This window comes from Amia ocellicauda, chromosome 4 (assembly GCF_036373705.1).
Source record: "Amia ocellicauda isolate fAmiCal2 chromosome 4, fAmiCal2.hap1, whole genome shotgun sequence".
Classification (NCBI taxonomy): Eukaryota; Metazoa; Chordata; class Actinopteri; order Amiiformes; family Amiidae; genus Amia; species Amia ocellicauda.
The window spans coordinates 41,951,334-42,023,422 of record NC_089853.1 but is presented as its reverse complement, the minus strand read 5'-3'; the positions used below and the strand labels follow the sequence as shown (position 1 = coordinate 42,023,422).

The following is a 72,089-nucleotide window of genomic DNA, read 5'->3' as shown; positions in this document are numbered from 1 at the left end:
GATTTAAATGCAATCGCTATCTATGTTAAAAGCTATAATTCTGGCCAATCACCATTTGGGTTTATAGTTCAAAAGGGACGTGAATACTGACTGGCTAGACTAGAAATGATTGGTTGTAGATAATTGCATGGCCATCTGCATGTATTGCTGTGTCTAGATGCACAGACTACAGGACCTATCAGTTGTCTGAATAGGCAGCTTCATCTGAAACTAAAAAATACAACACACAACAAAAAATCTTGAGATAATGATCTTAAACAAAACTAAAACTAATTTACGTAGGACTACCTGAAATACTTCACGTGCTGGCAAAGCTGATCAAATTACCTTTTTCCTGTGCTGCCTAGGACTAACTTTTGTATAACAATCCATTCCTGCCAGACATTCCTGTTCACAGCTTCAAAGCTTGTTCACAAAGGAGCTCCAGTGTCAGGCAGCAGTTCCACATGGAAACTTCTCATCTGCCTGGGGAGGAGAGACCAGGCAGCAGTAGCCAAGGCTGGCCTGGACCTCTGGGCCATGTGTGCATTCATTCAGCAGCTTCGTCACCTGGGTCTCTAGGAGGACTTGTATCTGTGGTAGAGATATATTGGACTTTTGAATCCCTCTTCAATTTTTCTTGTTGAAGAGACTGCTTAGGAGAAGAAGCTTAACAACAACAACAGAAATATAATTGATCATTCAGGACCCAGAAAGCAACACAATGTTGGCATTCAGGGGCCACAGCCGGAGGACAGTGAAGCGACGCAGTGGTGTGGGATTTATAAAGCTAGAACAGAAACTCAAAGACCCGCTAGTTATGTATGAATATGAAATAGCTGGATGTGATTCGGGTCCTATCATCCAGACAACACTGGTACGAATCTTGGCTAGGTCATATAGTCTATTATGACCAGGATTGCCATACAGATGTCAAGCTATTGGCCGACCACTGCTGGATCAGAGTTTTCACTTGTGGAGGAACTGGAGGGTCCGACGTCTCTGCCCATCAAATGGAGCGGGGACCAGTCACCCAGGGAGTGTGAAACTCCCATAGACAAAATACCCTCGGAGAATGCATGTATGCAGTGTACATCTGTCCTCTGTCAATAGGAGGGGCAGAGCAACAAGCTGATTTACATTTGACATTTCCAAATTTGAAAGGCAGAGAGGAAATCAATTCTGGGCATTGCCTTTTAAAAATAATCATAAGTAAACACATATATGTTTACTTATTTATATAGATAGATAAAGGTACAGGTTTTACTCTAAACTCGTGTTTACAAATGGCACAGAAAACACAATCCACAGTACAGAGCAATGATGGAAAATTAGGTTAGGCACTGCAGCAGAGGGGTGAGATGAGGATACATCTGTACTCGACTGAAAGCAAAGAAAAGTGCAGGTTTTGCAGATTCCATTTTCCTTTATCCAAATTCCTCCTGCTAAAACAAAGTGTCCTCTGCTCTTCTTTTATAGTACAATATAATCCAGGGTCTGCTCACTCCACTGAAGAATGTATACAGTGCAATTCTTCAGAAATGTGCTTTTTCAAACAGTGCAGTGAATCTAGGCCCCCTCAAAAGGGGTCATTTTAGCGCGAGGGATATCAGCTACATCTTTTCTCAGTTCGATCCATGTCATTCTGAGCTAACCAGCCTTTCTCCTGCCACTGCTAGTACAAAAGGAAACTGCTGAATGAATAGCTTTTCAGGCCCATATAAATCAATACAATCACAAATGTCAACAAAGGAGATGGCTGTTATTTTGCCCTGTTATTTCACGGCAATAAGCTGATGCTTTAAAAAAAAAGTATAACGCAAGACAGTTATTTCAAATAAGTCGTGGTAAGTGTGCTCTGTCTTTATTGGCAGAAAGTAATTATCCAGACACATTTCTTGTGCACCATATACAAAACATTGGGCTGTGTTGATATTTTCACTTGATAATGATCCACCTGCCCTTGAAAGGTTTTTATGAACACAACTGGAGGCCCATCATTACAGAAACTTCTTTTTCCCGTCACATGGTCTAAGCACATCTGTCTGCATGGTATGACCCATACCCCCGTGGGGACATCAGTGTATATCTGTGTGCCTCAATTGTCAGCCGCCAGTCAGGATTCCAAATTCACTGTTGTGTTGTGAGATACGCACTGCTCTCCAAGGGTAATGAAAAATGAAGTCCTGTTGTTTAGTTTTTTTGTTTTCTTGGCAGTTTGTTCTTTTGTCCCCTCCATTCCCTGTTATCTACCTCCACTGCAAACCTGTTCTAAGTTTGGCGCTGTTACAGGGCAATTTTACAAATTAAAATCGATTTAAAGGCTGTCCACAGATGACCTCTGGGTATTTCTGAGCTCCGTAGCCTTTAACTACAATGACAGGTAAAATTAGAAATTCACTGACAAGCACTTTCCAAGCGGGAACAGGATGGCGAGCCACTCCGACTGGAGCCTCGGACCTCAGACATCACTATCTCTGCTGGGATGGTTATCACTGGCCTTCAGATGTGCTAATTTATCCTGATTAAGTGTAATGAGTGTAAAAGGTTATTTTGGATTTAAAAAAAGACATCCTCGGCCTGTCTGACAATAAAATCTGATCCTGGGTTGACATTGGGTATTGATCGTTTGTTCTTTTTCACACCCTGTGCTCAAATAGAATTTCCCCATGCCTGTTCTTGAAAACGTTGGCAGGAACAGGTAAATTAAGGTCAATAGACAAATAAACTAGTGTTTTACACCGTTAAGTCCCGGGGCACGGTGGAATTATGCCTCTCCTGGAAAGTTATCGCTTAATATCCTTATGCTTTTTATGCACAACAACCCAGCACGTTAGTGTTTGACATACAAAGCATGCAGAGTGTCTCATCTTTTCCAAGAAACTTGACCTAATACATGAGTATTTGACTTATGGGCCCTGACGGTGTGTAGCCTGGCATTGCTTGGAAATGTTATACAGTATATAGAATCCTAAAAAGGCCTGAAATCTACCAATCAAAGATCCTCAAGACCTTGGGCTTTGAGCTTTGTGCAAATGTGTGTGTGGTGCTCTGGTGTGAGGCCCAAAAAATGAAATAAAGATAAGTTCTCTAATGAGCACCTCTGGCTGTCTGGTTTGACAAGTGCGGCCTTTTCTGAATTCTGAAGATAGGTCAGATCTTTGCATCGCTGTGACATGAGCCGTATCATGGCAGGGGAATGCACATACCCTTTCATTCCTTATAATCAATACTCCCAGGTCATCTAAGACAGATTTAAAAGGAACGGCATAAATGTTAGACTACACCTCTGGCCTCTTTACCCATTTTCTGGGAATTTCCACATCCTAAAGGTTTGTTTCTAAAGTATTTTGAGTTTAACTGCAAAGTAAATAAAACTAATATCTTAGGGATTTGCAGCCGAATGAAGGGGCACTGAGCTGGTGGTTCTGTAGGAAGACAAGTAATAATCCCATAAGGAGCCATCAAGTGTAACGAGCATGATGTTTTTTTTTTTTTTTACTTTTGCCTTCCTCGAGCTGCCTCTTCAGTTTCTTCGCTGCTTTTTCCAGTCTGCTTACTGTGCCTTACTTTGTAATTAAAGGAGCCTATAGTTGAACAATGTATCAGTATTTCAGCACTACAAGTCCCCTGAGAAACCCCCCCAGACAGAGGCATAAAGCCTGAACTCTCCAGGCCCACAGTTTAGAAAAAGTCCTAATGTTTTCTCTATCTATCTGTATTGTAATGCTAAAGTTGAGTGTTGGGTGACAGTTTGACAGCTCATCGTTGTTTGTCCCTGTTGTTTAACACACTGAGGGGGAAGCTGATTTAAAAACATTCAATTTAAAGCTATCAAATCGTAGTCATCTGTAATTTAAATTGCAAGTGTGTCTCGGGTTTCATGGATCTTTTACGAGACAATGGCCACAAATTGCTCATTCAGACTAATTCTGTCAATTAGAAATATACAGTGTTGATGTTGTTCCTGTAGTCTATTACAAACTATGTCTGACACAAATGCAATTAACAGACTTGAAACGGAAGGGAGCGCATTAACCGAAGGTGAAGGTCTGAGCAGCACAATCTCGGCGGAGAGAGATGCGGCGAGTTCGATTACAAAGCGCCGATGTACACGACGTAGCGTAGTATTCGTGACGCTAAATTAGGAATCCAAAACGAGTTAATCCGAGACCATTAAGTGATTATGTGTTAATAGATTATGACACAAAACACCTGTATCCAGGATGGTGCTCGAAGAGATTTCTTAGAAAGAGAGATGGATGTCATTGAAACCCCACATGAGAAAAAATACTTTGTGCTTGCCAGAGGTCTCCATGGAAACTACCAGATGCACAATTATGTCTAATTCATGTAGCTAACTTTGTCTGGCTTCACATAGAGCCACCTTACTGTGATGATTATCCATAGCTACTGAGCTGAGACATGTTCCTCTTCTTTGCCACTCTTTGCTAAGGTGATTTTATTTGTCTTTTTCCTTTTTTTTCCCTGTGTCTAATCCATGCACTCCTACATCGGCACAGTGCCTTAAACTGCATTAGAGCTGCATTATCTTTCAATTCAGCAATGGGCAAAGTTAGAGAGAGAGCAGATTACAAGGGGACAATAAGCACCTGCTCATAATGAATTGCTGCGGGAACTCAGATGTGCTGGCTGACAAAGCCTAAAATAAACTCTCAAATTCTCGAAGTGCAAGGATAATACCGCCGAAGATTATGTAAATGTCAGACCGGGAGGTTTTTGCCTGTCAACTTTGTAAACAAGACATTTTTTTTTTTTTACAGTACATGTCAGTTTGCTCTTGAATCACCTGCCGAGGTCGGGCTCTTGCCCTCGTTCTCCAGACCGTGCTCTTGTGTCATCTGTTATAGGAGTCTCAACAATGGAAGTCAGTTAAGCCTATGTATTTATAAACACGGAGCAGTTGTTTTTCTCAGTGCCAATGGGACAGAAAAACAATATAAGCGTCTCACAGATGGGCCATTTTTCATCACAATGCAGTTGTATAAATAATAGAATTTTAGCCCTTAGTGGCGTTCATGAGTTAATATCTCTGGTAGCTCTTGATAGACTCTCCTATAGCTTTATTTAACCAGGCACATGCTTGACAGCTGACCTGAATATATATTTTCATTATGATTTTATATTGACTGTTTGGGGAATTCTGTAATGTTCTTATAATAAAAAAATATGTATATGTTTTGATATATATGAAATATTTCTTATATATATATACAGTGAGGGAAAAAAGTATTTGATCGCCTGCTGATTTTGTACGTTTGCCCACTGACAAAGAAATGATCAGTCTATAATTTTAATGGTAGGTGTATTTTAACAGTGAGAGATAGAATAACAACAAAAAAGTCCAGAAAATACATTGATTTGCATGTTAATGAGGGAAATAAGTATTTGACCCCTTCGACTTAGTAATTCGTGGCAAAACCCTTGTTGGCAATCACAGAGGTCAGACGTTTCTTGTAGTTGGCCACCAGGTTTGCACACATCTCAGGAGGGATTTTGTCCCACTCCTCTTTGCAGATCCTCTCCAAGTCATTCAGGTTTCGAGGCTGACGTTTGGCAACTCGAACCTTCAGCTCCCTCCACAGTGGCTAGGCCACTCCAGGACCTTAATGTGCTTCTTCTTGAGCCACTCCTTTGTTGCCTTGGCTGTGTGTTTTGGCTCATTGTCATGCTGGAATACCCATCCACGACCCATTTTCAATGCCCTGGCTGAGGGAAGGAGGTTCTCACCCAAGATTTGACGGTACATGGCCCTGTCCATCGTCCCTTTGATGCGGTGCAGTTGTCCTGTCCCCTTAGCAGAAAAACACCCCCAAAGCATAATGTTTCCACCTCCATGTTTGACGGTGGGGATGGTGTTCTTGGGGTCATTCCTCCTCCTCCAAACACGGCGAGTTGAGTTGATGCCAAAGAGCTCGAATTTTGGTCTCATCTGACCACAACACTTTCACCCAGTTCTCCTCTGAATCATTCAGATGTTCATTGGCAAACTTCAGACGGGCCTGTACATGTGCTTTCTTGAGCAGGGGGACCTTGCAGGCGCTGCAGGATTTCAGTCCTTCACGGCGTAGTGTGTTACCAATTGTTTTCTTGGTGACTATGGTCCCAGCTGCCTTGAGATCATTAACAAGATCCTCCCGTGTAGTTCTGGGCTGATTCCTCACCGTTCTCATGATCATTGAAACTCCACGAGGTGAGATCTTGCATGGAGCCCCAGACCGAGGAAGACTGACAGTTATTTTGTGTTTCTTCCATTTGTGAATAATCGCACCAGCTGTTGTCACCTTCTCACCAAGCTGCTTGGCGATGGTCTTGTAGCCCATTCCAGCCTTGTGTAGGTCTACAATCTTGTCCCTGACATCCTTGGACAGCTCTTTGGTCTTGGCCATGGTGGAGAGTTTGGAATCTGATTGATTGATTGCTTCTGTGGACAGGTGTCTTTTATACAGGTAACGAGCTGAGATTAGGAGCACTCCCTTTAAGAGAGTGCTCCTAATCTCAGCTCGTTACCTGTATAAAAGACACCTGGGAGCCAGAAATCTTGCTGATTGATAGGGGATCAAATACTTATTTCCCTCATTAACATGCAAATCAATTTATAACTTTTTTGAAATGCGTTTTTTCTGGATTTTTTTGTTGTTATTCTGTCTCTCACTGTTAAAATACACCTACCATTAAAATTATAGACTGATCATTTCTTTGTCAGTGGACAAACGTACAAAATCAGCAGGGGATCAAATACTTTTTTCTCTCACTGTATAGTACAACAGGAATGACAGGACATATTTGGCATAGACTATAGCACTTTGTCATTAATCATCCATTGTGCTCTGCTTGAGATAGTGTGGTTGGGATTTTTATAACCTACAATATATTGATCTCTCACAAATGTGTATTTATTGCAACTGAGTCTTTTCCTTTTCCTCACAGCCACGGGCCCAATCTTTATTTGCCCTGTGAAAAGTCTGGGATTTGAGCTTCTGCTGGTCTCTGCCTGTGCCTATTTCTGGGGGAAAACTTGACACACACTCTCTTCTTAAAAAAATGTCTGTGTTATGGAGGGAAACCCGTAGAATTGTGTTTGGTTTGTTTTTGTAATGAGCAGTGTACAATGGAGTCAGAATTCTAGTCATGTCCATTAAATATAATAGGAAAACTGACTAATAAAACAAGTTAAACTATATTACTATGTATGCACAGCAGAAATGAATGAGCTTTTCTTCCATTTCCTTTTATTATTCCCTCATTTTCTATTGTTTCTGCTTCTCGGCTGAAAGTGTGTTGGTCAACATGCTTCTTCTTTATTAAACTTTCCTGCAGGTGTTAAATATATCAATTATGCCACAAATTACCTTACTTACTGATTATGCTTTGCTTAGAAATGGGCCATCGTACTGCTGTGTCATTGCAGAATGCAGCTCCAGAGTTTTCCTCAACATGTTCATAGATCTTGGGAATATCGATAGAGCTTAAGACAGATATCCACTAGCGCACAGGGTTTGGCTGCCTGCCCCTGGCTAGACCATTAAGTGGCATGTGTTTCAGCATCTGTCAAATATTGACTTCGCTGGCAGGAAGACACGAGTCCCCCAGAATCGCCTGGGTGGTTTGTACAGAGCTACCTGATCAGACGTGATCGGAGTTCCAGGTTCCGGCTCTTTGTGAGGCGAAGAGGCCTGGGGACAAGGGTCTGGTCCCTGTGTTTCCCACGTGGGAGAGTTTCCATAAGTAACAAAAATGAAACAGCTTTCTCTGTAGCTGTTAAAAAATCTACAGACGTCTCATTTACCTTCAAAGCTGCACAAGGAGGTCCGTCTTTGAGGTTTTTACACGTTTAAATGGTAGAACAAAATAACATGCATTACAAAATGATGTGCATTACACAACCGTAAAGACAGGAAGAGAGACAAACACAGACACCAAGGAGAAAAACTGATAGTGATGGAAAAGCTATGCTGGTCCCTGTATCCTTACTGATGCTACTTGCCTCAGTTGTGAGCATGTCTTTAATGTGGTTCAGTTTTCTGTACATGTACCATTTATAATTCATGCCTTTGTATAATTTACTTCAATTGATTTTCCTTATTATTGTGGCAAGCAGCTCTATTGAGGTCTGGTGCACATTATTTCTCGAGTATGATATATACTGTGTGTTGAACTGTTACTTCATGGGCTACAATGTAAAAATATATATTAAAAAAGTGGGAAAAAAAATAAAAATAGGACTGTAACGTCTGCTTATTATGTTGCATTCAGTGTAGACATAAATGATGTATGTGGGGATAGTCATATTGATTTTCAATATCAATATTTATTTCTGCTGTTGTCTTGCAAAGTCAAGAGCGTCTTTGTGTGCTTTCAGGATGTGAAATGGATCTTTAAAATGGAACTCTATTTTTTGTTTACCTCACTCAATGCCTTTTAATCAGTTCATTCCTCCTTCGTTCTTTTAAATGCATGAATGATACATTAATCGTCATGTCAGGGCCGGGAGAAAACCCGAGGTGAATCAGAATTATCTGACTGACCCAATTTTAAGTCTTAAAATCTCAATGTTTCAATCGAGCTCCTCCAATGAAGGGAAAAATGAAGTAACCAAAACACCATCATCTGCGAATATTAGAAAATATACCCTAACGATGAATGATAATTATGGCTTTACTACAACCATGTTTCAAGGTAAAGCTAAAACTACAGCTGACTTACCTTTCATAGTACATATCTTAGAACAAATTAAGTCATTGCTGTTTAAGATGTCCTGTTATAGTGATTTATTAGGAAGCTGCCTATTTCCCCTGATGATCAGACACCTTTTAAGTGAAATTGCAAACAACCCACTTCCCAAAACCAGGGCATGCCTGGTCTTTCATTTTGGGACTCAAAATACTGATACTGCAGCTGTGAATGGATCGCACACACATACACCCTTACTCCTCTTTAAAATGATGTGTGTTTATCCCTTATGTACAGGATTGAGGCAAATGTCAAACAGCCATTGTTTTGCTCACTAGATCGTAGCTGTGTGCCATGGTGGCAGAGAGATGCAGGACTAGTAACAGAGGAGTTGGTGTGTCTGTGCCAACTGTCATGTTAACACTGAGGCCTTTTAATACAAAACTTTTCTCTTGGCTACCGTGTGGACCTGCGACAGATTGGGATGCTTACAATGCTGCTCTGATGGGAACACAGGCTCGTCCAAGTGGCTGTCCTTTTAGTGCCTCTCAATCCACACTTATAGACATTTGCTTCCTGGCATTATTTAAAACTGACATAAGGAAATTAACCTGTAATAATAGTAATTTACTTTTGTCTCCGTGGGCTGTGCATTGAGCCCAGAGCTGCCGTGTTCACATGCTCGTACAAGCACTTGTACGTGACAAGCATGTTGACTGGAAAACTCCTGCTAAAGGCTGTTTGTACATTTTAGGCACATCTTCCTGTTCCGTATAGGTGACCTTTCTAATTGGAAGCATTTTTACGTGGCTGAGAAATTAAAAATGTAAGCTTAATTCAAGCCCAATTTAACAAACTGTTACAACAAAACAATATAGCGTTAAAAACAATGACCAACATGACACCAAAGTCCTACACATTGTACAGGGCTTCCTGAGGTCCAAAAAGATACTTAATGGCCTTTAATGGGAAACTACCTAATTCATACAGAGCAAATAAGGAGTAATAAACAAATGTCTCAGCCCTCAAAGGATTGCTGTTAAACACCTTACCTTGGAAAGTTTGTTTAAGCATTCCTTAACTGAAATATATAAAGCTCCTCTTGAATATTTTCCTTGTAAACTCGGCTTTTGAGAGCCAAGTGACTCAGAAACCATTTTAATGGCTTTTATTGAGTTCTTTATTGCTGTTTTCCAGATAACAATGAATGAAAACAAAGGCATCTTGAGTGGGTCTAAATGAAGTGATTTTATACCACCGACATCCTCTTTGAATGCCTAAAAAGGCATTATTTCCGTGACTGTCAAACCCAACTGAGCATAGATTTTTGAGTAAGAAGCTGTCTGTCACTGTGCCCGAAGAACAATGAAGCATTAAAGAAAGGCTTGGAGAAAAACAGAAGAACATGAAAGCTGACAAAAATATTCAGGCAACAATGAACCTAATCATAAGTTTTCAATTCAACAGTTTCAAACACAGGATGATTGCTTGGATCCAGCTGTATAGGGTTACAGTGTCTTCTTAAAACTCCTTATAGAAGATTTCCTATTAGCATGCCCATGGCTTTCACTGTACGGTCTGCAGCAGATTGGCGCCGATTGTGAAAATGGTGTGCTGGTTGAATTTACAATTAACTTCCGTGGTTACCATGATAAAAAACAGGCAGCCTGGAATATGGTAGTCCATCAGACCAGGATCCTACTTGTATCTGCTTCTTCTTCAGGACAGTTGAACAAGACTTGATTACTGAACCTGCTATCCAAAACAAACAAACACTTTATCTTTAACTAAATATTTAATATACTTACTATGGAAATAAATACACAAAAGAAATAGTGTTCATTTTAAAGGGTTATTCGGACATTTAGACTGAAAGAAAACACCGTAAATAAGTAGCACGTAAGTAGCAAGAGAAAAATACTCCTTTCTGGGTAAAGAAGAAGGCAGAATGCATATTCATCTCTGAAAAGTGAGGGATAACCTGACACAGCAAGCCTTAAAGAAACATTTATTAAGCTCACCAGCCATAAATGCTCCCTTCTAAATGTAATAAGATTAAAGCTGTACAGAAACCATTGCACCAGTAAGAAACAGGCACTCTTCTTATCTGTTGCATTTCACGTGTTCCTGCAATGCATTTTTCACTTTAATTTAAATCCAGAATCATTAATCAGCTGACAAAATATTCTGTAGTTTGCTGCAGAGATTTTTTTTTCCAGTGAGCTTCGGAAGGCTACTACCACAGCAAATGAGCAGGATTGCGTGAATCACCTCCTCTTTTTTGTAACCTTTCTTCTTTTTAATTTTTTTCCCTTTAAAGTGAGCTTTAGAATCTTTCAGGGTTGGGGTCGCGTCCAGTTTCTCCATTCCGGTTCTGTTTGTAAATCCTTTTTCAATTCGATTCCGATTCCAGTAGAGCCTGTTCTGGCAGTGACAAAAGTTATTAAAATTGGAATTTGGAATGGGTCTGAAAAAGGGAATTGGAATGTGAAAAAGTGGAATTGACCCCAACCCTTAAAGATTCTAAACAACAAACACAAAATGTCAATCCATTGATGCAGCCCTTGTTTTATAGGTTTGGATATTTAAAAAAATCTGAAGGTAATGCACTGAAAATGTGATTCACTGTTCATGTTGAAAAGGAAGGATAAGAGAAGTATAATTATTTGTTAAACATTTGTATTTCAAAGTATGTGTTTTTAGAACCTTGAAGGCTGTGTAAGGGTATCACACTATACACATTCGTTATACAATCACACAAGCTCTTAGAGTAGGCTTTCTGATATATTAACTCAACACTTATTTATGTAACGTCAACGTTGTGGAGATTTCTTCATAGATAATGTTTCGCAGACAAAAATATTTGACAAAAAGCTTATCTAAATCATTTTTTTTTTCAGTGGTGCACTCTCTTTTGCAGTTATGGCTTTTTGTAGATTAGTGTGATCGCCAAATCAGGCCACAATTCAAAAATGTAATTTAAGTCCAATCCCTTGTTACTATACAGTGAGCTTACCATGACAAAATATGTCAGTTTTCCACATCTAATGAGCTACACAGTGACATGTTTGTGCCACCAACAAGGCAAGGGCATGAGCTAAAAGGTTGAGTTAGACGTAGGGCAGTGAGGCATAAGAAGTCACTGCGTATATCTAAATGAATGTCACGGCAACGTATCAAACTGCTCAATACACTCACACCACTGCAGACGTATTTTAGTATGAATGCACCGCAGGTCTAAGACCGATACCTATAAACGAAATGGGATTCCACTGGCACAAGGGAGCAGGGAGCCCTTTCTGAAGCCCCCAGAGCCATCAACCGGGGAGACGCAGCAGGGGTCATGGCAGGGGTTGGGTGTGAGAGGCAGTGAACTCCCCTCGCTGTCCTGCCTCCTGCTGCAGTAATTAGTATCACTCCAAAGTGCAGAAAGCTGTGCTAATTATCACAATTCAGGTAAAGCATCAGAAGACACATCCACTCAATTGCAAATTCAGAGAGGGGAAATAACTTCACGGCGATAATTCTGCAGCAATAAGCAACCAACAGATCATTCATCCATTCATGCATGAGCTCACATTGCCTTTGGTGATGACTGACATTCACTTCAAAATGTGACCAGTGCATTTCACTGTAGACCTAGATTATGATAGCTGATAGTTATAATTTTGGTATTACCCAGGTATTTATTGCAAGTTGTGCTCTACCACCGCGGCATTCAGACAACTCTCTGAGCTCATGATCTCTGAAGGGTTTACACAACAGCAAAAAAGAAAGAATTCAGTTTAATCTTTTGTGTCCATAAAATCTGAAGGCAACGTTAAGTGACATTTATATCTGACAAAGGGGGTGACGTCTCCTTTGTTCCCTCCATGGACTGGTATGCATGTGTAATGAGACATCAAACACTGTCAGAACAGATGTAGGAAGAGCAATGGGATGACAATGGGAACGTTCGAATTTGGCAGATTTCCTTCAAAATTCTGCACCGCCGGCCTTTTTCTTTTAAAGTTAAGAATGTAAAAACCTGTAATGGGTTCCTTTTAGCAGTGCCGCACAGTCAACCTTGAAAGTGATGAACTTTAAATAGCTGAAACATGTCTCTTCAAGATGGGAGGGGGATAATCTGAATAAAAAGCAATTCCCCTGCTATCTTCAGATAATGAAATAATTGGGGGCGACCAACATTGCATTAATCAGTGTTCCTTTAATATCTGCTCCTGTCAAGGTAGAATGTGGAGATGATCACATTATCATCAAGATTTGGAGCTCCTGATTGTCACTTGAGGGCCTTCATTAGTATTCCAGGAAGGAGAAAACAGCCTGTGAATTCTGTAGGACTGCAAGGAGGATGACACTCGAGGTGGCACAGAAATATGTAATTACTGTAAGCTCTGCCATGCCAAACACTGTGAAGAGGATCTAAAAAATAATAAGACGGAACACACTAAGAAATGTTGAATATTAACCACTAGGAGAAAGATGTTTAGTTTGTGATGTCTAAACCAACTAAACCAGCTGCATGCATTTTAACTATATGGAGAGGAGTGATAAGGCATGATTTGAACTGTGGAAAGTAAAGTAAAAACATAAGTAGGGGAAAACACAGGAAAAAAACACAAATGTTGTGTGCTCATTTACCACTGCAAACAGTTGTTAAATTCAGAGATTAAGTGCAGAACAGGAAGTCAGTATAAGTGTTCATGAGATGCATCTGTAAATGTATACCCATAGTCATTCAGATAGAGGAATGGTGTTCAAAACATATCGAAGTGTCTTTATTTTCATCTCCTCGGCTTTTGTACAACCCCAAAGTTGATTGGTTGGTCAATTGTCAAGTGTATCATAATTGTGTGTTTGAAATCAGTAACATGAGTCTGTTCTGTGTGAACTTTCTGTGAATTCCCTGCGGCCCCGGGTCCTTACTGACGTTTCTCTTTCTTTGTGGCTGTTTTACAGCTTGAACCCGTGCCATTAGACTTTAAAGCGAAAGAGGCGAGTTAGAACAAACCCAATACTTCTTGAAGCAATGAGACAGATTTTTCTGTGTGCCACGAATAAATCTAATGCACATGTAAGAAACTTCAGAAGATGTTGGGCAACATGGGAAGCTGGCTGTGGGAAGGCAGAGAGTGAAGAAATCTGCAGTGAAATCTCGGTCAGCAGTCACCCCCCCCATCCTCCCTTCCAGGTTCTGTAATATTGATGCAATACTGATGTGATGCATTACCTTGGGACAATGGTGCTGTCAAAGACTAAATCGCAGTTCACTCTAAACAAGCGCTTGTAAGTGTTGTACTAAAGTCCTTTAGCTCTTAGCATACTGTACACAAAGGCATGCAGTGGTGTGTCGGAGTCGCTGTCCCCAGTATTGCTTTTAAAGGGACATAATGGTTCACACAGGTTATGTTTCAGATGTATATTCAAACTCATTGAGTATATTTCTTCTTGTATCCTGTAAACAGGGTCATTCTCACTGCTTTCTCAGCCACTTCTACAATATTCTCTGACCACTCATGCATTATTGGTTTGTTTGTGGACTTGTTTGCTGTTTATACCTGTCTGTATACAAGTTAAAATCCTTGATATGTCCAAATTAAATATAATTTTTAAACATGTAATCCCAGTTGCCGCCTGGGCACTTAAAGGGATGAAGGGCAATCAAAACTAAAACTCATAAGCACAATACATATGCAGAGATTCATGATGGTGACTCAATGATGGAGTTCAGGGACACAGTGAATTAAAATTCAGTGTTTGAAAGATTTTCTTTTTTTTCAAGTATTTATAGTATTTTCCCTGAAAGACTCTTTACATAGCTAATGGCTTCTTTAGCCTGTTTCATGTAGGAGCTAGAATTGTGATTACTGAAACTAAGTCTTATAACATTTTAAAATGAAAATATTAGTGATATTAAAATATGTTCCTCTGTGAGCAAATTAATAGGAGCCCTGAAATTCCATTCTGTGGAACACAAAGACAGGCTTTATAATAAATGTCAGTTCATACCAGCGTGGTTTCTTCAGTATAAGTATAATGAACATTTCTGTTATGTACATGCACAATATGCTAACAATCTTTTGTGACTGAATAGACCCTTGTTACCATTGATTTCTTTCTAGCCTGTCTAACAGAACATAACTACTGACTCAAATCAAAGCTGGTCAATTAATGAAAACCTAGCAGTGTGTGAAATTATTTTCAATCGCTTAATTGTTAAACCACGAACAAGGAAATCAATCGTCTTTGTACTGACTGCGTGTACCTGGTGAACAGGATTTGTACAAAGTTATGTTTCTTTCCAAAAAAAAATTACTGCTGGGTTAATAGCGCACTTGTTTTTTAAATGTTTTTTTAAGCAAAATATGTCCCAGTCATTTTACTGACACTAAGATCCTAAGACGTTTGTATGCTTGTTAACATTAATAAGGGAAAGTTGGTGGTTGTATTTAAAGTCATGACAGCTGTGGTTAAAAGGGGATTGAAATGCAGTTTATGCATCATCACAGCTTCATGAGATTATTCAACACTCATCAGACTACATGGCTTTGTGCCAGAATAGCATGTGATCTTTAAAGAGCTGAGCCAGTAACTACAGGTACACTGTCAGACATCTTTACCAGTTGTACAGTTTTCGTATTGTGCAAATCATATCGTAGATATTCCCTTTTCAGTTGACCTGCTCCCGCATTTATTGCGTTTGTTTGAAAATGCACGTAATTTGGGATTATATACTTTTTGGGAATGTTATCACTAACAAATCACCATGTTTTAACTGGTGGTGTCCGTTGAATAGCTGTCAATCTCAGGTTTTTGATTTCTGTGTTTTATTCTGATCATAAATGTTGGTCTGTTGTTGATTTGTGAGTGCGGTCTAATTATAAATGACCAGTTGTGCAAAATAAATTATTCCCATCAGTGTGCAGAATACCAGCTGTATATTGTTGCATGCATGTTTTTGGGTCAATGTTTAGGTCCCTCTGTTTCTTTTAACACATCAATGTATTCAATTACCATTTATGCTCATCTTAATTGTTTTTTATTTTTCTAATTAGTCGATTAGTTGATTTTGTTCATTTGTGATTTCAATTACTATACATTATGAGGCTGCAGGAACATCTAGGGCATAGCATTTGAAATACAATTGAAAAAAAAACAGTTGCAGAAACTCGCAGGGCCCTACGTGTAGCCCATATTATGTAGCAACAGTTATTATATTATTAGACTACTTTTTCAAGGGGTTTTAGCATTGCTGACTTGTGTTTTAAAAATAGCATGGCAATTTGTAATAATTAGAAATGGTAGACACATTAATGAGTTTTCCTCTACTGCTAAAACAAACTCTTAATTCCCCTCATAGTCTGTTAATTGTGGAGCTCTTTAGGTTGTCCAGTCTGAAATCCACTCACGGTGAGAAATTGCCATTATCTCACAAAACAAGGAACCGCATTTCCCCCCCAGTTAAATGCTTTGCAAGCTGTTACTCTAAATGAAGATTCTGTAAAACCACCGAGTTCCTTGTTTATAACCAGCTCTGTATACATTTTTACATCGCCCAGTGATCAATAGCATCTCGTAGTTTATATTGTATCCTTAACACAAAACCACTGATCCACATCACCCCAATTACTATTTTCTCTTCTGATGTGTTTGTTTCTGTTCATAAAAGATCCACTTGTCATATCCACCTGTGACCAGGTGTTTTCTTCCCTCTACTTTAAACCATCAGTCTGGGCCTTCTGTAGTTCAGCATCACATGTCTTTGTACAAATGGTTGCATTGCAAATGTTGATTCTCCTGTTCCCCCTGATGAGGACAATGGTTTTATTTCTAAGCAATCTTCAGCTATCAAAATCTTCTCAGATGTTCTATCTGTTGGGGTTTAGATTTAAATCATACCCATTTCCACCTATTGCCTATGTTTTTAATCGAAATAGGGGCCTGGGTAAGTACATGTTAGTTAAACATTTGAATAATCTCGAAGTCCAGCATTGTGTGTTATTACACAACCAATTTGCCTGCTTTTGATGTTTTATGTGATTATCTTCTATTTAACTTAATCACTTCACAATAATGTGAAGTACAAAGCTTTGCGGATACACCAGAGGCAATTGAAGCAAATTACTCTGTTGGTAAGATTTAACCTATTAAAGCATTCTCTGAGCTATGTGTGCCACTGTTGGCCCTGAAACTTGAAAATACATGTGTTTTTTATTTATTTTTAAAAGCAATTGCTTTATCATGTAAATGAATCCTTTCAATCAGTTGGGCTAGGTTTGGGGAAAGTCTTAATATCATACTGCACGTTTTGGCTTTGCATCTTGATACCACTACAGAAGGCTTGAATTTATTTTCTTTTTTATTAAATAAGAGTCTTAAAATGTAACAAAATTCTTCATTATTTTGGGTGATTTTGCTCTTGCTTTATACTTTAGTTTAACATTTTACTATATAGCAGTAAATCTCTTTACAAGACTCTTTAAAAAAAAAAATGTTTTACTGTTTGGGTAACAATCCACGGTTCGGAGATTTAATCCACTGTTAGCCTTCCTATTCAGAGCAATTCTGACAATTCATACTACGTATCTTAAGGAGATGACACGCCTGCAACAGGACATTTTTCACTGTTTCGGTAAGTGACAGAAACAAGGACAACCTGCAATTATGGAAAATTGCATGCATTCAATGATTGCAATTGTTCATACAGGAACCATTAAGTCTGCCTTTTCCAAAAACACTTCCAGTGAAGTTCAGTGAAGTTCAGGGAGACTGATATATTACTTTTTCACTTATAGTTTCTGTGCTATGCCAGATTTCTTCACGTGGGTGCAGCCATAGTCACACTGGTGTTTCTTATGCATATATGGGAACTTTACTGAGATTAAGTTTTGATTTGGTCACATTATATCTTAACAGTGATGATTCTCTCAGTTTAATCACTAGGGTGCAGCACACATCCTGTGGCCCCTTTAAGCAAAAACTTTAACCTTTTGAGCACCTCACCAGCAAGGCGGCTTCCTGTTTCTATCCAATCAAATTATAAATTGGACATTTTGATCAACAAGTGTGTTGAAGTTTGGATTTAATCTAGACTGTTGTTGCAGTAATGTCATGAAAGACAAGTTAGCTATGGGTAATGGAATTACACTTTAAAGAATATCCCTTGCTTATTAAGATTTGTTTTCTTCTTGATTTAAGATTTCACAATTATAAACAGGTTAAATATAAATATAAATACAGTCTCCTTTCGTATTTTGTCCCTTTCTTATACCTCCGCATGCCCTCGACTACACCACTAAGTGTGTGTGTGTATATATATGTTCAAAAACTGACAGTATTTGTTGAAGGATTGTATAGCAATCATAGAATTGTATTATTATTATTATTATTAGTAGTAGTAGTAGTAGTAGTATCATGACAATATTAATTATTAATAATTATTTTTAGTATAAACAGATGCAAAACCTCCACCCCCAGGTTCTGCGATGGCTATAGTGATGATTAGGATATATAACGACATTGCATTTGATTTGAAAGTTGATATGTCCCAGTATTTATACACAGAAAAACACAGTGTTCAGGGATGCAGGGAAACTGCAGCGCACTGATTTCCCTTTGATCAGCTGTGATGAGAACAGCATGTCAGCTATTTATAAATTGCTTTGTGCCGTCTTAATTTCTCACACACTTCTCCAGTGCATGTCTTTATTGGCATGATAAAAAGAAAGAGGAACATGCTCAATGGGAGATAGAGTTACAGTATCTACACTGACCTTCCTTTTCTGTGGATCGGAGCAGACGCTACATCTGGATTTAACCTTTTCCTCCCTGTTTTTTTTTTAACATTTTTAAGGTTACATAACATAATAGCAGGAGCTGCTATTGTCATAGGCTTGGCAGGACTTAAAAGAGTAGTTTATATTCACTGTCTTCCCATTATTTAATTCCCTGTTCCTTTCATTTTGCATTTTTGACATTCTTAGTGGTTCTGTGTTGGTGTGTTTGCTTAGGATGAAATTTGCTCTCAAGACTTCCAACAAGACTGTTCAGAGATTCCTGTAGCGCACTTGGTTGGCACTGTCACTGTTGCACCGCTTTGACTTTCTGACTTCGGCTTTTTCTCCAGTCAAAACCCTGCACCCCAGTTCCTACCCCCTACTGCATTGTCCTATCATTTCTCCCATTGTTAGCCCCTGTACGTGAATAAGTCCTTGGATCATCAAATCAATGCATCATCTTTCTTAAAGAGCAGCTAAGATGTATAAAAGATTAAGGAGAGAAACCACAGGGGAAAACGTAGCCCACTTCAGGCTTTTGAAGACATTTCAAATGATTCTGAAAATATATTAAAGAGAAAAAATCTAACTGCAACAAAGTGTTACAAGCTCTAAAGCACTGAACCTTGAAACTTAGAGATCTCTTATAGTATTAACCTCATGATCACCAGCACAGAACAATGTAGTGGCCGACCAGCCACCCGAACTCCTGATGTAATCACAGGCTTCTCAGCCACCCATGGTTTTCATGGGTTCTGCTATGATCACTGGTGACCAAATGTGAAATGTGTATTTTGGACGATTGAGGATGCATAAAGAACAGCGAATGTCCAGTCCTCGAATTCATAAAAGGCTTCCACCATGCTTGTGTTACTCATACATTGTGCCAGTTGGAGAGACAGTAATTGCGGGTTGTGTGATGCCTTCTGACAGCACTAGCAACGTGAGAATGATTGTGGCTGTTCAGCTTGTCACTTTTGGTTGCAAGGGCATTTATTTGTCACTGACCACAAAGAGCGTGGTACATTTGTTTTAGGAATATTATAAATTTTTACTATTATTATTTCTATTTGTTTTGGATTGATCGGCACTCAAAAAACAAACCGTGCATATTTCTGTATCTTTGTTCGGCTGCACTTTCACTTCCTTCCCTTTGCTGCAGCCGGAGATTTTCTGCTCTCCCGTGACACTGACATGCTGTGGGGTTCCTGTGAGAGTTACCTTTGCGGTCGGTGCAGGTTATGAAAGGCTGGAGTCCAGTATTCCCATACTTGCTCCTTGCAGGCTGCCCAGCAGAGTTGAAGTATATTTGTCCTAATAAATAGCTCTTGGATGAGCTGATGTGCCCTTAATCTGTGCCCTATCCAGCCCTCCAGCCTTTTGCAGCATTCACTGTTCATCCTGCTGTGATTCCCTGCCAACTCTCCTTGAGCTTCATTATTCAACTACTTAACTGGGTCTTCAGCCTTACCACGCCGATTGTCCTGATGAAGTCCATTGTGCCAACATGTCATAGTATTTAATGCTAAATGAGATTCGTGTTGAGCTATGCATGTGAGATGCAAGTGACTTCTGTGGATTCCCTTGGCACACCTCTCTCATGTCCAGTGCTTTAACTTATATATGACGTATTTTCCCAAAAGGACAGCCAGACAGAACAAGGCAAAACATACTGTTGATTCAGTTTATTTAGAGCTGACCTGTCCATAGTTATGATCAAATATAAATTGCTGTTTAACTCACTGTTCAGACTAGGATGCAAGTCAAAAATCTGTACCCAGCGTCAACTATAAAGTGTGTTTGTTCACAGTGATGTAGCTAGAAGCCTTCTCAGCATAGTACAGTCGTATTTGGAAAGACACATAGAGTACAATAGAAACAAATATGAATCCCTGAAGTACAGCAACATATGATTTTCTATCAAATAAATAAAAGGCGTCTGGACCAGAAAACTGTCAGATCCCAAGCCTGCTCGTGTGACAACAATGACACATTAAATTGAAATCTTTCCTAGTACTTTGTCAGAGTCTGTATAGTTTATCTCAATGCTTTGTGGCATTTACAGGTTTCTCCAGTTTGATCAAAACCGTGATCTAAGACTGCACATTATTTCTGCTCGAAGTAGGGGGGTTTTGTTGGATCCATTAGAAGTTATGAAAATAGTGTCATACTGTGCAATGATCATTGAACATTCCCCTCATCATTTTGCTTGATTATTAGCAAGTTATTTGATATATGTAGGATAAGGCCGGGTGCCCTGCCTGTGCTGAGTGCCACCCTCACAGAAAAGGGGATATTGTTTTTTCCCTGCCTTATGAAACGAGCCGTATCTCCTGCCATGTGTGGATCCCATTCCCTGACTAAGAAATGCTTTGATTGTGAGGGAAGCAGACTCAGTGCTTCACAACTAGCAGCTTTGGGGATGGTAAGTGCTAATTACTGCAAAGAATAAATGACAAGGATGTGAATGGCACAGCTATTACTCTGCCATAGGCTGTCAATGCTACACACTCTTGTAGGCAGAGATAAAACTAATCAGAAGACAGAAAGCATATAGCAGGCGACCTGTGTTCATCGGCCAGGAATGATTTATTCTCCCAGTAAACCCTGGGAACTGAACAGAGAGTTACTGTTACAGCCTGGACACAACATTAAAGGTAAACAGTTCATTATCAACCCCTGCATTGATTACTTTCATCATTACATGCAGATACGTGTGTATAGCCCTGTGCACAGGATTGCACACCTCTGTAAGCCTGCACACATTCATATTGATCCGTGGCAGTTGGTGACAGTCCTTCGATGTATGCCTTTAAGAAAGAGAATAAAGCAAGGTGTTTTAGTGCAGATTTATGGTGTCCTTTTATTTTCTTACGCTTAGGAGTCGGCAGCCCTGAACTAAAGTGGTTTGCGGTGGTTTTGAAGGGTTGTTTGCAAAATATGATTTACCCATAAGCTTCCATGTGCGATTTTATATCACATATAAGTATATTATGTTCCAGGGGTGCCGCCCTGAATGATGTTTAAATATGCAAATGTATGTGTTTCGAGAACTACAGTCCCTGCTGAGATATGTCCATAAAAACATAGACATCCAAAATGGCACTGGCTCCCACAGTACAGACAACAATGTCCTGGTTGCTTCCTGCCTTGCCAATACCGCTCAGCAGTCACACATACAGTGCATTTCAAAATGAGCGGCCCAAAGAGCTATAGATTGTGTGCATTTTCCCTTAAGGATGGTGGTTCATTTCAAGGCTCCACAATTCTTTTGAAAATGATCATCCACTTTATGGAACTGTTTTGTATATCTGCATGAGCTACTTACTACGTCTAAATTCATAACACAGATGTGCCACCTAGTATTGTCCACCTGGGGGATAAGCAATGGTTTCAATCTGTGCATGATAATTAATAAATTAAGTTCCTCTCCCATCTCAAATTAGGATCAACATGTAACCCCCGGAGAGAACTGTAACAGGGTTGGGTAATTTAGCAACGTCTGTGGCACGAATCCAGATTCAGACAGCCAAATATTTAGAGCTGCATTAACTATAAAAACAAGGATGTGAAAGTGGCAGCTCATAAAACAGTGCCAGGGTCTTCCACATGCAGAAGCAACACACAGTTCTATTAAACAGCTTAAATACATTCAAACTAATGCAATATTCATGGCGTGCACAATAAATAGCCCAGACGATGCAGAGCTGAGCAAAGCCACTTACATCTCTGTTATTCAAATGCCTTTGTTTCTCTGTATAGGAATACATAACAGTGTGTTTTATGTTGTACGCCATTCAGCTTATCATAAGGTATGGTGTATCTGCAGGGAATTGATAGAGACCAAAATGGCTCCATTCCTTAAAGAGCATTATTTGGTGACAGAGAAATTAGTGTATCTCTATGGAAAAGATACTGTGAAGGTTACATCCTTGCTTATTTTTATGTTCACTTGGTGTTAAGGAGGTATTGAACCACAGTTATAACCCATAGAGAAGCTCTATGCATGTGCTTCTCATTTCCAGCCCATGTTCCTGTACTTATTACACAGAGGGGGACTTCCACATGTTTTATAAACCTTCCCTGGTGCCTTTGAATCAGCCATGTGTGTAAACTGGTGGTGACCACATGTGAGGGCCTAACTCGATAATAACATCTATCTGCTGCAGCTGCAAATGTATTCTGGGTTCAAATAGCCAGACTGAAAACTGCCTGACATATCTAGGAGGGGGTATATATGAACTTTTTCTTTACAGAGATGAAGACTCGAAAGATAAGACTCCACAGGCCTTTCCGTCTGAGCCTGTTCATCTTTCTCAAGCTGCAGGCTGTTGTGCACAGGCCAATACCACACCATATTTCATGCTTCTTCCCTTATTTGGAGCACATTTGCATAGATAGATGTGAAGTATAAATAATACAATCAGTACAAAAAAATAATACAACCAGTACATATTCTGCAAAACCCTGTGGCTTGGGGATAAAAAAAAAAAAACAGAAATGGATCAATCTGCAATGTAGTGAGAGTTTATTTCCCTCTCTGCAGTTATGTGTGAAATATTCTTAGAAGTGGGTTACGCAGTGGTTCCTAAGAGGGCTTGGCATGTGTTCATGTTAAAGATCTGATACCGTGTCTGCCAATGTGTTGGATGTTTCCCTCATACTTAGCAGAACAACTGCTGCCTTTCAGATAATAGAGCCAGCCTGAAGCTGGCAAAAAAAAGAGAGAAAATGTTTGCTCCCCAGGCCTAGTGAATCATTGTTTGCCTAAAGCGGCGTGTGAAGGAGAGACCCGTTTCCTTCCTGGAGCTCAAGTGCTGCTGAATAGCTTGGATTCGTTTCCTTCTGTGGTTCTTTTGTCCCTGTTTGGATTGGCACCACCAAGATCAGTGCTGTATGGCTCTCCTTTTCTTTGGCAAAATGGGCTTGCCGGTATAGACCTGATGCCAGTCACATGAGGTATCACTGACATACGAGGCCCGATGCAGATCAGAACAAGAAACATGGGAGATTTCTCTTATCCAGAAATATGTCTGACCGTTCTGGTGGTGAATCTCATTCTCGAGATTCTTTCCTGCTATTTTACAAGCTGTCTAAACGTGCTCCTGGGTAAAAAGAACGGCACACTGTGCAGTCGGATGAGTGCAGCCCCATTAAACGCAAAGTAATAAACTAAATGTTGTAAATCGTCACTCTGCTGTGCCCAAGAATAACACAAACTTATTTTGTTGCCACAATAATGTTATCTGACATGCCTGGCAAACATACTGCGCTGGTAGACACTGTAATGCGGAGTTCACTTGCCAATAGACATGCAGTGTCATAGTTAATGGGATGCTGTAAATCTGTGTACTCATTTTTGCTCAGCCTAAAGATGTGACAAGATGTTAGGAGGTGGCTTTCATGAATTCAAGGAAAAGTAGTTCAGAAAAGTAAGGCTGTTAAAAAAATATATATATATAAAAGTACAATAAGTGTACAAATCTTAAGAATGACGTCTCATAGGTGTAAAATGGGTTGTGTCAATAATTGTTGAACTCCTTTCATTCCAGTTTCTTCGGTGCTGTTGTGTACAGTATGTTCTGTGAGGCCTGGCTCAATTTCCCAGACACTTTAGGAACATTTGTGCTTTTGGCGAATAAATAAATATACAGTTGTGTTTCCCCTGTCTCTAGACCAAAGCAGAAGCAATTAATTGTTCTTTCATTGAAACTGAGTATGAATTTCATGTTTGAATGTAGGTTCGATCGCATCCAAACCAGCTTTAACACTTCTGGGTGATGTCTTGAGTCTGTTCCTCTGCATGTCTGGTGAAAGTAATCACTTGTCTTCAGAGTGAAATGATGGACTTTTTTATTTTGTTTTGGGGGGGTTTCCCAGTTCCAAATCAGCAGAACAAATCAAATACAGCAGATAGTAAGAACCTGGCTGGTGCGAATCCAAGATGATATTCCCACACAGTGCACAACTCTGTGGTGTAATATTTTCAGGCAAGGGAGCTTAGTCTAATAAATCTATTTGATTTGGTATCAAATATCAGATTCTCTGCAGTAAATGTTCTCCAGAGCTCACCTCACTGTAGACTGCAGGTACAAGATTTGTCTCTTGCAGTAGATCTCCATAAACATTTTACTGCATATATACACATTTCTCCTTGGCTCTCCATTTTAACTGATATTATGTCTGATGTTTGAAGGAAGTTTGAAGTGAAGGAAGATCTTGTTCCTTCAAAAGCTTGCCAAATGTGTTTTTTTTTTCACATTGAAATTGAATTTAGAAAGATTGCTGTGCAGTTGCATTTCAGAAAGGACTTTGGCTGGTAGAACATAACTATTTGACCTTGCAGTAAACTTTTTGGAGATTTGAGTGGTCAGCAGTTATGTCAGTCTTGTTTTAAACTCTTAGTTGTAATCCCAGGCCTGTTAAGAGCGTTTTCTCTGAACACTCATATTTAAGTGAAGCCTATTATACAATTTTTTCACTCCTGAAACTACAATTTACCATCTAAACACACATTCATACACCCTTTAAACCATTTTAAACAATCCCACCCCCTGTATTAATTGGAATCAATCCTAAAACCACAATGAGATGTGTATCTGTGTTCTCTCTGATATTCTTGGCTACAATAATACCAAAGGAGGCAGTTCAGAGGAGAGCAACCAGACTTATTCCAGGTCTGAAGGGAATGTCCTACTGAGAGACTGAGGGAACTCAGCCCAATGGGGCGAATGGCCTCTTCTCGTTTGTAAACTTTCTTATGTTCTTCTTATGTGGGAGGGAGGCAGTAATGCCTCGGTTCCACTGGCTTAAGCATCCGTGCCATGCCGTGCTGGACGCATCGTAAAACCAGGCCATTGTAGCAAGTCCATCCCTGTTGTAGGAGGAGCAGAGAGATTGTGGGTTTGGTTTGTGTTTCGTTTTAAAAACAAAGACAGAAAACAGCACTGCGAGCGATAGAGCCTGATGTGGAAAGGACTTTTGTGTCTATTTTATTATTTATGCTTTACATGATTGAAGACAGCGTAATAAATACACTTTTCTGTTAAGAGATATTAGGAAGAGCTAAATGTGTATAGACAACAGTATATTCAGACAAGCATTACATTAACGTCAGAAAACATTTCCATGTGCAACAATACAAATAAATATTTGCTATTTATTATTATTGTTATTATTGTAATCATCTGCAAGATATGTGCTAGCAGATATGTATTTTAAATGGCACAACTTGACTCCTTTAACTTATTACTCTTCTTACAGATTTGTAACTGCAAATGACACGCAGCTCGCTGGTTTCGGGGAGTCTGGAAAAAGCCCTGTCTATGTTATTCTTAATTTACTTAGCAGATGTCCTTAACCAGGGCAAGTTACAATTGTAATTGTTTCTGTATGTGGATTTCACTCCATGCTGCTAATAAAACTCTAATTTCTTTGTGATCGCACACAGCACTTGAGATTATATCTTCCAACATAATGTAGCTGATCTCTTTCCTGTCTGTCCAAGTCAAGCACACATCTCGCTTCTGAAAGAAAAGTATTTCCTTAGTGGGGTGACGGACGCTTACGGCCACATCTGGCAGCAGATAGTTAACCGTCCACAAAACCTGGACGTGTCTGAAAGCTTAAGCCAGTGGAAACGGGGCATTAGTCTTCTGCTGTCTCAGAGGTACGTTTAGCATTCAGCAGGTAGTGAAACAACTGCAAATTGTTAAGCACTCATGTGTGTTGGGTTTAAAACAGATTTTAAATGAACAGCTTAAGAGTAAAAACCTTGGTTTGAATTTGTATTAGGGACCTTTCTGCTGCAACCCCAATAACACCATCCAAGCGTCATCAGCGGCTGTTGTTTTGGTTGCTTTTTTAAATCTAACTGCTAAGAGTTAATGTGAGAGTGTGATTTTGAACTTGCATTAGGAGAACCAACATCTGTCTTGGGGTGCAGGTGTAACAGGGCTGTCTGTCTTGCAGGTACCTTCACTCGCTGTACCTGGGCGTCCTGAGCCGCTGGCGAGGTGAACATGAACGGCGTCACTTCTACTGGCGCATGATGTTCGAGAGTGCCGACATCAACATGCTGCGCCTGCTGGAGACCTTCCTGAAGAGCGCCCCCCAGCTGGTCCTGCAGCTCAGCATCATGATCCAGGGCAACGACATCCAGCCCCTGCAGGGTAAGGCCAGGACGAGGCCCCGGGCCACATGTTCTCCTTCACTCCTTCTCTCGGCTCTATTAGGGCTTTATTGTTTCCCTCGGGATGGACATTCATTGTGCAGTGTGTGCCTCTGACTCCTACCTGAAGGGCTTTGGCTTTCAGTTTTGTTGTGGGCAATGATGACAGGCCACTGGCCTTTCTGTGGTTATTATTATTATTATTATTATTATTATTATTATTATTATTATTATTATTATTATTATTATTATTATTAGTAGTAGTAGTAGTAGTAATAGTAGTAGTAGTGATGGTGGTAGAAGTAAAATAGTAGTATTACTATTATGACAAATAGTAGTAGTAGTTGTTGTTGTTTCTGGAAGGGGTCAAAGGGAACCCCCTCACAGCAAACATACTGAAAACATCAGAAAAGACAATATAAAAAAAGGGGTGGGATAGATTTCAGTTTTGTACTGTGTGTTGTCAGGGTGTGTCAGTCAAGTGTAGAAAAGTCTATCCCACCTGTTTTTTATAGTCTTTTTTGATGGACTGTTTTCAGTGTGTCAATCAAGTGTAGAAAACAATAACAGGCAGGTAACAGGCAGCTGCAGCTACAGGTGAGGAATTATAAAGCTTAGGGGCCTTCGGAAAACGTGCTTGATTTTATGAAATTCTAAACTTGTCCTTTAATTAAAGAAGGGATTAAAAATAAAAACTGCCAAATACAGCCTTTTGCATTAAAACTTTTGATGCAGAGTTCATCATAGGTGCTTATCTTTTAAGGATAATACGGGTACAGGAATTGCATTATGTACCTTATGCACTGGCATTTCACAACAGAAGAATTATCCACTAAATAGAGTGGCGTGAGTAAACAGCAATTTTCCAGGCAACATTAAATTAACATCTCTGTAATTACAATGCAAAGTAAAGTACATTATTATAGAGCTCTGATGATCTCTATAAGGAAATAGTGGGGTAGACACGGACTAGACCTCAATTACGGGACAATAGTGAGATGGTATCATAGCAGGATTTTAGTTTTTAACAGAGCTGTAGATTCCTCTATATTCTCTATCTCTGACACAGAATGTGATTTTAGGATTCGTCCTTGACATGTAAAGCTCCTGGCTGCCTTTTTCATATTCTGTCATTTTCTCTTCTGATTTATAAGATGCTTTTTCGCTCTCTCAAAAAGGTCATTTGCCATGATTGTAATAGTCAGTCTATTATTGAGTTGAGTCTGATTCTGGATGCATATTTGTGTGCAGTTTTCCACATATAGTGAACGCACTGAAGGTGTTAACTAATGCGTTAGTCCTACAGCAGGAGACTAAATCAAACCAAACAAAATCAGAACCGAGCCACAAGACACATTTGCCAATTGAAATAGGACTAACTGGGTTTGTCTAAATAACTTTGTTGAAATGTAGCAAAAAAAAGAAAACATGGTTCAATTTCACATTTCAGATCAAAAGTAATGAAAACAGGCAAAAGAAAAAATGACCCTTCTTCTGCTTCTGCTTTCTATTAGGAGGATAATGAATCAAGTATTGATAAGGTTTTATTCCTCTTCCCTCAATGCCTGTTGTAATCACACAAAGTTATTATTCATGTTGCAAGCACCACCAACTCAGCCGATCTGGACCAAACAGCGCTCTGGAATGGCTAACCATACAATCTTATGAAAATGTGTGTCTCCTCTTGTAATATGTATGTAAACATTAACAGTAATGGTTATTAATGTCACTCACTGACATTGTCTAATAGAAACACACAAGCCTGCTGTGGATGCAGACAGAAGAAAGGTGGGCTCGATTTATAACATAACAAGCTGCTATACGATCCTTATAACAGGCTCAAATTCCTTCAGGAATATGACTAAAAACACCAGAGTTAATGCTCTCATCTATAAGCAGTGCCCTAATCCATTTCATGCTTCTTGAAGGGCAATTGGCTCTGAAATTCCAGAAAATGTACCTATAATCATTGTTGACAAGGCTGGTCTGCTTCATCAAGAAAGCAGACTGTGCCGAGCAAAGCACCCCATTTCCATATTTTGCATTAAAAAAAAAATGTATCTACAGGTTAAACATATTACAAAAGTAAACCTGTGGCGCTCAGTTCATGAACGCATGTGAAGAGCAACGGTGAGCTTTTCTCATTACTTGTAGACACAGGTTGCAGCAAAGAAAACAATTCAGACACGAACACAAACGAACAGCAGTCCCATAGGAGAACGATGTCAAATCCTTTACCCTGCCAAGACTCTTAACAGGAAACCGAGAAGAACAAGAACAGAACGGGAAAGAAGAAAGGAATTAGGTCTCCAGTTTGGACTAGAGGCATCGGTGTCTCTATACTGTCTTCATTATTTTTAGAGTCCTGTGATCAATTCTCAGTCCTGAAATACAAATCCGGGTTCAGACAGATACATCTGGCTGCTTCACTGTATTTAATGGCAATCTTTTTTTTTTACATATCATTTCTTTGTGCTTCATTGTTACGGTTATGGGTCTAGAAATGCTATGAGTCTTAATTCTGCTATGTGTCAGTTTTAATCAAGCCTGTCATCTACTATGTCATGAATCATATCCTGTGAGCAAGTCATTGTTGAAAGGGAGAGAGGAAAAGTCAGCCATGTAACTCTAAGCCCAGGTGATGGATTTGTTAAGGTAGATCCTTGCTTCCTATTAACTTGTGAAGCCGACGCAGAGTACTTGTGCTCCATAGCACAAGCTTCCAGTGTTATTGCTCTCCAAAGAATTCAAGAAACTTCACGCCAAACAGTGTTTTGATCCAAAATGTCAAACAGGAAACCATTAACCTTAAGAGCATTACAGGGAGCTATATTCGGAAGACAAACGTTTTGACAAGGTGTTATTTTCTGACTCATTTTATTTCATTTTTTTTCTGTGCAGTGATTATGGCTTTTTGAAGTAGCTTCATGTATATCCTTTGCTGCAGTTTCCCTACGTTCTTACCATCACGGTATAATTATAAATAGCAATGAACCCGTCAGTAAGGTCCTGCAGAAATTTCTGTAAAACACAAAAGCACATCTCATCTGTGTAATGCATTTAAGATATATTCCTCCCCTTCTGTGCTCAGAATCTGAAATGATCTCCTAAACTAAAAAGCACACTGTCAGTCTTCATTAGCGAAGACACTGCTCCTTGAAACTGTGCTGTCCATTTCTAAGTAGTTGAGATTCGTGTTCTCAAAGTCGGGATGTAGCTAGCAAAACATATTCCACCCTTATTGATGGAAAACATCTTAAAACAGCTGCAGAAGCTTTATAGTCTGTCATTTTTTTCATTATTTTTCAAAGGAATGACTACGGAAACTCCCAGCATGATACAGCTAGACTCTGTACTATAGACGTGCTCTATCGTATAGCTGGCTTCACAGGTTTGTGAGATGGTTATCCACTGTTTACTGCAATCATTTTTATTCTCCTTTATTCTGCTGGAGGAAAGCACTGATTGTCTTTGAAAATCATAAGGCCTCTGCATTTTTCTGAAAGCTAGCTCTAAAGAGAAGTAGTTCAACTGTTGGCCCCAAAAATGCACCATGTGTCTCTGTCCACAGTCCTCTTCGATTCAGGCTACTGCGGAACGTCTGTTAATTGTCACAATCCATCACACATACTCTGTCTAAGGAGTTGATGTGCTTGCTTGTGGTAATTTTTTTTGGAAACATTGCTTGTTTTGATTGACATGTTGGTCACTGCCACAAATGCCTTGAGGGACAGGCCCGCTGCCTAGACAACCGCTAACTCAGTGCTTTCCAACCTTGGGTTCCAATCCCCCTCGGAGTCCGCATACCACGCTAGGGGGCTCTGGGAGGTTCGTTAAGTCCGTGGTGTTTTATATTTGTTTTTTAGGTTTTTTCCCACATTCAGAGAAAGTAGTGGAGAGGAGACAAGAACAAAGTGAATATCTTTAAATTAAAGCCACTCAAATAAGCAGGGCCTCGCTGACTCAGCTTTGACAACAGACACAATACAGAACAAATACTGTGTATGAAGGAGTGAAGGCCCAGACCCAGTTTTAATGGTGGCTGCAATCAATTTTTAGATGGCAGGAGAAATACCATCCCATTCCACCTCCAGCAACCGCTATGCTGGTTTGCCTAGGTAAATTTACCATTGGATGTGATTGCACTTATAGCTTGGTTTTACTGTGCCTTTCTGAACCATTATCAGTTTAAAATACAAAAGGAAACCCTGCTGTTTTTGCATGTCTTCTGAGTGCTTCATTCACCAAACAGTCAGTATGCATGCATATGTCTTTTTTCTGAACTCGAGCAGACTTAAAGGCATGCCAAATGTACCAGTTTACTGTAAGAGATTAAAAAAGAATACCACTTCCCCCTTCTCTTCAGATTCCCACTTTACACGCACAAGTTAAATTCTGGATTTGAGCATTAAATACAGGTAGCTGGGTAATTGTGCAGCAGATGAAACCGAAGGAATGACTGATTTTTTTCCCCGGGTTTTTCTTTATGCTACTGCGAGATATGTTCCTTAAGATGTTAGATTCAATTAAGATTGTCAGGCATTCTGTCCCAATGGCTTGAACACACTTCAGTTGTAACTGTAGCCAAAGATGTTTGAAGTATTGACTAATGGTTTCAGCCAAGCAGCTAATTAAGATGTTCCCTAATCTGGCTCGCCTCCAAATGGAAGGGAGAAAGGAACAGGATAAAATATTTATGACAGCTTCAAAATGAGTAAAACACTCAGCAGATTGTCCTAAAATGGACTCATTGTGGTCAAAGAAATCTTTTTTCCATTTTTTCTATGTCTCTTTTCTTCTCTCTATCTTTTTTATCTTATTCTCCCTCACTCATTCTTCACACACATATATATGTGTGTGTGTGTGTGTGTGTGTGTGTGTGTGTATATATGTAGCCTATATTATTGCTTAGAAAGCAGAGTGGGTGGGGTGAAAACCAGGCTAACACACAATATGAATACAGAATCTGTCATAAGTTAAGGACAATAAGGAGGGGGCAGTATTTCAGTGTTACACACAGTGTAGCAATACTATTCTTCCCCAGCACAAGTTGCCTCATAATGTGGCTGCTGTTGTGTTCTGAACATATTATTTACCCCTACTGCTTATAAAGTAGAGAGAGTGGATTATTTGTTGTGAAGTCAAAAGAATTTGGAGAGTAGCCCTTCCAACTGAATTTTATTTACCCTTATAATGTAAAAAATTAAAAAGTGCCAGAAACGTTTTCACATTTTCATAACATTTTTAATCTTCAAAGGAACCTCTTTGTCTCTTATTCATATTTTCATAATGCATGAAATTAATTGATCTTTTCATACTTCATTTTATTCTCTTTGTATTTATTTCAGAACTCTGGAATTACGTTATTCATTATTTAAATCCATTACAAATATTGTTTTTTATCTGTTTTAATTGAAAATGAAATTAAATGATTTCTTAAGATGAATTATTACAAGTAAGCATATTCATAATGTATAGTCCTTTGATTGACATATTTATTTAATTAAATGTGATATGGTATGTTAAAAAATGATTATTCTATGTATTGTTCTCGCTGTTCTTGTTTCATCCCATTTACAAGTACTGGCCACTAACAGTTAGCACTCCCGAAAGACACTTTCTAGTGTGGCCTAGCCTCCCATATGATCTGTCCATGCTGTTAGAGCACCCCCTATTGACAGAGAAGCACAAGTGCAGCTGGGTGACACACTGATCCTCATAAGGGAGTCTGACCCTTTTATAATTGTAGAATCACACTCCCCTCTGGTGCCAGAGCCAGGGTTCAATTCGTAGTGTGAGCCATTCTTCACTGGCTGGTCTTTCCCTGGATTTACAGAGGACTAGAGTTAGGACACCAGCCGCAGTTAAACAGCACAATCAAGAGTAGGCTCTTCCTCCAGACGTCTGCTGATAGTCCAGGAGCAGCAGTCGTAGAAGTGGTCACAATGCTCTACAGAAACTAAATCAGCACAGCCAAAGTTCTGGATGTGCATAAATTAAATATCATCCACCGTGTGCTTTAGCTACCCATGCAGGGTCTTGTTATACACAGGCGTTTTCATCTTATTTAGGGAATATGATATAATTACTGATTTACTTCTGTTTGAATTACATTTCTATGAATCTGGGACAATTATCATCTAGCCCTAACCTGAAATAAAAAGTACTATCAAATGTAGAGTCTCGGCAATTCAAGTACATTTATATTGTGTTTGTTTTTAAATGTGAGAAACTAGATTTCAGCTTTAAACATCTAAAAGTTAATTTCAGTCCACTGCTAATTTCAGGAACTTCGATCTCCTACACATTCTTTCAGTAGCCATAGGCGGTGGATATTCCTGATGGAAGATGGACAGATGCGAAGCCTCAAAAAGCCTTGAATATTTAAATATTATTGAGCAAAGTGGTCACTGTAGCTCCACATGGGGCTGCCATTAACTCAGTGTGAAGCTAGACCTGATCAAAGTGTCCCATAAGCATCATCGCATTAATGGACACTTTCTCAAGGGATTTGTGCACCTCTGGTAACAGAGGCATACATGACAGAAACCCAGCAGTACATTTATAAATTAGGTGTACCCTTCTGTTCTAATTGAGCACCTGCTATTTCCATTGTAAACAGACTGCTAAAAACATGTTTCCCTTTGAAAAGGCCTATCAATAGACTTTATCTTCATCCACAGTAAATATCTTTTTTCCTTTTTTCTTCCTTTCATTCTTGTGTTTTCAGGTCTTTAATTATTCTGATGAACAGACTGTTTTGCTCAATGTTCAGTCACTGTTGGACATCTGGGTTCATAAACAAAAGGGTTTGAAAAGGGATTGCTGGTGTTCATGCTGTTCTGTCTCCCTCTGATGCAGGCCTGTCTGCCTCCGCCTCTCTGGTCTCCCTGGCCTGGATGATTGCCTCATACCAGAAGGTTCTCCGCGATTCCCGAGACGACAAGATGTCCATGTCTTACAAGGCCGTCATCATCCAGATGCTGTGGCACCTCTTCACCATCGGAGCGCGCACCATCGCCTTCGCTCTGTTCGCCTCGGTGTTCCAGCTCTACTTCGGCATTTTCATCGTCACCCACTGGTGTATCATGACCTTCTGGATCATCCAGGGGGAGACGGACTTCTGCATGTCCAAGTGGGAGGAGATCATCTACAACATGGTGGTGGGCATCATCTACATCTTCTGCTGGTTCAACGTCAAGGAAGGGCGGACCCGCTACCGAATGTTCATCTACTACTTCATCACCCTCACGGAAAACGCTGCCTTGACGGTGCTTTGGTACCTCTACCGAGGACCGCAGACCACAGACTTCTGCGCCTTAATCATAGTCTGTGTGGTGGTCTGCAGCTTCGCTCTTGGAATGTTCTTCATGTTTATTTATTACTGCCTCCTACACCCGAATGGACCCATATTTGGGTCCCAGTGGGGGTGTGTGGAGGACGAGGGGCCAGAACCTTGTGCGGTGCCCCCTGATGTTGTAACAAGCCCCCCTAGGCCTCTGCAGAGGACTATGGGTGTGGACAGGGAACAGGTACCAGGAGACAGAGAAAGCTGCCTGCCTGTTTTTCAGGTGAGGCCCAGTGTCCCTCCTACACCAGTCCCTCGCACACCTCGGACAGAAGGGCCAGTCATTAGGATAGACTTGCCTAGGAAGAGGTACCCAGCTTGGGACGCCCACTTCATCGACAGGAGGCTCCGCAAGACTATCTTGGCATTGGAGTACACCTCTCCTGTCACTCCCCGACTGCAGTACCGAAGTCTTAGCGCCCCGAAGGAAGTGATGGAGTACGAGACCACAGTGTAACCGTGTCCTAAAGGAGGTCTAAGACCTGATGTGAGGTATCCTGTTCTTTCCCAGGGTGAGAGTACAGGAAGTTAAGATACAGTCTGGGTTCAGAGCGCTTGGATTTCAAGGCTGGGTGCCAGTGTCCCACATCCAGGCAGGTCAGGCACATTTGCAGCTGAGAGCAAAGAGGTTGTGCAAGAAAAGGAGTCCCCGGAAATCGCTGCAGAGGTGGTGCCAGCCAGATTTGTATATGCTTTTCCGTACTGGCTGTCCAAGGCAAATAAAAGAGAATTTTAAGTTGCGGTTCGACAGTGTTAGATGTGAAGCACATGCCTTTGTTGAGTTGCCATGGTAGCACTGCATTGTTAATATGCAAAGGGTTGTAGGTTGGTTTGCTTCAGTATGGTAAGGGTTAGTCCGATTTATTAATTTGTTTCTCAGTGGCCATGTCTTGTAATATTTATATATATATATATATATATATATATATAAAACCAAGTTGGTATGTCTGCCTTATTTTGGGTAAATGTAGAGTATGTGACAGATACAATCCAATTGTTTTCTAACTAAAAGTTTACAGTTTTGGCCAAACCATTGTTATGTCAGTTAAAGATAACAGCATTATATACATTGTATATCCTTATTCTAAAAGCTGTGATCAAAATGTAGTTGGAGAAGTACAGTAGCAAAATGGCTGAGGTTAGCAGCCTTAAAAACAATAACCTAGCTTGTGGAGTCTTATTTTATGGTTATGATCATTATTATTTAAAGTGAATTGATAGACTGTCTGAGACTGTTTTTATTACAGCTTCTGCATTACTGCTATGATAAATGTCGACCCATGTATAATCTTCCCTGAGCTGCAATTTTCAACATCACTGAAAGAGACATCAATAGAGGTATGGGAGGGCATTTGTCTCACACAGCACTAGGTGCTAGAAATACGTGGAAAGACTTGGATGTGTTTGTATTAGTTTATTTTTCATAACTTTTAAGTAATAAAAAAGGAGGACGAATTGAAGAGAGGTTTACACGTTGCTTTCTGAAAGAGCTGCGGCCTAACATCTGTCAGTCCTGTTGGTTGAAACGCAGGTAAAAAAGAGAGAGAGATCCAATTAGGCTGCAGCAGCTGAGCGTTTAATTCATTTGTCTGTGGTTTTTTTTACTCACAAGATTTCTGTTCCTCAGTCTTTACCATATGAAAAACCAGCTTACAAGTTTTTGCCTTGACATTTCTACAGTTAAAGAACGGGTCTGATCTGTAGGGCTGGTCAGCTTATGGGTGCAGGATAGGGAGGAGGTGATGAGGGGGATAATGCAGACGCTCTGCAGTGGTGAATACAACGCTCACATAATAATAGGACCATAGCTTTACACAGACCTTCACCAGGGACTCAGTATCAATGACCTGAATATTGGTGCTAGATCTGAGTCTGGTACAATCACCACTTCAAGGAACATCGGTACAGTGAAGCCTTACTGTTATTTGCTGGCCATGGTCAGACTGTTGCTATTCCCTGCAAAAAATAATAATAATAATAATTTTAAAAATTAATTAAAATCTAATAAAATTTGAAAGAAGTATGATGTTAATAAGAATGATTATAAATTGGTAGTAACAATAAAGACAACAGTAATAACAGTTGTAATCTAGTAATTATTATTATTATAAGGATGATAATTATAATAACACATTAATAAATCAATGATAACTTGTACTTTTTTTATTGTAAGAACAAAGTATGTTTGAGACAGCATCCCGCGGTGTGAGTTGGGTATTGTTTCTGTGTGGGCTCCTCTTCTGTGATCACAGTTTTGTTGTGTCTGTTGCTGGGTGAGAGCTTTCAGAGTAAGAGAATGACAATTGGCGGATCTCATCTGATTTAGCCTTGGCAGTATTCACAAACCTTGAAGAGTGTAACCCTGCTGATATATAAATATATACATATATACTGGTGCTGAACTTCAGAAAGTTTCCACATGTGATTGAAAACAGGGGGACTGTAACCATCCACCGTAACCATGGCTACTGACATGGTCTGGTTCTCAGTTCGTGTTTTTGTGTGAATATAGCCGGATCGTTTTGAAAAGCACGAAACCATTACTTGAATATCAGTCATTGTATTTCAACAGCAGCTACAAACAGTACATCGCAATAGGCTGAGATGACCATTCAGCCTGTCATAAAATGGTGCTGCTACGCTATGACAGCGTTTGTTGACGTTTGAAGTCCAGGTGGGACGAGCAGGCTTAATTCCCGTCCTTCCCACAATGCTTTGCCAACGTGCCTGAGCCCTGACCATGCAGCAAACCAATGGTGCACGCAAAAAGTTTGTTCTCTCTGTGTGCAAAAACAATCTGGTGCTGATACTGAGAGAGAGATGGAGACTTCCAGCTGTGTCAAAGCCTACAGATCTGTCCTGTGGGTTTTGTACAACAGGCTATTAGAGACCAAACTGGGAACCACTAAACTCATTTTGTTCCAAATTATAAAACAGGCTTCAATCTCTGTACATTTTTTAAAAAATAGAACGAATACACTTTCAGATCATGTCCAAAGAGTTAATGCATGGGCTTTTATTTAAAATGACAAAAGCACAAGCCCCTGTGGAGTCATAGGCTACAATACATTGAAAAACTAAAATACACTGAAAGGACCCAAATTGTGCATAAATACTGAAGTGGGATTTTTTGTTTTTTGTTTGTTAATTGTTTTTGGTTACTTAATCAAGCTTTAATTTAATCAAGGCTTTATTTAAACATATTATTGACAAGCCAAAACTGGACTTATTGCTGCTACAACTTACCTGTTGCACAGCAGCTTTGCATATTATCATTACATTATTATTATGTACCAAGAGCAGCAGATGTTATTATTAATATAAAGTCAATGCTGTGTTTATATTGAATATGTTAATGAACTCTGTAACCTTGTCTTGAGTTTCCTTTAAAGAAAGTGAATTCTATAGGGTGCTATAGAGCTGTTTTGAACTAAATCAGATCTAAAACATTGTTTCATATAAAATTATTATTTAAAGAATCAGCAAGACTGAGTGTATTTTGCTCAAGAGAAATATGCTGTAAATATCAATCGTATGGATTGACTTTGGGCAGGAGAGAGCTATTTTAGTCCTTCAAGTGGCCTTGGCGACTCTGTTATCTGACACAATGATTCAGAAATGCGGAATACATTACAACCATGCCCATAAAATCAAATTCAAGCTATCTGCAATGGAATGGGATTTTTTCTTCTTTTAACCTTACAATGACATTTCAGGAGAGGCTTCCCAAAGTAAAGTGAGTCACTGTTCAAATAATGGCATTACATCCAAACAGATTTTTCCTGCAACATTTACAAGTAATGATCTTTGCGATTGAGTACTTAAATATAATGAGTTTAGTGGTTATCTGTCTGAGTGCAGTGTATGGCTCACTACACACTACACAACTCTACACAGTTGGATGCTGTCAAATGATAGCAGCTGCTAAATGACATGTATGATGCCAAGCTTTCTGGTAGAAATGTCTAAAACTTTACTGGAGTCAAACTCAGTTAATTTTATGTATGTATGTATGTATTTATGTATGTATGTATGTATGTATGTATGTATGTATGTATGTATGTATGTATTTATGTATTTATTAAGGACCTGATGCATTTGTGGCATTTCATTCTTTGACCTGTGTTCTACTCACACATTTGAATGGAACTGCTCTGTGTGAATATGGGGAGAAATAATGTAGCTGAGTTACTGATATGTTTGTGAGTACTCGACTACCTAGACAAAGCCCAGCTCTGCCTCGGAATCTCCAGATTATTCCTACACGCTTGTTTTTATTTTTTTATTTTTCGCATCGGCTTTTAAAAAAAAAAAAATGAAAAGAAAGAAAGAAAGAAAGAAAAGAAAAAACTCTGTCCTGATCTTGGAAGCTTGCCACGTATAGAGATTGAAAAATGTCAGTTTCTCAAGGACACAAGTTCAGAAGAACCGATCTGACCAAGATAGCTTGGCTGTGAATGTGGCTCTCATACAGAATGGGTCCCACTGTCTGTTGCCACTGACACATTTATGAGGAATTGTACCCATCGACACACCCAAGGTCAAACCATTAAACAAAAAAAACAAAAAAAACAATAGCTAGCTTAGATGCTAAATTGTTAAAATCTGTTCTTTATACAAAACAATAAAACATAAAAATAAAACTGCCAATAATATAGAGCTTTGTTTCCCAATGCCACGGACGCCCGTAGCAAACTGTTAAACGTTCTGCTTCCTTCTAAAACTGAATACTGCAGACCTTTTAAATAGTAAAAAAAAAAAAAAACGCCAGCACAAATGAGAAGTTACCTAACTTGGTGTTTTCTATGGAAACAGCCTGGCAGGCTTTGGGGGGAAGAAAAAGACACAAAATTTCTGGTTTCCTTGGTAACCTAAGCATAGCCCAGATCACAAAAAGTGGGCTTTGTACATTTCTGGGGTGGGGACTGTGTTTTGTTTAGAGTCTTGCGTGCAACAATGTACTGGTCCGGGTGGGAGGGAGAGAGCGAGTGTGTGGGTGTGTGTGCTGGGGGGAGGGGGGGGGGGTAATATTCCTTCTTGAAAATGATGTAGTGATATGTGAATAATTTTAAACAAGGTGGGTGTCAGAGTTACGGCTGTGTATTGAAATGATTGGCTCCACGGTGCTCTGCAGACGTGTGGGGCTGTGTGCGAGTGTGTTAACACAATGGAACAAAGGCTGAGCTAAAAGGATGAGCTAATTGCGCTGTATGAACAACAAAGAGAGACAAATACGAACAGAAACTCACAAGATACACCAGCTGCGTTTCAGTCAAAGGTAAAGATGGAACGGAACAGAGCTCCACAGTCAATTGGCAAAGAACAACTTGTGGAGATGCATGCATGCAGAACTAAAGAATATATCCTGTCCCTTTCATTTAATTTAATTGAAATTAATTTAATGTAATGTATTTATTTTTTCCGCTTTTGCAATGTAAACCCTAGCTGTCTTTCATGTTTCTAATGCTGAATTCATAAGGTGCTTATGTATAACCATGGGTGAGCAAACAGTTTGTGTCCAGAGGTTAGTGTAGACCACCCCACCCCCCCACCCCACTCTCGCTCCCTGCTGAGTGTGTCAGTGTCGAGAAGGAAGGTGACGTTCAGTTTTCAAGAACAGAACGTGAGCCGGGCTCTCGCTTACTCATGCTGCATTGTGTTTCAAAGTAAACATCCTGCTCGGGAGAAGGAAGCCAGAGAATACTAACATGTCAGATAAAGTCCACCTCATGCAAAACAAGAAGATGCGTACAAATCCTGGACCTTTTATTTTTTTTCATCTTTTTGTGTTTTGTTTTGTGTTGCAAAGGCAAATTACAGTATCTGACACAACTGTTTTCAGGTGTAGAGGTTATAGTGTACCTCCTAACTCAGATGGGAAAGTGTAGCAATGTAGTCATCGCCTCCCCATTAACAAAATATCATACTACTGGCATTGTGTGTCATCCACATTTACACGCAATCAAGCGCCTGCAAGTGTTTCTTCACCTGCGGCGGAAGTCACATCTTCGTCACAAGAAAAGAATCACAATCAATATGTGCCACCAGACAGAGAGTGATGTAAAACATCAGTAGTGGTTATGCGGTGTTTGAAAACAGACCCTTTCCCATTGTAATGATCAGCGGCGTAGCTTATATCTAATGCCACAAACCCTACTTTTAAGATTCATTTAGTGTTCTGTAGTCTTTGACACTGTTTTCTACTTCCATTTAATAACTTCCTTTCTTTTTTCAGTGGCATTTAGAAAAACTAAAATGTAGTCATTAGTCATTAATTGTTAGAACCCAGCTGAGACTTTGAGTAAAGATATTTCTCGGTGTTCGATACAGATTTGTACTTTTCGTTTTTGCACAACGGGGGCCTTGTTTTAATGGCAGCTTCTGAAAAAGAGGCCAAAGTTCTAAGGAACACACAATTCTTCGTCTAACAGCCAAGGAAAGAAAACTGGTGTCACACAAATGATCATGCAGACTTATTTATATTAAGTCAAACATTGTTTTTGATTTCATTTTTTATTTTCAAAGCTCTAAAGAAACTCCTGTGTTTGTTTTTTCAATAACCGTTTTGATGAAAATCCTTTGTGAAAAGTGAAATCCTATATATCTGCCGAAATAAAGCAAATTCAGGCAGCATGCCTATTTTCAATTAACGTCTCTGTGGGGGGAAGAAGGAGGCGGGGGTTTGGGACTTGTAAAGTGGGTTAGTTTGATCACAGAGAATAGTTCAGTGCAGAAGCAACCTTTTCCCAGCAGTGAGAGTAAGACAGGGATGACACCCTTCTTACTGACCCAGATGTGAATCTCTCCGACCCACTTGAGCTCCCTGCTTCGACCACTGCTCCTCTCGGGGCTCAGACTCAGTCAAACAGTGCCCTCTTCTGGACACACGGTGACATTTCTGAGAATGGGAGCAGACGGGGAGCGAATCAAACATCTTTTGTACAGAGACAGTTGAGATAAAACAAGAAAACTCATCATTTATACCAAAAAAAAAAGCAGGAGAAAGCAGCTGATTCTACTGTATAGGGCTTTACCTAACTGAATTATACTTTACTGCAGAATATGGATGTGATGCTTTATGATAGGAAGGTGAATCCCACATACAGCCGGAAGCCTGGTTTATAGTAGCAGCCTGCACATATTATTGGAAGTTTTTTATATTCTTTCCCAGAGCATGTGAAACTACCCAGCGCCTGTGGGTTTTACAATGTATCTATCCATCACCATACAATCCATTATTTTTCATTACAGCCTGCAACTACAGCTTCAACCGTTAACAGGCCCCAGACCCTACAAACGCAAAGGAATTTGCACAGGAAAACACACCGGTAATTTATGTCTAAACCTGGTGAGCGAGATATTTCCAAATCAAGTGTCAGAGTAAATCTCCCCCTGTGCGATCCCAGCATTCGTGACTCGCCACGTAGAGAATAAGGAGTATTTAAGAATGCACTTCCCTGCTCAGAGTATAATAAAAAAATCACACTCGTTTATCACTCTGTCACAACAACAGGTTGGGAGGCTTTCAGAAGTGTTACTGCAGTCCACTACAGCATAAATACATCCCATTCTTTAAATGATTACCCATAAAACCTTCACAAATAATAAACTACACAGCCAATATTTCAGACTTGGCTCCCTACTGTGTTGAGGGAAGGGAGGAGAATAACAAAAATGCAAAATAAATTATATATATATATATATATATATATATATATAGAGAGAGAGAGAGAGAGAGAGAGAGAGAGTGCATGTCCATGCATCAGAGTAGGTTCTGGTAACTGTAGGTGTGATCAACAAAAGATGCAAAAATACATTATAAAATATTACAAGTAGACTGTAGTTATGTTTTCATTGCATTTAATTTAGAATTTATTTAATTGAATACACTTTTGTAGCCTAGCAGCTGATGTTTTAATGTAAATATTTATTCTCAGTCTTTTGCTTTATTTATTTGTTTGTTTGTTTGTTTGTTTATTATCCCAGCCAAAATATTATACTAAGGATGATGTTAAAAAACATCTCATATTCATTTTCTTTGGGAATGCTAGGAAATGAAAATAAAAAAGGTGAACAAATGTGCATCAAACCCATGGTTATTACAGAAGTGTTCTCACTCCTTAGTTTGCTGTCTGAATTCCTAATTTCTGTGTTATATCTGGCAAAAAGCTGTGTGTCCACATATCCTTTTTTCATAGATCCTTCCTAACACGATTTGTAAAATACGGTTGATTGTAAATGTGCCATGTGAATATTTATTTATTTATTTATTTATTTATTTATGTATTTGTTTATTTATATGTATTTGAATTTGCTTTTTTTAAGTAATTTTTTTATCTACCTCAGCTGTTATTTTTTGTATAGCTTTTTAACCTGTCTTTTTATTTATTTCTTAGTAAAGAAAACAAGAAAAAAAGCAGATTAGTGCTGTTGTATAGCCAGCGATTCAGACATTTCTGTGTTATTTTCTACATTGTGTCTTGCTAGCATTCTTTAAGAGAAGCAAATACATTGTTTTGAAATCCGTTGTCGTCGCCGAGCTCTTTCTATGAATTAAACAATAAACAAAATGGGAAAACCAAAATTATCTACACATTTTGTGGGAGGGTGCAGACACCTGAATACCAGATGAGTGGTTATGAAGAGAAACAGATGGACATATTTTAGACTTTTGAGAAAATCTGTGGACTCTAAATTGAGTCACCTGCTCCATGCCAATCAAATATTGTTAGCTAAACCCCAGATTTATTTCTATATTTATAATAACTGTGTAATCAAATTATTCACAACAGAATGGTCTCCACATTTTGGTATAGTATTAAATTAAAGTTTCCTATACAAAAATACATTCATGCAGAAATAGACATGGTCTCCACTGTGTGCCAATAGGTGAACCACAAAGGGTTTAGACACTTAAAAAAGTTCCTTGTTTAATAATGGCCTTCCATTTGAAAAAAATGAAAAGTTCCTGTTTCGCAAGTATCATCAGCTTATGTCTAGTTGAATCATTTTATAGAACTCACATGCAGGTGAAAATGAAGATTGACACTAATTTAAATGTGAAACTATCTTCCCCAAGAAGCAAATAAATTAGTTTGATTTTAATATTTTGTTCTGCAGAAAAGCAAATAGTTGCAAAACTATGATTAACTTTAAGATGTATGTAATTGAAGTTGAATTTAGCAAACCGATTTTCTTTTTATACACTCAATACTTTTGGGAAACTTCTATATAAAAAACACTTATATCGGACATATTTTATATAGGTTCAATTACTTACTTACAAAATCAGTACCCTGTATAGCCACAAACCTTTGGCACTCCCCCTGTTGGTCACTGGTGGTATTGTGTGAAGAATGAAGGAGGATGGAGGATGTTTATTTAGAGGTAATCTTTGAAAGCAGACGTTTAAAGCTGCTCCCATTGTATAACACGAGAAACTTTTTTCATATAACCTCTCAGAATGAATCCAGTACAGAGATCTTATTAGTGCACCAGTGATTCACTAAAGATATTAAACTAGGCCCAAGCTACACATTTTCATACAAAGTTAAATATATAGTCTCAAAAGCTTTTATCTGCAGAAGTAATGTTAAGAAATTAAATGTCCCTCAGGATTTTAATATATATTGCAAGTATTTAACATTTTCTCCCTTACTGAAGTGTTGGTTTGTCACCTAGGGTCCACTCTGTGGCCCCTAAAATAAGCCTGTTTGTTTGCCTCTATCAGCAGAGATACAGTATTTCAGATTCATTGTGTGTCATTGAACAGGATATTGTTTAACACATGTGTCCCCTACCCTGCTTACAAACACAACTTTAGAATAAGTGTCTGGCAAATCATTAGCCGCAGAATCACGAACAGTTTTGCAAGAAAACAAACAAAAAACGAATTGCTTTGTGTGGCGGCACAATCAGAGTCGGGAGCATGGAGACCGAACTCCGTTTATATCAGGACTTCTGGTGGAGTTTCCTCTTGCACAGGAAAACTGAGTTTCCTCAATGGCATGGTCAACTCCCAATGCACAGACACTGCGGCAGATCCCAAAGCACCGAGACGCTGTCACCACTTGAGTAAAAGTGGCGAGAAGGGATGGAATATGAGCCCAAGAAAGGAAAAAAGGTATGTGTGCTTCCATTTGTCCGAATAACACTCTTTTTTTTAATAGTACATGACGCAACAGGCTCTGCTTTAACGAGAAATGGGAGCTGTAATCAGGTTCATCTCCTAGCTTCCTGTGAAGCGATAATGGCCGAGATTTAAACAGTGTGACATTTTGTAACTTCATTCTTCTAGATAAGTCATGAACTTTCAATTACTTGGCTGTTTAGGCTTAACTTATTTTTTAATTCTAAGGGAGACTTGTTTAAAGAAACCTAGGCTCGTGTTACCATAATACATTCAATTGTCTGTTTATCACCACCGTGAGCCTTGTGTTGTTGTTAAACTAGGCCTAAATTCATTTCTGCAGCCTTTTAAATCAAGGGAGAGAACTGCATTATGATACATACCCTAAATGTCAGTTATTCTTATGTACATTTAAACTACAGATAGGTGGGATGAAGACGTTTATTTCAGCACAAGTGCGGAAAAAAAGGTGGGCAAAAGTTATATAAGTAACAGAGGGTTTGAAAAGACAAAAACAGGCAATTAAACCATTTCAAAATCAATAGTCCTGTAAATTCAGGTGATGTAACGTTAGAATCCCATGTGTTTGTCCGGAGTGAATATTAAACAGCACCTTGAACAATAGTTTCCCTTCCCTGTGTGGCACCATGGTGCAGAAGTCAAACCTGGCTAGATCTTAATCACCGAGCCTCATTAAAATTATTTCCATAAGTCAGAATTTTAAATCTGTTGCCTGGAGTGGTGTACATGACTTCTTTAAATGCAATTATCCAACAAAAATTTGAAAGTGAAATTACAACACTTCCGTGGCTAATTGTGGCTATTTTTCACTCACAACGCTTTTTTTTTTTAACATTACCCAAAGGCATTTATGTCTTGAAGAACAGATCTCATTATCTTTTCTTTTAAATGTCTTAAAAACACAAGAAAGATGTAAATTGTTCATACATTTCGCAGTCATCGTTTTCATATACAATTCTGGACTTTGTTCATAAAGAATGTTTCCGTTTACTAATCAGATATACATTTCAAAAGCTTTCTTCATTTATATATCCCTAATGCCTCATAAAACCACAAGGCCAGCTAGTTTTGACCCATGCAAGGCTGCTGGCGTCTGTATGTGGTGATAACTGTGTGGTCGCATTAAGCCAATATGTAGGTCTTTGAAGACAGAGGTCCAGGGATAAACCTTCCTAAGCTCTCCCCCAAAATTGAGAAACACAAGAATCACCTGAGTACTGAAATATCTCTGTTCTGGTCACTACGGAACATTGAAAATTGATCATATAGTTCCACACACATTTCCAGTGAAGTGTTCTGTTGAAATAATATATAATATAATATATAAAGTAATAAAGCTGTGTTGTCAAGTATATCTGTGGTGTACATCACACTACACTAATGGACCGATCATTCTTGAATAGCAGGGGTCACATCAAGTAAGACAGGCTAGGAGCGACAGAACGGCAGGGTGACACCTATGATGTCATCTGTGACTTCTGCCTGGTATGGGAGTCGCTCAATGGCCCTGTCTTTTGCCTGGCATGCTTGTGAGTGTAATTGACTGTTGCCGCTCAGGGATTCGTGTCTCCAATCAAGCGGCTGGTTTTCCCAAAAGCTCCACGCAGGCAGGCGGACAGGAGCAGCCTGTACAGGAGGCCCCTGCACTCTGTCCCCCTCTATCCTCCCGATTTCCTCATCCACCCTGAGAGGCTTCTGCACGACTATGTAGAGAAGGAAGTCAAGGTAACATTCGCCCTCCCATTTGCCTGATGCAGTACACCAGACTCCTTGAATTCACCTTAGATCCATAATTGTGTACCCAAGCCCTGAGCTCACAAATGTCACTCCAATTGCACATGCGTCAACACAATCAGCAGCAACTGAATGTTTCTCATTCTGCAGTGAGGAGTTTTGAACTGATAAGTGTTGCTCAGCTTCACGGTTTGAGCCTTAAATTCAGCTATTTGCAAGAATAAGATTGACACTCTCAAGTGGTTCAAAAATCTGTTCTCATGATTTAATTTTCTGGTGGATTAGTGCTTGACGTTATGACAAGATCTTATCTTCCGAACATGATTAGGAGAAGAAATATATATTTGTAAATATCTAGTTTTGCAGGTTTTACCTCCTTTTCAAATGAATCCCCTTCTGTCTTCAGTTTCTAGGTCATTTGACCTGGGTGTCATGCTCACTGAACCCCTCTAGCAGAGATGAGGTCCTACAGCTTCTCGACATGGCCAGGGTAGGCTGGGTGATCGCGAATGACAACATGAGATGAAGGAATCACATGAACAAGATAGATTTGGATCTTATCTATTCACTTTCCCAGCGTATCACTCGTAAATCATATACTTGATAGAGCCGATTGATGGCAGCTGAAACCTTTACAGGTTTTAAACCTCCTGATTACACCGCTGTAGGACATTGCCTTATCAAGGGCATGTCAAGCTCAGTGTACAGTGACCATCTCATACCGTTTGCTGTAAAGTATAAAAATGAAGAAATATCTGAGAGGATTTGCTACAGATTTGTGTCTAAGGGGAAATCTTAAAATGCAATCAAGGAGCACAGAGCAGTGGTGTGTGATTGTAGCTCTGGAATAAGGAACCCAGGGGAGGCGGGGAGGGAGGATGCCATACAACACAGGGCTGACAGACGTATCAGAAGTATCAAATGAAAGTTCCAGCTGAGAACTGAGGTTGTGGGTTTACAGAAGCTGAAAGAGCTGCCCTTGAAGACCACGCCGGAGCAGGACAGCATCCTCAGCCTGTCAGCTCGTTGCCTGCTGCTCACCTGGAGGGACAATGAGGAGCTCATCCTACGCATCCCCACCCATGAGATTGCCGCAGCCTCCTACCTGCGGGATGATGCGCTGCACCTGCTAGTGCTAAAAACGGGTACAGTACTGTAGGAGTAACTTCACACTCCTTGTGAATGTGCGGGGAAAGGTTTGGAGATGTGCCGTGTCCCAGGTTGTGTTTTTCTTCCCTGATCAAAATACATATGGTTGCCGTTTCAACAGCAAACTGGGTTCCTGTGTGTTCCAGGCCTTGGTGTGGACCCTGTTCCAGCAGGGGGCAGTCTTGAGAGGGGGCACCCCAGCAGCAGCCTGGAGAGGAAGCAGGGAGCCGTGGGTGTCGAGGGGCGGAGGCAGACAGTCAGTAACATGGAGCGGCGTCCTGCAGGGGGCACCATGGAGCGCAGACACACCATCTGCAGTGTGGACTGGAAGATGTCCGGCAGGCACGAGCAGAAGCCGACCGGGGGCAGCTCGGAGATTAAAGCCCCGGGGGGAGGAAGCCTGGAGCGCAAGCAGGTGGGGGGCAGCTGGGAGAGGAGGCAGACCCGGAAGCCAGGTGGGAGTTGGGACAAGAGGCCGATGAGTGGGAGTTGGGACCGCCGGCCAGTGAGCGGGAGCTGGGAGCGGAGGAACGCAGCCGGTGTTGGGGGCAGTTGGGAGCGACGACACACAGGCAAGCCTGGGGGGAGCTGGGAAAGGAAGCACACATACGGGGGAAGCTGGGAACGCCGGCAGGCTTACAGTGGGAGCTGGGAGAGGGGCAAGTCCTATGGCAGCTGGGAGAGACGCAACGCCGGTATCAACCCTCTCGACCCCCTGAAGCCAACTCCCTGTCCAGACGCGTACTGCAACCTAGTGATCCTGGCTGTGGAAAATAGGGTAAGTCACTGTGATTGGTAAGGACTATTATTTATAATTTCAGGTCTCTCCTTGGTGCACTGCAATAGCATTTCAGTATTAGTATGATGAATTGCCATCTCTGAATTAAGTGAAGTTTTGGATGTGTCAGATAAACGTCCAGGATTATTCTCCCAGGATGCTGCAGAGGAATACTGCGCCCTGATTGGCCAGGTGTTCCAGATAATCTACGGCGATCAGAACATCGAGTGTGTGGATCGGGCCGGGTACCACTACACCTCGACGCCGGACCACTACTGGCTCCAGAGAAGTATGTGTCCTGCTCCAAGTGGTCTCTCTGAATGTGCGATGCTTGTCTGTGTGCGACACACACAGCTGGTCAGGAGGCATCGGATTCACATCTGTCCCCATTGAGATGTCAGCCTGACAGTATCACAGCTGCTTCCTCATGAAAAATACATGATGTTGCTAGGTTTTGAAGAGCTTTGAAGGGTATTTACTCCTTATATCGTGCAGCACATGTCATCAACAGAGAGGACATCGTTTTTGTGGTTAAGTAAAAAGTGAGGTAAAAGGCAAGGTAAAAAATCTGCTTCCACCTGAAAGGAATAACTGGTTGGTTTATGTGCAACCTCAGTTGATATGTTTAAAGAAAACAGTTACGGATGGTAACAGAGACGCAGAGTTACACCTCTTTCTAATTTATGAATTCTTTCTTTTGGTTTCCCAGGTGACAGCTGTCTGACAGATATGACATACGGCTATGAGGCAGATTTCAGCTGCTGCAGCTCTTTGTGAGTCGCTTGTTAAATCAAACGGAAACGTTGGCCTCAGACATGGCACCGGGTTGCAGATGTCACATTTATTTTGCTTGTGTTTCTTTCGCGCTTTGGCTACGGCTCACTCAGGAAATAATTCAATCCTGCTTGGGAGATGTGTGATACTCGAGAAACAGATTAATCTTAAAAACTCCACAGAGGCAGCCATAAGGGCCTACTTTACTGTGAGGCTGGTTGTTGTAGATTCCCTTTATTGCATACAATGGGCTGTTATTTGTGTATCATGCCCAGACTACACAAAGTCCTCCTTGACTGAGTGTGATATGCTCTCCATAAAGAACTTAATAAGTCACCCCATACACTTCACCTAAATCTAAAGGGTTATCCAAAGCTTTAAGGAGTTGTAACTGCTCTGTAAATGCAATTGATTGAAAATAATAAGCGCTTTCATATCCCCTTTTTACAGCGTGTTTGTAAAGTTGCTTACAAACCACCTCTGACAGTGCTTTCCACTTTAAAACCTGCATCTGACATTTCTCAGTGGACAACTAGGGTGGTATCATAATCCCCTGCAACCTTCTCTGTCTCTGTCTCCTACAGTAATGGCTCTCAAGAGACCTTCGACCCCTACTACAGCGAGAACTACAGCGATAACTCCTCCCTGTCTTTCCGGGAGTCTCGCCACAGCCTGGCCTCCGTGCACAGTGACCAGAGCAGCCTGGGGGTGCAGCTCCTGCAGGAGTACATGATCACTGTAAGAACACACTGGGGTGGCTGGTGGCTACTCGCACCTGTTTTCACAAGGGAAACATTTCAACCTATTACGCCATTGAGTCTAAGGGCCCCCCCAGTTACTAGTTATATACTTTGGAGTGGGTATTTGGGTCTAAAGTGATTTGAATACATGAAAACAAGTGAGATATATTGATAAATACAGACGTGACAAATGAATGGAAAAACCTGAATAAATGAGTGGAGGAACATAACGAATGCAGATGCCTCCAAACAGGTGTACTGCATGATACAATTAAGCAATTAACATCCTATCATGCTCTGTGGCATGTATACAAATGCTGAGCAGGCCCGGTTGACCTCGATTTTTAAATAAGATGGCAAGAGGAAAGGATCTTGAAAGGACTTTGAAAGAGGCGTCATTATTGAGGCACGAATGGCAGGAGCTTCAGTCACACAGACGCTCAACTGGCTCGTGTTCTGGACAAGTGGGCGAGTGCATGTGTGGGACACCAAGAGAACGGTACAGGCCTGACTGTTGGACACCTACAGTGAGGGGGTCCGGAGGCTCTGTTATGCTGTGGGGGGCATTTTCCTGGCATGGTTTGGCTCCACTTGTCCCCTTAGAGGGAAGGGTCACTGCAAATAATTACAAAGTTGTTCTGAGTGATCACCTTTATCCTGTGGTGACACATTTCTATCCTGATGGGAGTGGGCTCTTCCAGGATGACAATGCCCCCATCCACAGGGCACGAGGGCTCACTGAATGGTGTGATGAGTATGACAATGATGTGAATCATATGCTATAGCCTTCGCAGTCACCAGATCTCAACCCAGGTGAACACCTATGGGAGATTTTGGAGCGACGTGTTAGACAGAGTTCTCCACCACCATCAAAACATCAAATGAGGGAATATCTTTTGGAAGAATGGTGTTCATCCCTCCAGTAGAGTCCAGAGACTCGTAGAATCTGTGCCAAGAGCATTGAAGCTGTTCTTACTGAGACACTTTATGTTGATTTGTCCTTTAATTTGTCACCCGTCTGTATCTGGTTTGTGTAATCATCTGCAAAATAATGAAGTGAATTAATGAATAAATTAATAAGTATTGTGGCATTGTGGGAGGATGGCTTGTTAAATAGGCGAGGTCTTTGGAAAGTGACATACAAAGACAGGGTTAATACTGTGCAAATGGACTTGATTTTATTAATTAATTCTGCAGAAAGAACGAAAGAAAACCAAACAAAACCCTTCGGGGAACAAAAACCTTGTTAGAGCCTCCCTTCACTCTTGCAGGGCCCCTCTCTATCAACAAAAGATACTAATAAACAAGCACAAGATAGATCTAACAGACAATCCATGTCATGATCCTAAATCCAAGTCCAAGTTCATATACAAATGTTTGTGTCTGCTCCCTTGGTGCAGTGCACTTTTTAGGGGGTCTGCTCTTCTGCCTTCAACCCCTGCTCCTATTCTACCCAACAAACAGGAAGTGTCTGCATCTTGGTTCTATACTGGAGTCGGCCAAACCTGGGACCCCTGCAGGTTGCACACATGCTGAGTCATCCCCCAGGGTTTCTGGGAGATGCAGTGCTTATCATGGCAGAAATGTTGTGTGCTCCATGCCACCACATGACGTTATGTAAATAAATAAGTAAATAAATACCTCAGATTGTGTGAAGGAGAAACCACAATTGATATAGCTGATTGATAGATGAAAGGATGGAATGAAGTACTGGCACTGTGTAACCCAAAGAAGCCTGATAAAATCCCTCTTCTTATTATATTGTGAACTGATTGCTCATTTAATGGAGGTTGCCTCTCATAATTATCCTCTTCACATCTAATTAGCAAAAACCCTTTCATTATTATTTTTTCAAGCTGAGGAGCAAGCTTACCCCACAAGAGATCCAGCAGTTTGCCCTCCTTCTGAGAGAGTATAGAATTGGAGCCCCCATTGAGGAGTTCTGCCCAGACCTGCTCCAACTGTATGGAGACAAAAGGAAGTTCCTACTGTTAGGTAAGAGGATTACACTGTCAAACGCACTGCCAATTTGTCAGGGCCTAGCTTATGGCATTGGAGTCATTAACTGGGAAAAACTCCAAAGAACACAATTTGCATAGTATTTAGTTACAGTGATTCTCACGAGAAAGCCAAACTGTCCGCTTTATAAGTAAACATTTATTACTGAACTTTCCAAAACTATGAGGTTGGGATGTGATGATTGTGAGAAAGTCACGTGTTAGATGCTGTTCAGCTATCTTACGCCTCTAGTTCCATGTAACTGGCCGTCTAAGCCGCAAAAGCGTGTGTGGTTGATGAGGTGTTGTCACTTTTGCTTGGTTGAGGTATGAGGCCCTTCATCCCGGACAAAGACGTGGGTGTGTTCGAGAGTTTTCTAGAGAGCATCGGGATTCGGGAGGGCGGGATCCTGACGGACAGCTTCGGGCGGATCAAGAGGAGTATGAGCAACACGTCGGCCTCGGCAGTCCGCAGCTATGACAGCTGGTCCCTGCGCTCTGGCTCAGAGGACTTCAACCGCATGATCACTGACATCACGCATGACATCGAGGCCCTGGGCTTCGAGGAAGATGGGGACATTGAGGAAGAGGAAAACTACTTATGAACAGAGGCTGGCAGAGTACTCGAGACACAGAGATTTTACACTCAAATTAATTGTTTGTTTGTATGGTGAAAGGTAAGCTATAGAATTAATCCACCATTTCTATTTGCATTCACATATAATTATTATTAGAATTATGTTTCAAATCAGATTGACTGGGTCTGCATTTAAGTCTCCTTCATCTGTAAGTACACATTGTCATAGACTGGGCTATTTATAAACGCAACAAAGATGACCCCAGTTACGGCCAAAAAGGCATATATTAACACAAAGAGAAACAGGCTGTTCAGTTATCTTGCTGTGCAAACTAATTAGAGTCTCGTCTTAGGGACTGAGCAGCACAAATCAGATCTGCTGTGGAAATATATTATGAAACACTGCGACACTGTCACTGATTCAGTTGGCATGACCTTCCTTGGAGCATTCTTTGAACCCCAGTGACTCTGGTAGGCAAATAAATGTATGGATGACTGAGTTTTCAGAACAAGCTGTGCAAGACCTCAGGGTTATTTGTGTTTTCTTTTCATCTGTGCCTATTTTTTATGTAGCTAGAAAGCTTATGAGCAAGCAAAGGGTAATGGTTAAGAATACATCAAGAAGTAATATACAGATAACTGTATGTGTTAAAGTCACAAAAAATATTTTTTCTTATAACACGGATGGACTGTTGACCGCAGGCACTTGCCACTGTGCAGTATGAATATTGTGAGAAATCTGCTGAATGCAGCTAAAAATGTATTGCTGCAAATCTTTGCTAGGCTTCTTCCATTAAAAGAGAAAGTAGGCCATTACTGTTAGAACAATACACTGAGATAAAGCTCTGTCTTCCTAAACTATACGAAAGCTATTAAAGCAATGTGATCATACAGGAACAACCTGTGCCATGAAAATCAGCACTATGAAGTCATACATGTGTTTAAGAGCAGATTATATATGTAACTCTTCATGCTGTAAAGAAACATATGCTCTGGATATCATTTTGAGCAGAGCATTCACCCAGGTCGAGCAGGCAATCACTGCAGGCTGTACAAGAACAAAAGTGTGAGACAAATGTTGGGTTGAAGGCACATCAGTTCAAAAGCTTTTAAAGCAAAAGTGCCATCAGTCAATACGGGAATTACCACAGGGCAAACGAGCTCAAATGCGCTCACTGTGCAGGTGAGAAACGCCTTATTAATCTACTTCATTGACCACATGTAATCAAAACAAACACAAATTAAATGTGCAGTGGGTGAAAACAGAAAGAACAACCATGGCAGTAGAAAACATGGTCCTGTAAGCATTTGGCCGTCCCTGAGAGACCGTATTGGAGGATTAACCCCATTCTAAGTCTATCCTCTTAGTAAAATGTTTCTTTCTGGCCAAGGGGCCTGGCAGGGTATAGTATGGTCCTAGAGATAAATCAGAATATAGGGTCACCCATCAATCACACATACCAGTGTTTTAGATGTCCTGCTCGGTATCTGCCCAGTCCTGGTTTTCAAACATACGATTAGCAGGCATGAGTCGAACATATGGTTTCCTCCTTGGTTTGCCAAAACATGCCATATTGTTCCAAGACATCTGAGATATTTTGGCTTATTTGTTTGTTTTAATGTTTTTTTTAAGATTCAAGCAACATAGCCAGAGGCAAGGTTAGATTGTTTTAGTTCTGCACATTTTTCTCACAGAAGATCACCCCTCCACCCCCCCACTACAATTTAATCAGCAATCCAGAATTCGCCCGATGGGACTGCAATAGGAAACAACTTTTTGATATACAGCGGCCTCTGAGGGATAGCTTGAGACACTGACATTTATTTCACTTACCATCTGAAACACATCTAAAGCCAAGCACAACCACCACCTGACACATCCCTTTCCACACCCTCCAGACATATCAACCTACTAGAGATTCAGTGCAAGTTTCAAGAAAACCTAGAATGCAAAACCAAGGGCACCTTTTGTTAAGGCCTGTTTTTTGTTTAATAAATAAAACAGCACTTTGTTTATGCATCACACGATGTCAGGTTTATGGTGTACAAAAGTATTGGCTATAATAATGTGAAAGTAGTACCATTTTTTGCATTCCCAGTTCTGTTGTGAATAACTTTCCAGGCCATCTCTGTTTGAGAAGGGCAACTTGAGTCTCAGATTGGCCATAGATGTGACATTTCTGGTGTCGTGTTAAATCATTAATTCCTGGTCTCACAAGAGTCAACTTTCCCAATGCATTAGCCCTGTGGTAGAGAACAATCATTCAACAGCAACTGACTGGAGGGAGAACATGTTACATAAAAGAACAAAATAAGTTTGCCAATGAATTGCCCCTTGCCTTTCTGTATGTTATGTCATAAAAATATCTCCTGAAATTAAATATTGGTAACTTAATAAAACTAACTGTGGTTGGAAAGAAAACATAGTCGTCTTTGATGCATTATTTATTCTTTATGATTGTTTGAGCGAAATGAAAAAGACGGTGCCACTTTTCTCCATAAACCATGCGACTTGCAGCCTATAATGTCTGCATCAGTGCTGAACACATCTTTTTCAGATATTTAAATATCATCAAGATAAATACTGCATAGACCAACACTGAATGGGAGCTTTACACATCCCAGAAATGAGTAATAAAACCAAAACATACACACACACAAACATGATTTATACTGTGAATATCAAATAAAGTTAATATTTTACTGTGAATATGTTTAGTTAGATTGTAACATCATAGATACACACTTATATATAGACAATGATCCTGTGTATTAGCATTCTATGTTATATATTGAAGGTAAATCCATTCCTACAGTTGACAACAAATAAAATCAAACCATGCCATTGTATTGTTCCATAACAAAACCAAAGACAGCCAATCCAACCCTCGCAGCGTCACCTGTTTTGCATATTGCTCAGTTTGGCTCTGCTGCGTGGTGGGTGGGCGGGAGAGGGGCTGTTTCGGCCAATAAGGTGGCTGGTGGGCGGGACGAGTGCAGTTTTGGACCAATTAGCTGTCGTGTGGGCGGGCCCGAAGCCTCACGCCGGGTAGAGAGTTCTCGGCGTGTGGGCTTCCTGTCATTTGGAGAATGGCGGCTGCGACCTGCAGTTCGCACAGCACATTGAACAACAATAGTAAAACGCAGAAAGAGCACCTGCGGAAGAGCAGGGACTCCCGTCGGAGGCAGGCCGCCCTCTCCTTCCTCAACAATATCTCTCTTGACGGACGGCCCGTCTATCACTTAAGCAATGGCCACCACAGAGACGCCGACTTCCAGGCTCACGACGTCGGGGTTGCCGCGGCGGTTCAGGCGGGGAACTACGGCACCTTCCCCCAGCTGTCATCCACCCTGGGCGGGGGCGCGGCTACTTTGCCACCGAGGCTTGGGGTCGCTGGCGTACCCCCTATCTTAGTCCTGCCTACTGGGGACAGTGCCGCGATAGACAGCGAGGTGTTCCCGGAGGGAGGCACCTTCGCATCCCATGGAAGTCTCTTCTCTCCCACAGGACCTCCGCCGACCTCCCTTCTAGGGACCTGTACCAAGCCCCCCACCCTGCTCTCCGTCCAGAGCTGCAACTCCCTGACCCTGGACACCCGGCAGAGGTAAGTGTCCTGCGTGCACCGGGACCTCCAGCCTTACAGGCAAGTCAAATCCAGGTGCTGCACATCTCGGCGGAGGCGTGTGATTAAAACTACACACTTAACGTGTTGCAAATGCATCCCCGCAGCTGATTATTTTACTACGAGACGAGTGCTTTGGCTGTGTCGGATTTGTGCATGACCTCAGTATGTTTTCTTCCTGGATCCAGCACGGGAAGTTTGTATTATGTATTGACACCCAGACACTTTGCACTTCTTCTAAACATATACTTCACAATCTCTTCCGGGTCCCCTATTGTCCCTTAAACGCAGAATTCGTAACTGTGGCGCAGGTTTCCGCAGTTCTGCACAGATCTGGTCATTTAATTGGTTCAAAGCTGCAAATCTGCGGAAATCTGCGCAACAAGGACGACAACGCAGTATTTTTAACTTTAGGATTAGAGCGGAAATCCAATCAGCTGTGACCTCACGGTCCTACTGTATTGCAGAGGTGATCCCCACAGAGAGAGAGAGAGAGAGAGAGAGAGAGAGAGAGAGATCTGACCATCATGGTTATCCAGAGGTTGTCAGTAATGATCTTGGACTTGAAAGTCTTATTATTGTATCCTGTTTTGCACAAGTGCTATTATACATTACAAGTAACATTTAATATAAATGTATATATAAATGGTAAATGTTCATTTTCAACACCAAAATAAATATAAAGAACAGTCAGCACTTACTGTAACAGTTAGTTTCATCAGCAGTATTTTAAATGAACAGATTTATGAACACTGAAGTGCATTTAAAGCATATGCCCCCTGCTGCTCTTCTGCCAATCTCGTTATTATATTAACACACCTTTTTTGTTTATTATAGTAGTGTAGTATGTCATTGTTCCACAATAAGCTTTCACTACTAGAAACTGAACTGTATACTTAAAATTTGTTTGTAAACTACAGCTAAATATTTAAATACAGAAATTACATTTTAAAAGTTTGTATCGGTACCAAATAAAAACAGCTTTGCTCTTTCAGTTTTCTTTGCTTTTGTATTTTAAATATTTTAGAACACATTGTGTAATAAGAGGAAGGCATCAGTTTTTTTTTTCTTTTCTTTTTTTTGGTTACATGTTTTCAGCAAAGCCTTTTTCATGGAGTCATGGGACATAAACAGTGATTCAGCGTGACTCCACATCCAGCACTGCTAGGTTATTTTGCCTGTTAATTCAGCTGACAATTACGCAACATAGCCTCAGTCCAGTATATATGATCCACCAAGGGAAGGAGGCTGCATTTCATTTGCCACACTTTGAAATCTGTCCTGCTGTGGTGTCAAAAATAAATCACTCCATTGCATCCATTTGACTGTAAAGCTATATAGCGTGTAAGTCAGAATTACTGAACAAAGGCTTGTATACCTTCCTGTCAGGCTTTTAGGGCATGTATTACAATCCATACACAAAGCTTGTGTAACTAAGATGTCAATTCTTAGTTACTCTAGGAGAAGGAAAGCATTTTGACTCCCATATTTGGATGAGATTGTATTTCTTGTGTCTGTCCTTATTGGTGAGATGTCTGTACTGCTTCTGACCTGCAGTGTATGACCAATAAGATAGTGGAGTGAATTCTGTGCTGATCTTCAATATTTCCATTCTGTTCAACAGTAATCTGAAGCGAAATGAGTAGACAAGTCTGCAAAAACCAGGGCTAGCGAATCTCTTGAGCTGTGAATAAAGAATCTGAATACTGTGTTGGTGTTGGGGTAATTAACTATTATTATCCCTGTCTTAACGGATATGGATCATTAAGAAAACCAAGATAAAAAATGGCAAATTAGAAACCTTGGCAGTGGTTATTAATTTGAATTAGGGAAGCCTACATTTGGGTTGTTTTTACAGTTTTGCTGTTGGCTAGGGCTGGTGTGAAAGTGGGGTAGGTAAATGGAGTAGAGCCAGGGATGGAGACAGACAGTATCTTATTGCATACAGCGACAGATTATTTAGAAGTACCTTTAGACAAAAAACATGCTTTTCTAGGTTTTGATAGGTTTCCATTTTGAGTTGCAGAATTGCTGTGAAGAGTTAAGAGTTGATACAAAAAGCAATGGTTAAGGAAAGCAAGACCTGTAAGCTTAGTTACAATATGAAGTCAACATTTTCTCAGTTTGTTCTTCGATAACAGTATCGTGCTCCCAGTTTAAAGTTTAAATGTATTTGCTCTTGTGCAGGTGCTTGCGTTAGTGACCCAACACAGTGCAAAGATCCTTATCGTCAGTGGGACTGGGATGTATCGGTGATGTATTCTTTGGCTTGTTGCTTCTGGTAACACTAAGCCAAACAATTGATTCTGAGTTGGAGAGCTTGTTGAACTTGTGATTTGAAATGTAAAGCTGTCCAAGGTCACCTCACTGGAGCTCTGTCTGCTGTGTCTGAGTCACAGCTGTTCCATCTGGATCCTAAAGACGCGCCCTGCAGGGGGAGAGCTGGGTCAGAGATTAAGAATCTGTTATGTAAGACCGTTGGGTTTAATACCCAGTAAGATGCAGATTTGTTTTGATTACGGAAAATGTTTCTCTAAAGCCTACATCTTCACACTCTAAGAAGCCTCTTTTTCAGCATTCATTTATTCAAACTTTTGATTTCCCTTCCAGTATGCAACTGCGGAAAGGTGTTTGTGTGGTTTTGTTCTCGCCATGGCTTGTTTTGCCATTCTACCTCACTCACAATGAATCAGGAAGGCAAAAAACTATATGTACTGATACCATTAAGGCTCATGAGTGAAACAAATTAAACTGACCTTTGGCAACAGTGTCCCATTGTACACCTCAATAAAAGGCAGTATTCTTCACACTTCACATTCAATTTACAACACACTTTCGGTTATGCATCATTACTGTGCTTTTACTGTAACCTGTCAGCATGAAGAGGAGTTATAAGGTAGTGTCGTTTATTTAGCACAGAGGGTAGTAATCAGACTCCCAAAGACGCTCCTGTTCTGAACACCTGGAGCCACAGTTTGTATTTAACAGTCAGAAAAGCAAGCAAGTCCCATCACAACATTGAACAGATCTTGATTAACTCCGCCTCTGGGCCTTCTTAATGGAAAAAAAATGTGTATCCATTGCACAATGTCATAATTTACTGTAGTGTAATAATAAAATTCAATTTCGTAGGTGGTCTTATACATGTCAGGAGTTGTTTGGTTGTGTGAATTTTGGACTCCCTGTCCAAATAAGGAAATGAGAGCAGAACAGCCATCTGTTAAATATTATCTGTCGCAAAGGTTATATATACACACATGAATGTCTCCGCATGTAGAAGGTTTCCATGTTTTCTGGCAAACAAAAAGAAAACGTGCTGTGAAGAAATGGTATCATAAGGAGTAAAGGCCACATCACCAGGGCAGTGGTGTAGCAGTGAGTGTGGAAGTGAATATTACTGAGGTCAGGGCACTCAGAGGAACATGGTGTAATGAAAGCTTGCATGGAACCTTAATTTGCTTTAATGACTAATGATGTGGAACATGGGAGCCCGGCCCTGAACCTATTTTTAAAACCTGAAGCAAAAAATGAACATGATATCAAAAGCTAAGACCACCACCGGGCTCGTTGATGTGTGACTGTGCTGCCAGTGTAACCAGACTGATGCTGTGTGACTTCAAAGACTGCAGCTTCTGAAGATGTGTTTCTGTAAACAGGAAGTGAGTCACACAGGTGACAACTGGAGGCGCAGTGTGAAAGATGTGATATTGCCAAAGCAAGCACAGTTGCAGTTATTCCTGTCTTTTGGGAGAGGGAACCATTATGAACAATGTGTGGACAGGTTGAGAATTGAAAATATTTCAAGTTCAGTTTGTGAAACATAAACACACAAATTTAAAATGGAAGCTAGAATTACATTTCTCTTTTTGTCCTATCTGCATTTTTTGTGGTGCGATGGTGTTACCGAAACATCACGCTGAGATAGCCCAGACAGTGCCAGTCTGAACTGGAATTAAATGCTGACTGAATTAAACAACTACCCCCCCACCGGCAGCACAAATGTGTCCACTCTAATAGGTCAACCAAATAACACCAGATGGAGCAGGGAGTTGTGTAACAGTTTTCATTCCAAATTATTCACTGCAGAAGCTGTTGCCCCTGAGCACTTGCTTAAGTTTGCATTATCGGAACTTCATGTAGGCTACCTTTTATAAAACCAGACTCAGCTGAAGTCATTTAAATCCCAAAACCCTACTTAAAAAAAATAAAAAAATAATAATAATCTAACTATATTTCCATAAACTGTTATGAACTATAAACCAAAATATATACATCATGTATTGTTTTCATTTTAAATATAAGACAATTGCATTTGAAACATGTTTTTTTCTGCGCTACCAAGAAACCGCAATCAGGAAGTGATTCACAAGTGGAACCTCACCAAAACCTCACCCTTAACAAAACATGATGAATTTTTATATATGTATCATTATTATGATTTAAGATATGGTTAAATGGTGTGTGGGGAACATTTGTGGGAACTCCAGTGTGAGTGGACATAGTGTCCACCATTTCCCAAAAGATCCCATATAAGGTGAATTTTGGTTAAATTTGTGCAAACGAAAAAGAAAGGATTCTGTGAAAGATTATTCCATGATTTGTGGGACTCGCTTCAACCCCAGCAGCATTTCAAATGCTGTAGAAGTCACAATGGGGTTTATCAAGAAATGCAGATTAAAAACTTTCATACAGTCTGTACAGAAAAAAAAAAAAATGAACTGAATTTTTTTTATAAGCTTTTGTTGCTTCCGGTTGATTTGGTACGGATGTGTGAGTGGTGGTCCTGTTTAAAGATTGTTCATTGCATTTCATAGAACACGTGCATTGTTGCAGTCATGCCCAAAGAAAATGAAGTTCTAAGTCTCCCATGCTTATTTTTCTGTGTGACCCTTTCATTAGATGTCTGACATCATTATTTGTGTCATCTTATACTTGCAAATACATTTGTGTAGATCGAGCACGAGCAGATCTGGGAGATCTCGAACCCGAGCAGCTGAAAAGTGAATCCTCTGCGTACGGGTACCTGGGATGTTTATGGAGTGCCGATTAGCTGCTTCATTCCCCAGGATAAGTGTTGTCTCGGAGAAAGCGGTGTAGATACGGCTCTTACAACACTGTGTGGTGGCAGGCGCAGTGTCCCAGAGGAAATCACGAATGCTTTGTTTTCAGCAAAGTCATTTGATAGCAGAGGAGCGAGGAATCTTCCATCATACTGTGTAGCGTCGGGTGACAGTGCTCTACAGCTACTCAAACTAATCAAGAATTAGTGTTTGAAGAATATCAACCAGACGTGCAATCCAAGACGGATCTAAATATAGCCTTGTTATTAGCATACTTGTGCTTTTCTGCAGGGAGATTTTCATTTCCAAGACTTCAGGGCACTACTGTGTGCTGTGTGTGCTCAGATCATTTTGACAACCTGAACAAACTATTGTTTTTATAATGTGAGAGTCAGACATTTTCTATTCTATTTATAGTTCTCCTTAAATAGCAACATTTTCTATAATTGTGCTGTACTGCTTTTCACACTAGCATTGATTAATGTTTTCAGCAAGGTTTGATATGTTTAATAGCAGGGTTGTGATTCCACCCATCTCTTGAAAACAAAAAATCTGCAAAATGCTTTTGATTGCTTTCCATTCACTGTTGATCACCAGCCTTAGAACACGTTATATTTCCCAACTTTCTTATACAAAATCATCAAATCCTTGTTTGAATAATTATTTTATGCAGACGCTCTGCTTAAAAGGTTTAAATTGGTTGAAAATCAGCAACATATAGCTGTACATCTTTCTCAAGAACACATGCAGTGCTTTTACTGTAACTTTTTAAAAAGTAAACTGTTTCCATTAACTTTTTTTCTCTCATTCTGTTCAGGTCACGAAATCTATCTGGCTCTCCAAAACCTCGAGGTTTGAAGAAAGTCCATTTCATAAAGAACATGAGACAGTACGACACTAGAAGCAGCAGGTATGAATGTGGCCGAGACAAGTCTGCCCTTTGATAGACTACATGATGTAAGATTTTGTTTTTACTCTGCAGAATGAAGCCAGCAAGAAACGGTTAAATTAAAATGTTTTCCTTTCTTTGAGGACTTTTTGGCACAAGATTGTTTTTTAACACTGACATTGAATAAGCTTTCACATCAGTTAAGTGTTTTTCTTACTTTCTCAATATTTAAAGTTAAAAAAAGTTTAATCGGTTTAATAAAATATATTTGTGTACGTATATGAGTGTACAAATTACAAATCACAAATCTGTGCGTTACTTTTGGAATTTGAAGTTTCTTAACTGACAGCTTAAGCAAACCACCTTTGAGTTAATAACCCTGTATTCTAGAAGTGCAGAATTAAATAACGTTTCAGAGTGAAATCCCAGCTTGCCAAATGCTGAGTATAATTTCTTGTGTAAGAGAGGACTTGATTGAAATTTCAGCCTTTCAGTTTTGTATATAACCTATAACTTTATTAAGCTAAGTCAAGATATCCATTCTGTGCTGGACATGCTTTCTTAGAGAATAATATGATTATGCCTGCAGTGTAACACCCACAGCAGAACTTCTAGGGGAATTATTCCTGTAGATTTGGCCTGGCTCCAGTGGAAAAACACCAGATCTGTTTGTCAGGGGGCAATTATAAACACCACAGTTTTTCATTGTCAGTGTTTTAAGTTCCTCCTGCCAGTTTCCCATGTGTTCCCTGGGTGTGGGTGTGTGTGTGAGGAACACTATCCGTCTGGTAAATTGCACAAATCTCAAACATGATCCTTTATTATTATTTATGTATTATTCCACCTTAGCGTGCCTTGTGTGCTGTAACCAAGTGCAGAACTGTCAGAAATATGGCACAAGTTCATTGGGTTCAATATGTCTTGGTTCTGATACGTACCATTCAAGTCCCGACTGAAGAACAGAGATGTTCAATGGTGTGAAGCTTGTATACAGGAAGTGCCTACGAGATCTGTCATTTTGTTTAAGGGGTATTGCCTTGTGTTGTGTATGAACTCATGTTGCCTTTCTCTGTTCTTTGTGTATTTCAGAATTGTTCTCATATGCGCCAAAAGATCATTGTGTGCTGCTTTTTCTGTCCTGCCCTATGGAGAGAGCTTGTACATCAGGTATGTTTGTCAAAAACCGACAAAGCCTATTTGTTTTCATTTAATCTTCAGAGAGTTCTCCGCATTGCATGCCACTCAGCACTCTGCTATGTTGGTTTGTACTGGAAAGCGAACCAATGATGAAAAACAGCCTTTGATTGGTATTGAAATGGGGTTTGGGTAAAAAAGAGCTCTTTAAAGTTAAAAAATAAAAAAAATAAAGTAACAAAGAGTTTTTAGTTGTTTTTAGTTAATTACTTGGCATGGAAATAGTTTACATGCGGTTTAATTACCAACTAACGTTTAATTAAAAAGCCAATGTCTAGTGCCAATTACCTTAGCTTTAATTTTTTTGTTTTGCTTTTTTCAGTGTATTTTTTGGCATGGGTTGCTCTTTGTAGATAAGAAAAGTGGTGGTATTGATGTTTTTTTTGGTTTGGTGTCTGAGCTTCGGGAAAGGATACCGTGCAATTTTGAGTTTGAGCAGAGCACCCTCCAGTTAAATTTTTTTTTATCACTACCTTGGGTGTTTATTTTTTCTCCTTGCTGGTTTCAGTCCCAGATGTTCAGTTTTTTTTATCCTGTAATCACTAGGCCCAGCTTTGTTTCTTTGCATAAAAAGTTAGTGGGGGCATGTGAAAAACAATGCATCTCGGCCATTTATTTATTTATTTTGTATATATGCACTGCAGTATTCCCACTGCCACTCAGGCTTTGGTGACACTGAGACAGTGCCCTCTGACCTTGACTTTAAGCAGTGCCATCTGTTTGACTGCACTGATGTAATTTGTGGAAGCGGGGGAAGGATTTTTTTTTTGTATTTTTTTTTCTTGAGAGGAAATGACATTGCATGTTATGTAAGTTGTTCATGACGAGATAAAAGGAGATTGTTAAGGCTCTTTACAAACCAAAGATCTCAGGACTCTTAATGTGGAGGCTGGCCTGTGAATAAGGTTAGTTTAAACCAATGTCTTTCAATATTTTTGCTTTACGTAATATAAGCATTAGCTGTATATTTGTAATCAAATGATGGATACAACCTGTGGGTATTAGTGTAGCAGGCCAATGAAAGGAGACTCACGGTTTTGACAACTGTGCAGAAGATAGGTCATTTTTACATGAGTATGGAACACAGTACAGACCTGAAAATGTAATTACAGATTTTTATAACCAATTCATAGATTTTGTGTAAGGTTTTGTTTGATTTAAGGTTTCTGGCCTGAAGATTAAGGTTAACTTCCTATTCGATTAACATATTAGAGTTATGCTCAAACTGGAAACTGTACTGCAGCAATTTATAGCTAGATCTTGCTGATTTGCAGTGAGAGCTGCCTACCCATACTGGTACCAGAGATGGAAACAAGTGTAACTTATTTTGTAGACATAGTGGGATGTGTTTTTCAAGTTCTGAAGAAAATAAATGACAGTGGAGAATATATTGTCCTTCATTATTATTGAGTTTTTATTGAATCGCTTTTTTTTTTTTTTTTTTTTTTTACCAGTTACACATTCTTCCTTTCTCACAACTTGTTGTTTGTTGGGTCGGGGGGTGATGAATTGTTCTACATTTTAGACCCCCACATGTGGAGGTTTGTCTCTACTTTTCCTCCAACACTGACGGCATTGTGTTCATTACTGTGTGATGACGTGTCCTTGGCTATTGCAAGTTGTATTTAGTTCTGTGTTTACTGCAAACTGCAGTCTGAGTCGTGTTTTGGACAAATGCTAAACTATCTCGTTCCCGCAGTGACCCCAAACTGGACGGACAGAGGCAGAGACACTCCTCTGGGGGTGGGGCGCCCTCCCTCGACACGATTCCCAGGCTGGAAGGGGTGGAACTAGGAGCCGATGGGAAGGTAGCAATCTCAGCACTGACCTGCCTCCTCCTCTGACACATTCCCTCCCAGAGTTTGTTAGCTTTTCCCATCAAAACTGCTTTCTCATGAGAGCCAGAACAGTTTGTGGAAAATGAGTGGAAGTTTCCATTCACACAAGGCCAACCCCCCTTCAGCCATGAAAGAAATGTTTATTTATTGGATATTTTATTATTTATCAGTTTATTTCACTTGTTCTCTGGAATGTGAGGATCTTGTGTTTGTTCTTCCCGCAGACAGTTTCATACGCCAGATTCCTCTACCCCACCAATGCCCTGGTCAAGCAGAAGAATCCTCCAGCTGAAATTACAGTCCAGACACCCTTGTCTCGCACTAACGTCCAGAGGAACTACACTCCTGCCCGCTTCAGTGCCTCGACTGTGGCCCAGGAAGCGGGTAAGGGCAGCGCCAGATATGTCCTGAAACTGAAATCGAACTGGAATGTTTTATGTTGGGTTTTGTGTTCACTCTACTGCACTGATTCATACAGGGCTGTTTAATTACCACATTCACAGATGGTCAGGATCACATCCTTGTGTAGGAACTCTGCTCTGCCTATTACAGAGGCCTGTTAAAGTATGAGGTTAATTACCTGAACATAAGCTGCACAGGCTGTCGTGATTTGGGGGCCCCTGGCGGTTTCAATAGGTGTGATTCCCCATCTGCAACAGGCACCTCTCCTGAGTGACTCATGCTCCAGTCGTCTCTCGTTTCCCTGAAAGGCTTTTCAATGGCTTGTGTCTCCAGGTAACGAGAGCGGGGACACGTCGGAGTACGATCCCTACCTCCTCAGCGATCCTCAGTGGCCCTGCGGGAAACACAAGAGGGTTCTCATCTTCGCGTCCTACATGGTGAGAGCTGAGTCTCGCTGGGGACTCTATATTTCACTTCGATTAGACACGGATCGTGTTGCTTACGTACCTGAAACGTGTTACAGATCTAATGCAAATCTAAGTGGGCAGTTATTGTTGTTTAAAATGGTTCTCGATGGCAGCCCGGCTGAATGTGGTGGGTGTGTACTTGATTAATAGTATGTTTTTTTTTTATTTTCTGTGGTTGTTATTCCTAATACTCTGCATTCTTCTCAGCTGGTTGATGACAGAAATAGTAAACAACCCGGGGCACAAAATATGGAGTGAGATACCGGCCTCACTAGTAAGTCTAGTCTTCAGGAATTATTTAATTTGACTGAGAGGGAGAAAGACAGAGAGGGGGCCCCAACAAATCCTCGAACAAAACTGGACCATAACTTCACAGCATCACTGCAGGAGGCATCTTCTGAGGGATTCCCCTACTATGTTCAATCCAAGCCCATCTATTTTTGCCAAGGAGAGGCCTGACTTTGTCTTTGGAAGGTCACTGCCCAGCGAGGAGACTCCCTCATAAAACACATCTAATACCACTGTCTAAATATAGGCGGAGGACTTTGCGCTCTATATCTGTGCACTACCTGTGTGAAGGGCTATTAGAGCAGATTACAGAGGAGCTTGTTTTTTCTACTATTGAGTGCAGCAAGATAGAGACAAATCTATGGGCCTTTTCTTCATAATCTGCCCTTAAAGGCTGCCGGTACAACTTCTATATTTCTTGCCTCTTAATTTACACCAGCATCTTCTGAGACACTTAGGTTAGCAAGTACACTTTAAGGTTAACCATCTCACCGACTTCAGTCGCTAGTGTTGGCTGTTTCTTTATCAAAATGCTGTTAGCATAATTTGTCTTTTATCCCAGGCTTAATGAGGGTCAGAGCTGAAATGAAGTGGTTTTAATGTATCAAAAATTGAGAAGTGTCACCGTGTTTGAAGGCCTTATATTTAATAGAGGTTGTAAATGATAGCTTTTTAATTTTGAGATTACAGCACTGTTAGGGATGACTTCTTGTGTTTGTCAAGATGCCTAGTGGTGTAATTTGGTGCTTTCTAACTGTGCCTGCCCATGCACGCTCCAGGAATGCGGCTTTCATGTTTGTTTTAGGACAATTTTTCTTATGGGGAAGAAAAGTAAAGAACAAGGAAGTGTCAATCATGTTTTCTGATGACAAAAAGTTCAATTTAAGTCCCCCATTTATTAAAATGTACTAAAATCTATATTTGTGTGGTTTATCGGGTGAAGCTTCTGTAAATGTCATGCATTTGACAATGTATTGCTAAACTGTATATTTCTCTCGCATTTTCAGACAACTGTGATTGAGTATGTGAAGCCTTCAGACCTTAAGAAAGACATGAATGAGACGTTTAAAGAGAAGTTTCCACACATAAAGTTGACACTGAGCAAGATAAGAAGGTACATGATAATACTGAACTGTGCAGGAATATTACATAGGTGTCTTTTCTTCCTGGAATATATAAAACTCTACATTCTGTCAGGTGTTATTCAGGCTACTGAATTATAATGCATACAGCGGGTGTCACGGCTGAGGGTTACAGTGATTTCATTAAACTACTAGTTTTCTTATTTTTTTCTGACGTTTAATATCCACTTATAAAGATTTTAGACCCTGTACTAAAAGAAAAAATAATGATTCAAATTATTACTTTAAAGTTCTTTAAATTTTAAATGGTTTGTGCTGAAAATATATAGGAATCTGTCCTTGCACTAAAAAGGACCAGAATGCATGAATAACCAGGGATAGGTCTTATTGTTTACTGGTGTGTTATGCATTTTTATATATGTAAAGGAAGCTGTTGGGTTCCTGGGACTCACCATGTGATGCCCTCTGCACTGAAATGAAAAGTTTGGGATTTCCTTGTAAACTGATTGTCTCATTGCTGTGTGTTTTGTTCAGCCTGAAACGCGAGATGCGAAACGTTGGCGATGAGTGTAACCTTCAGCCGGTGACGGTGGCAATGGCGTTCGTGTATTTCGAGAAGCTGGTGTTGCAGGGGCGTCTCAACAAGCAGAACCGCAAGCTGTGCTCCGCCGCGTGCGTGCTGCTCGCCGCCAAGATCAGCAGTGACCTCAAGAAGCAGGACGTCAAGCAGCTCATTGACGTGAGTACCAGGTCAAAGGTCACCCTTCAGTGCTGGCCCTGTGACCCTCTGCCCTGTCGATTTTCGAAAACGTTTGTCAACATCAGTTGTTGCAGCACTCGTTATCTTTTATTTTTGTTTTTCTTGGCCTTGTTCATATCTGAAAGGCATTCTCCTCATTCAGGACACACAGTGTTGTGATCTCTTTAACCTCCCCTGCGAGAATGACGAAACAGTGCTGGATGGGAGGGTGTGGATTGTATTCAGGTTACCTCTAACCAGGATTTAACCCCTAGCACGATTAACTGTATGGAGGCGCTGCCAGGAAATGCCCAATTGCTCTGCAGTAAATACACCAGGGGATCGGTCTGCTTTGAAGCTTTGCTTAGAGACAACTTATGAAGGAGCTTTACTTTTTCAAAACCTCAAACTTCTTTTTGCTCTCTCTCTCTCTCTCTCTCTCTCTCTCTCTCTCTCCAGAAATTAGAAGAGAGGTTCCGTATCAATCGGAGAGAACTGATCCCTTTCGAGTTCACCATCCTAGTCGCTCTGGAAATGGCCCTCTATCTCCCAGAGAGCAAAGTCATGCCACACTATCGCCGGCTCGTCCAGCAACCCTAGCGCGGACCACTGCGCTGCCCTCACGCCACACTGGCTCCAGAGAAGAGGAGCCACTTCGCTTTTCATCCCTGAAGTATTGAGAATTAGAAGTGAACAAATCTGTGACAATTGGCAGGTTTTCTTATATTTTCCTTTTTTAATTTTAATTGTAATTTTCCTCAGAAACAGTCTATATAATGGGTAATAAAATCCATGTGAATATACAATTAAGTTATTTAGGTTTCGGATTTAAGATGTATAATTAAAGATACAGAAACACTACTTCTGGTAACTGGCATCTCAGCCCACCTCTATCCACTGTTTCAGGGATGGATAACTGTTATGCAAACGTCAGACATTTCCCAACATTTCAGATTTTTTTATATGCTTTTAAGGTACGTTAATAGATTGTTTGAAAACCAGTCTGTTAGTAGTTGTTATGGAGCCTTTTAGTTTTTGTCTGTTAAGTCCTTGTTTTTTTTTTTTTTTTCCCCACATAAGAACCCCTTAATATTTGTGTGTTTTCTCCATTAATTCCCATCCAGACTCTACCAACATGATCTTGGCTTTCAGTCAAATCCACATCTAACCGAAATGAAAGGTTTGGGAAGCCACAAAATGATTGCTGTAAAAATATATAAATAGTCTAAACAATGAAATAGTTTTTCTCTCTCCCGTAAATAGCATTTAAATAAGATGCTATTTAAGGATAGCTGTAAACATCATTGAACCAAAACTCAGTGAAGCCAGTCTGAGATTTTTATTTTTTTAATTGCTATTTATTTTGTATTGGACACAGAAGGGATCTAACCAAAACAGTTATTTATCCATGAATTATCTGGTTGCACTTTGGGGTTTTTGTTTGTGTTCTTGGAAAATATTTATGCTCTGGTTATTCTTAGGCTGTTTTTTTCTACATTTACTAGAAAAATAATATAGCAAAATTATTTAATGCAATTTTTTTTATGAGTCCGACGAGTATTGGCACAGAGCGAAGCTACAAGACGTCCTATTGCCTGCTGAAAGTGTAATTATGTGCTATTTTTAATAAGTTTGTTCTTCCAAACCTTGTTATATAGAAAATAGAAATTTGGTGCACATCCAGTCAAGCACTCTATGTTAGAGATGACTTTAAGCACATTTATGGTGCTATACTGTTAAACCTTCGACATGTCTTTGACTATTTTATTAGTAACCTGTGTGTATTACTGTATGGTGTAACATTCTCCACTTACTCTGAAGCCTCTGTACTCCCTTTTTTACTTGAATGCATTGTGTAACATCCAAGTATTGTAATGTATTGTAAATAATACTACTGTTAGAAAGTGCTAGTATTCATTGACGTATGCAAAAAGGGATTGCAATTAATATATGTGAAAAAGGGATTACAGTTTCTCATCAAAATGTTACCACATTTGCAATACATGCTGTGATTGTCTGTACTGTACATGGGCTCTGAGGTTTAAACAACATGATGGTACTGAGCAATGGATGTGTGAAATATACATAAAGTGAAAGAGATATATTTTTCTTGTGCTTCTGGCTGTTTTCACACCTTGTAGTTTTGTATGTTTAGTAATGTTTAGTACCAGATCAATAATAACCGTAGCATTATTTTTCCTTCTACTGTGCATTGATTGTTTTTTTTTTTAATGAAAATATTTTGTTTGATAGCAAATATTGTCATGGTTTCCTCTGCAGACATAAGCATTCAAAAACAAACAAAACGGTCCATGTAATGTAAACATTTGCACTTTATTTACAATGCTTTCTGGGTTTACATTATGATATTATCAGAAAACGCCCTCTGTATAGTGATTTGATCAAACCCTCCTTTTCTAAACGTACTTGAACTCTGTTTTACCCCATACAGAGTGTTACTGGTTTCTGATGAAAGGCATGCTGAAATAACATTGCATTCAATACAGGTATAGATAGCCTCTAGAAGAGTTATCTTGTGGTTGGAAGATGCAACAACCATATTGATGGTTCAATAGGAGAAATATTCACAAAAACTAATGCAGTGGAATTATCTTTAAATGCCAACAATCATATTTTATGTTCTCAGGAAAAATATATATATATTCTTTAAATGTTTATATGTATTTTCCTTTTAACGAAGGTTTTAAAATGCAAAACTACCTTTCTGTTGTCTTCAGTTCTAAATCTAAAGCAGAACGTATCATTCTTGCCTTTTTTTTTAAATGTAATTTCTCTTATTTTGAAATTAACTCAGCGGTACAGCATCACTGAGAAGTTTGTAGGCTTGCATACTACAGTGCGTCACAGAAAGTGTCTGAGTGTCATTCGAAACACCACAATTTCTGTAAGAAAAGAAAAAAGTTTGTTGCATGTAGATAAACTGGTATCTTTAGTAATGTCCACTCAAAGCACATGTAAAGTGAGGAACTGAAGACTCGGTAATCATTGAAACAGCTGAACATCCATTTTCAAACCTTACTGGATAGAATGCAAGGATTTGATGTGTTAATAACCATTACATTTGTGTTTACAGTTGTCCCTTGATCAGCCACTGCAGGAGATATACCTGGCTGCAATTAGTACTGTTTGAACCTCTTGTCAATCTGTATGCAATTAGCCTGCAGAGAGAATGCACATCAGAGAAACAGACTGTAGCAGGATTATATGCCTAAAAAGGACTGTCGGCATCTCTAATAAAGTCAACAACCGTATACGTATGTTGGAACTGATGTCCGTGTTGCCAGATACCATTCTGAGCGAGATCATTCAAATTCATGGCACATTGCCACACACTGCACAGTACAAAGTGCCTGAAATGAAACTGGAGCAGATTATTTTGGTTAAATGTATGAATTCTGTCAAGTATGAAGCCAATTCGGTTAATTGCTTTGCCCTGCTCTTAGCTGGGAACTGTAGTTGGTGGTGGACAAAATGCAAGTCTTCTGCCTGATTATGCATTGACACTGTGACTTTCTTTTGACCAAAGCTCTTGCCTGGCAATGCCACGGTGCTTGTAGATGTGAGTTATGTAATAGGGGAATCCCAGCTTTCTAGGGTTTATTCCAGTAGTTGCTGTAGTTCGATATGAAATCCGCAAGTGGGTGGGGGGGGTAATTAGTATTCTGAACAGTCCTGCTTTGATGCTGCAATAGCTACGGTACAATCTGCTGTGACAGTCTGCTCTTCAATACCAAGGCTACTCTACCCAAGCTCTCATTTTAAAGACAAAAACTGTACAAAAACGTATGAGAGAGGTGGAATAGTATTGGTACTGTGACTTGCTTTGATATTATATCAAATTAAAATGTCCCTTTTTATTATTATAATTTTCATTAGCCTGTATGTTAAGTTTTTATTACCTCATATGTTTAGGGCCCACTGTTAATTCACTTATGTCTGCTGAGACAGTCTACAATGCTGTATTAGCAGTCATGAAATTCATAATTGTACTGTTGTGAATGGAACCGGTTTTTTATTGTCTATTTTTAAATGACAAGAAAAACAGCTTTTCAAATATATTTTCTGATTATGTTTAATGTATGTGACTCTGGGTTATTTGTGTTCATCACTGATCGATACACTGATAAAATGTTAATTTGTTCACACGCACTCAGCACCCCCAGCTGTATATCAAAGGTAGGGCCTGGACCTGTTCTAAACTGCATTGCACATACTGGTTACAAATTAAAATTAAACCATATTTGATGTTGGGCAGAATCCTATAGCAGTTCTTCATATTTTACCAACATGTCCCCTATTGCATTAAACAAACCAGTCTTGTTTTCAAACTAAACAATCACAGCAAACATTTTATTGAAGGAATGGGATACCAAATTAAATTGTCCAGAAGCTGTGTAGAAATACATTAAACAAATAGACACATCTATTCTGTAACTGCAGCTCTGGAAAAAAAAATTAAGACCACTCTCAAGTTCAGAAATCAGTGTTAAGTGGTCTCTTCATTTTTTCCAGAGCTGTATATTGATTATACTGTAGTCTATCTGTAGTTTCGTGATAGTGTTTTAAATCTATGTAAATTGATAATAATTACAATAATTCAAACTTTTTTTTTTAATCTAC

The 72,089-nt window shown here is 40.0% G+C and overlaps 3 protein-coding genes across 4 annotated transcripts; all 3 read left to right on the top strand.

Annotated features, from left to right (window-relative positions):
- Window positions 1-26,424: 26,424 nt before the first annotated feature.
- Window positions 26,425-34,839, top strand: xkr7b (XK, Kell blood group complex subunit-related family, member 7b). The gene is made up of 2 exons (XM_066702917.1): window positions 26,425-26,620; window positions 33,481-34,839. Exons 1-2 carry the CDS (start codon window positions 26,497-26,499, stop codon window positions 34,422-34,424), a joined length of 1,068 nt encoding a protein of 355 aa, XP_066559014.1. The 5' UTR covers window positions 26,425-26,496; the 3' UTR covers window positions 34,425-34,839.
- Window positions 34,840-43,925: 9,086 nt separating this feature from the next.
- ccm2l (CCM2 like scaffold protein) lies at window positions 43,926-54,288 on the top strand. 2 transcript variants are annotated; one of them, XM_066702321.1, is made up of 10 exons: window positions 43,928-44,090; window positions 45,675-45,842; window positions 46,258-46,341; window positions 46,813-46,996; window positions 47,147-47,778; window positions 47,935-48,067; window positions 48,488-48,551; window positions 49,137-49,290; window positions 51,149-51,287; window positions 51,617-54,288. In XM_066702321.1, the coding sequence occupies exons 1-10, from the start codon at window positions 44,061-44,063 to the stop codon at window positions 51,892-51,894; spliced, it is 1,866 nt and encodes a 621-aa protein (XP_066558418.1). In that variant the 5' UTR covers window positions 43,928-44,060; the 3' UTR covers window positions 51,895-54,288. The 2 variants fall into 2 exon arrangements, with proteins under 2 accessions (XP_066558419.1, XP_066558418.1); XM_066702322.1 differs by lacking the exon at window positions 46,258-46,341 and having other exon boundaries at window positions 43,926-44,090.
- A 607-nt stretch (window positions 54,289-54,895) lies between these two features.
- Window positions 54,896-71,547, top strand: cables2b (Cdk5 and Abl enzyme substrate 2b). Its single transcript, XM_066702323.1, has 9 exons — window positions 54,896-55,471; window positions 61,367-61,459; window positions 62,528-62,605; window positions 64,332-64,440; window positions 64,695-64,854; window positions 65,206-65,309; window positions 66,635-66,741; window positions 67,244-67,448; window positions 67,908-71,547. Exons 1-9 carry the CDS (start codon window positions 54,957-54,959, stop codon window positions 68,046-68,048), a joined length of 1,512 nt encoding a protein of 503 aa, XP_066558420.1. The 5' UTR covers window positions 54,896-54,956; the 3' UTR covers window positions 68,049-71,547.
- Window positions 71,548-72,089: the final 542 nt, after the last annotated feature.

What these genes read in the sequence shown, in the direction of transcription:
- cables2b (XM_066702323.1), top strand. Translation starts at nt 54,957, where the DNA reads ATGGCGGCTGCGACCTGCAGTTCGCACAGCACATTGAACAACAATAGT. An exon ending in GGAGAGAGCTTGTACATCAG is followed by an intron (nt 62,606 to 64,331) that starts GTATGTTTGTCA and finishes TCGTTCCCGCAG; the next exon opens with TGACCCCAAACTGGACGGAC. An exon ending in TCATCTTCGCGTCCTACATG is followed by an intron (nt 65,310 to 66,634) that starts GTGAGAGCTGAG and finishes TCGCATTTTCAG; the next exon opens with ACAACTGTGATTGAGTATGT.
- xkr7b (XM_066702917.1), top strand. Translation starts at nt 26,497, where the DNA reads ATGATGTTCGAGAGTGCCGACATCAACATGCTGCGCCTGCTGGAGACC. An exon ending in CGACATCCAGCCCCTGCAGG is followed by an intron (nt 26,621 to 33,480) that starts GTAAGGCCAGGA and finishes CCTCTGATGCAG; the next exon opens with GCCTGTCTGCCTCCGCCTCT.
- ccm2l (XM_066702321.1), top strand. Translation starts at nt 44,061, where the DNA reads ATGGAATATGAGCCCAAGAAAGGAAAAAAG. An exon ending in AGCCCAAGAAAGGAAAAAAG is followed by an intron (nt 44,091 to 45,674) that starts GTATGTGTGCTT and finishes GTTGCCGCTCAG; the next exon opens with GGATTCGTGTCTCCAATCAA. An exon ending in CCACTACTGGCTCCAGAGAA is followed by an intron (nt 48,068 to 48,487) that starts GTATGTGTCCTG and finishes TTGGTTTCCCAG; the next exon opens with GTGACAGCTGTCTGACAGAT.